The sequence below is a fragment of the Mugil cephalus genome, chromosome 12, assembly GCF_022458985.1.
Source record: "Mugil cephalus isolate CIBA_MC_2020 chromosome 12, CIBA_Mcephalus_1.1, whole genome shotgun sequence".
Lineage (NCBI taxonomy): Eukaryota > Metazoa > Chordata > Actinopteri > Mugiliformes > Mugilidae > Mugil > Mugil cephalus.
In genome coordinates this window covers 10,521,024-10,582,691 of record NC_061781.1, presented here as the reverse complement: position 1 = coordinate 10,582,691, position 61,668 = coordinate 10,521,024, and the positions used below count along the sequence as shown (strand labels likewise).

The 61,668-nt window shown below is 41.0% G+C and overlaps 1 protein-coding gene across 2 annotated transcripts; it reads left to right on the top strand.

The window, feature by feature from the left end:
* The first annotated feature begins 37,652 nt into the window (after positions 1-37,652).
* htr1fa (5-hydroxytryptamine (serotonin) receptor 1Fa) lies at positions 37,653-60,423 on the top strand. Of its 2 annotated transcripts, none has more exons than XM_047601180.1 (3): positions 37,653-37,848; positions 57,530-57,628; positions 57,979-60,423. In XM_047601180.1, exon 3 carries the CDS (start codon positions 57,980-57,982, stop codon positions 59,168-59,170), a length of 1,191 nt encoding a protein of 396 aa, XP_047457136.1. In that variant the 5' UTR covers positions 37,653-37,848; positions 57,530-57,628; position 57,979; the 3' UTR covers positions 59,171-60,423. The 2 variants fall into 2 exon arrangements, with proteins under 2 accessions (XP_047457136.1, XP_047457135.1); XM_047601179.1 differs by having other exon boundaries at positions 57,530-57,644.
* The last annotated feature ends 1,245 nt before the right edge of the window (positions 60,424-61,668 follow it).

Here is a 61,668-nt window from a genome sequence, read left to right as displayed (position 1 = left end):
CTTACGGGGGAAACGCCCCTAAATGCCATAATGTATTGAATTTAGATATTAAGATACCAGTAAACGGGCAGCTTCAAAGAGCTTTGATCAGACCTGGATAGACTGAATGTGCTTTTAGACGAGCAAAAAGAAAAAAAGAAAAAAAGAAAATCAAAGGATGAGGGGGTGGAACACGAAAAGCTTTCCCATGGATAAGCAAGTACACACACACACGTACACACATGCATATGCACATAAAGAGCTTTAACTTAATTAGTGAAGAGACCATGAGTCAAAGGGGTTCTCTTAAAGCACCTGTCCCTGATCCCCCTCCTCCTTTCCCTTTTGCGCGCACACACACACACACACACACACACACACACACACACACACACACACACACAATACAATGTTCCAACGTTCACAAATTGGACTATTACTCTTATCTCTAATAGCGTGATAATACACTTTGTGATAACAGAAATAGGCAAACACAAATGTCGCCTCCGCCCACCACCACCACCGCCGCCACCACAAACACACACAGGAACACACAGGCACGGCAAAGGCCGGTGATCCGCCGGCGCAGTGGGAACAGTGCAAGGTGACACATTCTCACAGGTATCACATCCATACATACAGTGTGCCAGGTGTGTTTGCCAGTGTCTGTGTGCATGAGAACAACACACCGCAAATGAGATGGCACACCCGGGAGCCTTATTCTGATGTGTAATAAACTCACAAGCGCATGTGTGCGCGCTTGCCCCTCGCCTGCCTCGTGGAAGGTGCTGTGACCCCTTAAGCCGTATGAAAGAAAACAAGGTGTCGGGTATTGTACTTTAGATTTAAGTGCCTGCTCATTAGCAGTTTTGCAGCCTCTAATGTAATGTTAAGTGTGGGAAAAATGAGTGTGTGCTCAGTGAATACTGTTGGCAAGAAATTGTATGTTTTTGCTAGAGACTAATGGCTACCAGATACATGGAGAATATATGCTTGCTTGCCACTTTATTAGATACACCTGTTCAATTGCACAAATAGCTCATCAGCCAATGACATTGCTGCAATTCAATGCATTCAGGCACGTAGAGGTGATCCAAGCGACTTTGAACGTGCTATGATAGTTGGTGCCTGACGGGCTGGTCTGAGTATTTCAGAACCTGCTGATCTACTGGGATTTTCACGCACAATCATCTCTAGGGTTTACAGAGAATGATATGAAAAAGAGAAAATGTCCAGTGAGCTTCAGCTCCAGTTGTGTGGACGAAAATGTCTTGTTGATGTGAGAGGTCAGAGGAGAACGGGCAGACTGGTTTGAGATGATAGAAAGGCAACTCAAATAACCACGTTACAACCAAGGAATGCAGAATACCATCTCTGAACGCACAACACATTGAACCTTGAAGAAGATGAGCTACAGCAGCAGCAGACCACACCGAGAGCCACTCCTGTTAGGGTTAGGGTTAGGGTTAGGGTGGGGGTGGTGTAATGGTATGGGGGATATTTTCTTGGCACACTTTGGGCCCCTTAGTACAAACTGAGCATGGTTTAAATGCCACAGCCTACCTGAGTATTGTTGCTGACCATCTCCATCCCTTTATGACCACAGTGGACCATCTTCTGACGGCTACTTCCAGCAGGACCATGTCACAAAACTCATATCATTTCAAACTGGTTTCTGGAACATGACAATGAGTTCACTGTACTCTAATGGCCTCCACAGTCACCAGATCTCAATCCAATATTTCACCTTTGGGATGTGGTGGTACGGGAGATTCACATCATAGATGTGCACTTCGACAAATCTGCAGTGACTTTGTGATGCCATCATGTCAATATGGACCAGAATCTCTGAGGAATGTTTCCAACACCTCTTTGAAAGAATTAAGGCAGTTGTGAAGACAAAAGGGGATCCAACCTTTTCCTGGCAAGGTGTACCTAATAAAGAGGCCAGTGAGTGTATGACTCAACTGAATCTGGTATAAAGGTTTGACGTTGCTTTATTAAATTAATTTGCTAAACTTTTTAAAATGACTAGCAAAATGGGATTTTCTGCCAGGTTTCAAAGCTCTTCTTCGGTCAAAAAAGCAGAACTGAGTGCAACTTTTGAACTCAAAACCTTCGTTTTGTGACTTTTTTCTTAATAGAAATCTGATGGTCGACTGTGGGTGTGCGTGTTTTCTTTTAAATAATACATGGTGAACTTTGTTGATCGATGCCGCGCTGCAGCCAGCGCCCATGTGCCCCCCGAAATGACATCAACATTTAAAGAGTGTTTGGTCAGAACATCCCCGTATTTACCAAGACAAACAATGACAGAGGTCGAGGTGGTTGTGGAACCGAGCGGAGAACGACTCCTGTCTTGTTTTTTTCAATTGCTGCATCCATTCATTATGCAGGTTCTGAACCCTGACTGAGGTCTGCTGGTCTGCCTGAATACATCACGGCAGAGGTCAGCTCTCCTGATGAATATCAAACGAACCTCGTTCACCAGTCCGACCACCATCTGCCCGGAGCTGCGCCTGACTCACAAACACCGCTGGGATGCATCCGAAGAGGGCTAATTTCATCAACATATTCAACAAACCCTATTCGAACAGCAAAGGTTAACTATGCATTGGAGGAAACAAGAGCAGGTCGAATCAGCTCTCCTCATCTCTCACAGATTACCATCTCTCTTCATTAAGTAAATGTCAGCTCCAAATATTTGCTTGTGAAACCAAAGTATCCCAAAATTTATTTACAACTTTCTTTTTGGTATAAAGGACCGCTTCAATTATTTTCTTTCCCTTAAGAGCAAAAGAAGTAATAATAAAGAAAATGTAGCAAACCTTTAGTTCTTTTTCATTTAAAGGTACAAGGATCTCAGCATTAATCCAAGCCATAAACAGATTTAAATGACAACAGAAAGCATTTTAAATTGGCAACTTACCTTTAATTTGCATCAAGTGCTTCAAGTATTTTCACTCTTTGTCTTGCACGGTTTGTATGAAAGCTTCCCTAAATAGTAATCAAATTCATTCAATCAGAAGTTTTAAAATTTCCTTGCTGATGGCAAAAATTAAGCACCACTTAACAAAACCCCACTGGTTTAAAGTAAAGTAGTGGTAGCAATGCAGCAAAACAAAGAAAGCAGGGATAAAACAATGGCTTCGACCTACTGTGAAATTCCTGCAGCTCATCCACTTCACTTGAACCTGAAAGCCACATTACAAGCACTGAGCCGCAGTCGTGAGCACACGCACCGCTGTCCGTGTATTCCTTCTGAAAAAAAAGGGAAAAAAAACACACACACACACACACACACAAAGGTTGTTGGACTTGCTAAATATATTTATTGTGTGCTGAATGTTTAAAGAGACTTTTATTTTACAATCCATATACAGTTGTGGCACTGGACGACGAGTTTCGCCTGCGGTCTTTACATAGTCAACACTGATGCTGCACTCTGCCTTTTGTGACTGTTCTTGTCATCCTTCTCTGGCTCTTTGCGCCACTCACCGTTTGAAGGGCAAATGAATAGGACTGTAGGCAGATAAGTCGGCCTAATAGATAGATGACTTTGCTGAAAAACACTAGCGGGAATGAAGAAGTGGGGGGCGGCGGATGATGGAATAATGACAAACAGACACAATACTGACAGTGACAGGTGTGCGGCTGTGACACGGCTTTAGTTTCAAGAAATCTAAAGCACCGACGCCACTAGTGGTGGGAGTGGGGAAAGAAAAAACAGAAAAAATCTGTCTTCCCAGGCTCTTGTTAACTCCCCTTGTTTAAAGCAAAACCGTCTTAGCCTTTAGCCTTGTGTGCTTTCCAACCTTTACGCTGTCTCTTCTCGAAGACAGTGGTGACAGGCTTTCAAAACTCAGTGTAATACATTGGTTTTTGGAAAACTGATGAAAGCAGCTGGGAGGGAAAGAGACAGAGGTGGGTAACAGAATGATGCATGAAGACACGTGTGGCGTGCACAACCACACACACGCATGAGGCGCAGTCGGCTTCATTCAAACCACGTCTCTGCACTGGCAAGAAAAAATGACGAAGGCAAAGAAAATAAATAGAATAAAATTCATGCAGGGTGGATAGGCGGTAACTTGGCAACAAGCACGTTGCCAAGTATGTCTACAAGCTTTATGGCTTCATCTTTTAATTTGTTGAACGAGGGCTGTTTTCTGTAGGTGTCTACCAACGAAAGCAGCTGCGGAGGGAAGCCCTTTTGTATCTGCAGGTCACGCTCTGTTATTGGTAACCCACTTGCATAATTTCTAAATTGAGAGAGCACAGGCCAGCTGAACTTAAAGTTTTAAAATTAAACTTGTGCTTTTGTTCACTCCATTCACTATAGTAGATCACTTGACTCATAAGTTTGGTTTGGAAAGGTTTATTTTATATATTATATATGATATATTTATTTTTTTAGATATACACAATATATTTTTTTTACTATGCATTCATCTATAGTGGTATAACTTCCCAGTGTAGTAAAAGGATAAATCTGTGTTCCACTCGGTCAACATGTGGCGGATTTTATGACGTGACTGAGTTTAACGCCTTGAAATTGCATTTCACCATCTGTTGCGAGGAGCTTTTGCCTCACCTGACCACCAGGAGGCTTTGGCACAGAGAGAATCACAAAATGAGCATAGAAGCACAAGACAGAGAGAGACACCAACAAGGAGAAAGTCCTTTGCGTTCTGTTTATCCGTCAGTTTTATATTCAGCAGGGACAGCGTGTCAAGCTCCGGCTCATCTTCATGCAGTTTATTAAACTGACAATTTAGAGCAGCTACAAAATAGGTACCTTGGATCTGGTTATTTGCTGTTGGCGGACTACAGCAGAACATGCTTCAGATAATGACAGGCTCCTGACGGTCTGAGGGCGACTCAGGTTAATGCCATTTTGAATTATTTATTTATCTAGATGCACCCGGGCTTGTAACTCACTGGCAGCTGTTCACATGTAATAAAACACAATACGATACATATAGGTACAATCATTAAAGTTAAAGAGGAGAACGAGGCGCGACGATCTCCCAGACGTGCTCGTCCATCACAGGCAGACGACAGTTTGTGCAACGGTTTGTGATGCAGCTGTTAAAACTGGTAACCTGCTGCCAATCTGCTGAGCTACAAAGAAAGTGCACTGCATTGTGTCAGTCTTATTTTTAAAGTAATTTTTGCAACAGTTTTACATATTTTTTACTTTTTGAATGAATTCAGCAGTTCAAGCAGAAACTAGTGACGTTCGACACCACCGATTTCCTTTCCAATACCAATACTGGTAATACCAATACTGAGTAAAATTCAGGTTGGTATCGGCGATACGGATCCGATACAAATACTTTGTGTCAATTTGAAATCATAGCCTTTATGAGAAATCAGAATCATTTATTTATTTACTTTAAGCTCTGAAGTATATTGAGGTAGTGGCCTCATTTACTATAAAGCCAAGCTAATACAGCAACAGGAAATACAGAGGACACAATCATACAAAATATGTAAAAGTGCTGCTTCAAAAGCTTAAAAACAGGAATAAGTTAAATAATAAGACCATTCAAATAAATTATTGTTTATCTCTTAAGGTCTACTACAAAATGAAAACTTGCATCTTAATTCTGACACTGTGCTCTCCTCTTCTGTCCTCATCATAAATGTCTCTTATTCTGTGTTGTGGCAACCTTTCCACTGTGTTACTACATTACCTCGAATGACTGAATGATATTTGGATTTGAGAATCGATTTTACAGCATAAAGACCTGGTATCGGACGTATCGACATTTCAGTATCAATCTGCACATCACTAGCAAAAACTAGAAATGTTCATTCAGAAACACTAACTGTGCCATTACTCATTTTAAAACATCACAAAGTTTCCAAATTTGTATATATTTTTATGTATTTCTGTTAAGATGTGACTTGTCATCCTCTGTTTTGTTGCTTTTGTGTTTGTTTGGCAGTTTCTTTTTTTGCCTCAGGTTTGCGTAGTTGAGCTGTTGTTGGTCGTTGTGTTGTGTGCTGGGGCTGGGCTGCCGTCTAACCTGCTCCTAATCATCTAATCAAGCTGAATGCTACTTGAAGACTTTCCACTCTCCCAATCTTTGCCAGTTCTTCAGTTTACTCCCGTGGTGCAGCCCATGCACCAGCCTGTTTCCAGCCCTCTCCTCCGGATCTTTTTGTCTCTATTTGGAACTCTGCTCGGGCTCATTTTTCATCAAAGTCCTGCCTTTGTTCCTGAACTCCTGCGTCCTGCGTCTGTCTTCTTTCCTTTGAGTTTTCGACACCACAGTTTCCAAAGCTGCTTTAGCAGCCATTAAGTGATGGCTCAGTGTTACAGCATTTGCGTTTTGGTGATTTCTTACATAGATTTTACAGCTGCTATAGATCCAACTAGATATTTAATTCAGAAGTTGAATGGCAAACATTTGTTGGGTACCTAGAAACCTGTTCATGGTGATACAGTGGTATTTAGAGATCGAATAGAGACATAAGCTGTTAAATTATTCTGCTCCGCCCCAAATGATGTCAGTGTTTTCATACAGAGCACGAAGCTGAGATTGGAGTCTCAAGCGCTGAGTGGAGAGTGGGGACGCATGATGAGACTCGTTTTAATGCCAGGTGGGACCATACTGTAGACACTTAAAGCTGGACACTTGCGATCCAATTGCTATAGTTGGGTGTAAATGTAAGGGGCCAGTGCCAGTGTTTGCAGCCTGTTTTACCGATTTATACCTTCACTAACAGACTTTTTACACCAACTGGCCAACACGTCTTTCACACAGTGAAAGTGAAAAGGCAGAACAAGGGACAACCTGTGGATGGGGAGGCTAAACGTTGAGATTAAAAGCAGAGAAGGTTATGATTTTGGTTGTCTCGAGACAATTTTTATCGTTACTGAAGCTATATAAATAAAATTTAATTGTACTGAACTTAACATTTGATGTTAGGAAAGCGTTGAGTGAACTTTTATGTGCACTAGGGTTTGTACAGAGCAGTCGACCAGTCACCAATCACATGACAATGGCAACACGGACAGACAGTGGGTCATTGTAGCAGTTCATCCACTGTCTGCAAATACTTCACTAAAGATGAAGCCCATTCTACCGTGATATGCAGAATATCTAACTCAGCCCTGAAATACAACAAGTGTAGCCTACTTCTGCAATGCTGCAAAGTTCTGCAAAGTTCTCCAATTTAAACAGAATTCTCCAATTAAAAAGTTCATCGTCACCAAGTGCAATAAGCAAAGCCAGTTTCTTAGTTCCTGGAAAGTTGACCTTTCTAAGGCTCAAGCTGACAGCGTCAATAAAAGAGCAAGCAATGGCTTTAGAGGAAACCAACCTTAATTGAACCAGTGGGCCTGTAGGCCATTCATGCCCCTGACTGTCTTTGATGGTGCCATGGGGGCAGATTAAATATGAAAGGGTGACACTGACAGGCACGGGGTCTGCCGCTGGTACATTGATAAGCACCAGGCATGGCAGTGTACTAGGACGGCCCTGGGTTTAATATGCAGGCCAGGTCTGTAGTGACAGGAAGAATGAAACAGCGTTACATTTCAGTATGCCTGTGGCTCTTCTCGCCTAAATTCAAAGGGCTGGTATGATAAAAGCAGCATAGCAAAAAATAAAATAAAAGGAGTGATAATTACACAGATGATAGCGCAAATATCAGTAAAAAAAAAAAAAAAAAAGAGCAGCACAATAAAATTTAAAAACAATGAACCTTCTCTTTTTCAGTCTCTCTCAGCAAAGACCAGAGGCTCAGATCAAACGGTCGTGGTGATGAAAAGAGCAGGTCTCCCTGGGTTGATAGGGAGAGGAAGGGGCGGGACACAGAGATCAGAGAGAAGGAACAAATAAAGGCTAATTTGCCCTAATGATCCAGACCGTAACTTAAAAGCTTCAAAGAGTGGCAGTGTGAACTCAAAATCATTGGTCAGATCGTGTGATTGTACCCAGATCATCTCAAGAAGAAGGGGCCTGTACAGTAAAATGCATATTATTCCTAATCACCTTGCCTTTGAAGATATTTTCACATTAGTCATAGAGTTACATATTCCAGTTGCTTTGTATTTCTTCTGTCACCTTGAGCACCGCCTCTGCAGAACAGCGTTTGAAAGTAAATTAAATGAAGCTGTATGAATGTAATGATTAACCCTAAACCTAACTTATTTTATATATATATATATTTACTCTAGAAACTTCTTTTTCATTCATCTAACCTTAATTTCACCAAGTGGAAAAAACTGTCCATTGGTATGAGCACAATAGCAGCAATCAGTAAAGCAATAATCTACAACACCAACCATAGTAAACCAAACTTTTAAGTGTTGATCAGATTGTGTGAGAAATGTACTCCCCTTTCCATTCTAAAGTTACTGCAGCAAAGATACGTGTTGTAAAAAGTGTAAGTATTCTGTACAAATACAAACATACTTTGAGGGTAAATAACCTGTGTAAAATGGCCTTAACACATGCCAGTAATCCACCCTACAAGACTTCAATCTGCAGAAAGAAACCTAGCATACATGTGAGTTTTCTACATAATGTTTCAATGTGATTTTTTTTTTTCCAAATGGACAGTTATACATATATGTATTTATATGTATCTACAAAGAGAAGAGGCCCTAAAACAAATCCTTGTGGAACTCCCTTTTCTTTTCAGATCCACAAACAACCTTTTGCATACAGTCTGTTAAAAAAAAAAAAAAAATAACTGAAACTAACAGGCCACTTTATGACCAATACCCTTGCCCTCACCAAGGTGTTTATTCATGCATAATGGTCTATTGTATCCTATAGATACAGATTATTGTCCTATAGTCTTAGATCCTATATAGTCTACAGAGCCTTGGTGAGTTACATCAATAAAACCCACCAACAAGCTTTCTGTTTAACCTTGTGGCTGTGGATTTGTTCAGGAATACTGTATTTGTAAGGATATCTATAACATCTAGCATTTGCTTTTGCAGTAATTTCACTGTGGGAGAATCTAAAGTACATTTTTGGCTTTGCATCAATATAGCTTCAGAACGGATGCTGCACAGACTCTTCATATTTGTTCTAAAGTTTTGTTTTGTCTTTTGAGACAATACAGGGAAATAGTTTGATCATAGGCAATATAAATTATTCAAGCACAACCAGCCACATCTCCTACGCACATTTGTGCACTGCATGCTGGTAAATACACAATTAACCCCGCAAACAGAAGAGGAATAATACAAGGAATTGCTCATTTATTGTTAAGCAAATTAACACTTTTTTCCCCACTGACAGTAATTATTGTGCAGACTGAAAATGTCAAGGTAGTTTACTGACATTTATGTTTGTGGTGGCAACTGAGATTTTGGTTTGGTGACAGGCAAACCACCATTTTAGGAAGGAAACATTAGGAGTTTTTAATCCGTATAATACAAAATTATCAAACGGTCTCCACCACTTCTCTAGTTAAAGAAAGCATTAATAATTAACATAATGGATTAACAGGAGAGATGGTACTCGTACTGATGAATCACAGAGAATTACTGCACTATTTACTGTTCTGAGCTGAGCTTTTTAACTTGTTCTAACTCAGTGTTGACCCAAAACATATCAAGTCTGATGCTGCTGGCAGCATAAATAGGTTTTATATTTATCTATTTCTATTTGACTGCATTGTATCTCAGAGGGTTTAATATGCCACTATATACATATTTCTGTTCACAAAAATATGCAATTGCAGGTTTCAGGCACCTCAAACTACTTGAGTAAGGCAGGCTGTGATTATGTTTAAAGGAAACCAATGACGGTGAGAGGAAAGATGCAAACCCCAGTCACATGCTATTGTCTCACACATTCATTTTGACCTATTCAAGTAAAGGTCACTTGTCAAGAAAGTTATGTTACGCCTTACAGGTGGTTTATACTTCTGCGTTAAGTTGACATGCAGACCCCTACGTAGAGAACATTTTGTAAAAAAATAATTGTGCCAAAGAATCGTGATCTCAATTCTAAGCAAAAAATCGTGATTCACATTTTTTCCAGAATCGTGCAGCCATAGTTTGTACTGTATATATTTATTATTGTTTAAAATATTTATTATATTACTATTATTATTATTAAGTTGTTGATATAAACAGAAATACAAACAAACAAACAATATGAGCTTAGTCCTGACCTATTCTAGGCGTCCTCCTGCTCCACTGGTCTCCGTCTAGTGGATTCCAGCAGGTAATCCCACAAACAGGCAGGAACAGGAAGTGTCCCCACATTTAGGTAAACCCCCTCCTCCACTGATCTCTGACTCGCAGAAACTAGTGGAGGAGAAGGTGTCCCCAGACGTAAGTAACCAACCCCTCCACTGCTCTCTGTCTCACAGCAATCAGCAGAGGGGAAGGTATCCTCACTAGTAGGTAACCTCCTGCTAGAAATCTCTGTTGGAATCGTCTAGAACGATAATTTAAGAAAAGACTTTAGTTATCCCTGTGTGGAAATTAGGGTGTTACAGTGACAGGGAACAACAGAGCAAAACAACAGGAACAGGAAACAACAGGAAAAAATATATTTACCAATGATGATGATGTTCATCTTTAAAACACCGGTACTGTGGGGCCGACTGTAGGGTTGTTGAAAGTTCTCCCTATTGCTGTGAACAACTCTGCGATGTTGCCACGGTCCTCTGATTGTCTATTCAACTGCTTTTTAAAAGACAACGCGATGATGTCTTCCATTTGTGGACCTCCATAGATCATAGGAGTCCATAAAGCTGATTTGGGGCAGTGCAGCCTTTTGCAGATGTTTTTCAAAATGGCCTTGTCCACGTCCTTCAGCTTGTCCAGGTTAATGTTGAAACCTTGGCTCTCGACTTCACACCAGAGTTTGTTGAACAGCCGCTGGTGCATGGTCTCTAGGTTATCTGCAGCGCAGGTCCTCTTGGACTTTTTAAGGGCCCAGGAAATCACATTCTCTGCAGTGCTGCTCACAAATATTCCTTCCAATGTTGTGTCTAGAGGCACAAAGACATCCACAGAGGTGACCTCTGTAACGTCAGGCGTCTGTGTTGGTGCAGGAGGTGTCGCTTTGCAAAGTGGCTTTTTGAAGAAGCTCTTAATCCTGCTTGTCAGAGATACTGGAGCAGGTTTCTCTTCCAAAGTGTATGAGACATCACCTATGATAGACTCTCCTTGGTCTTCTTCAGTGTGTCTTGTGTCTTGTTCCAGGCTGAATTCCAGCTGGAGCAGTTGATGTTTGCACATCACTTTTGTCTTCACGCTGCACTCTTGTAGCATTTTAATGGCGTAACCAACCATTTCATCCAGTGCAGGGATAGCAGTGGTGTACTGTCTATCTGGAGTCGCAGGGTAAATGCTAAGGTGCATCTGAAACACAACCACGTCAACATTCCTGACAATGGCCATATTTAGCTACATATTCCATCATCACATTAGCATAACCACTTTTCCCATGGCATCATTTGGTTTAAGCATCAGAATGGAAATATGTTGTTTACAGCCTGTCAGACCTTCAGATGGACTGTCACAGAAAACATTAACACTCACAGCTTGTGTCAACAGAGTGGATGGCTGCAGCCAGGGTACCATAAATGTGGCATTTGACTGAGTGAGTGTAACAACTACTAAGGTTGTTTTTGTCTATATGTTTTGATTTCTTTTTTAAATGAGCAATTGGCTATTATGAATGTGGGCTCCAATTTTGAACCATACACAGAAAAAAATCAGATGATAGTGTGACGCCTCCAAAGAGCTGTACCATTGCAGAAAGCCAGAGTCTGGCCATACAGTCCAGGGGTCACAAAGAGCCACCTCCTCAGAGACTCACTCATGTCTTCATTTAATTAATACTACGCTCTGATCTACACCAGTTACAAGGAAATATTGGATTATACACTGTACTTAATTTAAAAATTTTAAAGTTTGTTTTTACAACTCTCAAAGCCCCATGGAACCACTTTACGGGGTGGTTGGCATGACAACTGGTGATCGCCATCATGTCACGCCCTGTTTCTATAGCATCAAATTGCCATCAACATAGAGGAAGCGGAGCTTATGACCTATACTGCAGGCAGTCACCAGGGGGTTCCTCTGTCCTTTGTTGTCCTTTGTTGGGAAATTAATTAATCAGCTGTTGGAAGCAGTAAGGGAGCTTGGAGCAATTTGATGGAACTATTAGGAACTATTTGGAAAAAGGGAATGTACAAACACCTGTGTAGAATGTGTGTTCATCTAAACCACAAGATCAAAAGCCTGAGACAACAGTAATAATAGATCATCAGTCCGAGGATAATTACTACATGTCAACTGAAAGACAACAAAGTTGAGTCCAGAGAATGGAGGATTAGCTGCTTTACTCACTTCAATATGTGTTACTGTATAAATAATATGATCAGCAGACAGGAGTTGAGACAGATGTGTGTGTCACACTAATATTTGTTGACTGAAATTCATCTTGCCTCTAGCAGAGGCTCCAAACCATCTGGCTTTTGAATCACTTCTGCTTCCAACAGTCGGACTGCACCGTGCTGCTGAGCACTTCATCTGAGCTCCCACACCACGATTGATGGAAGTTATTCCACCAACTCTAGTAACAGATCCGCCTGTGGCTAAACAAATTCCATGCTGTTGTCCCCTCTTAAACGCAGGCTCACATATTAATTAGGGCTGCACGGTAAATCGTTAAAAAATCACGATCTCGATTCACATATACACGTGATCTCATTTCAGAACACCACAATGCTTAAGCACTTTATTTCGCAAGCGGCATCACAAACAAATGGTTCCATTTCTTTACGGATTTTTTCAAGCGCCCCTGAAGGCAGCACTAATGCTAACTCCAACCGCGACCTATGGTAAAGCCTCTGTACCACATGTGATTCCATCAATGGAGGAAGCCCGCCTGCAGTTGAGTGTGTGGAAACAGTGAGGGAGAGAAGCAGAGAGAAGTCAGCGGTAAAGAGAGTTAAATGGATGGCTAACAAACTAACAAGCCTATTGTTCAAACGTATGCTCTACATTCTAAGGAAGTCTCAATGTTTGATACTCTACCATTTTTTTTGGTTTGTTTTGTTTTTTTAATGTTCATCAGTGCAACAAACAATTTGTAAAAAAAATAAATAAATAAATAAAAAATCCTGATCCACATTTTGTCTAGAATCGTGCAAACCTACACAGTACCCTAAAAGTTCCTTTAGAACAAAGAGCATGTTGTGTATTATTCATATCTTCTTTAGCTGTGACTGTGAATAGCAGTCCCTTATGTTGTTTTTAGCTACAGTGTGTATGCAAAACAGCCTGTGAGTGTGTCTGGTTGGCTTTAAATTGCAGCTCCTATTGTGATATCACACCTCTGTTCAAGCGCTTCCCTGATGTCTCATAGCATTTGTCAAATGTAGCAATAAAAAGACTCTCTGGTGTGAAATAAGACTTGCATGCCTTGAGAAAAGGGGAAACAAACCAAAACACTGCAGACTATGCCTAAAGTTACTGAGTCACCATGGCAACAGCAGATTACTTGCCAATTGAGCCATCTCATGGTGAGCTGGGCTAACATCTGTGAGAGCACCTTTGGTAAAAAAAACAAAAAAAGACATGAATAAATTGATTGATTTATACCTACGAAAACCATGCATTCACCACTGTTAGAATGAGACACATGTATGTTAAACACTACAATGGATGGTGGTGCAGTCACAAGCACTGTCACCTCACAGAATGGAGTTTCTGGGTCCCAAGAAACAGCTGTTAGCTTTTCCATTTGGAATTAGCATGCTCTCCCGAGTGTACTTTCTCTAGATGCTCCAGCTTTCGTTGACAAACTCACATGTGAGGACCAATGGTTGCTGGTCACTTTGTTTGAGCCCTGTGAATGATTGTCAGTCTTTTCACGATATAGCCCACCTTTCATCCAGTAGGAACGAGATAAGCATATACAGCAATGGCATTATTGCTTTTATCAATAACACTTTTTGTACTTTTGTAATTGTACTTCAACGGAGTGGTTTGATTAGCTCATGTGTTATGTTTAGTTCTGTCGGGTCCTGTTAGTTGACACTGTTGCTATGGCTTTGAAGTCAGTGAATGCACCACGCGATAAACGGAAGTTACATGAGAGTGGATAGATTGTCCCAGCGAGTGCCTAGCATTGTGCCGGATTCAAGCTTAAATAAACTAAAGTCGCTACAGTATGCAATCACATGACCATAAAAAAGCCATGTTTCTAAAGCAAAACATTTTTTTTTTTTTTTGTACAAAGTAAAGGCTGTTTTTTTTTTTGCTTTATTTTTAGTTTCCCCAATGATACAGATAGAGAGACTACTATTTTATGTTTGTGTATTGTGTGTGTCACACTGCATTACCTGAAGTTATTATGTGTCGAACCCAGTGCCACAGCATTGAAGCACAGTTCACCTGTGAGGAAGAATATGATGAGGTTGTTTGTTCAGTTGAGTGTAGAATGTGCTACTACTGTAGAGCAAGCCTGGACACAGATGTACGTGTCATAAAGGGTTATGGGGGGGAGGGGGAAAAAAAAGGAAAAAACACTCAATGACAAAACTTAATATCTCTGGAACTGCAAGTCATAAAAAAATGCATAAAATTAACACAATTTTTGACATAGTGGACAATAGAGAGCTGCCCTCATTAAAAAATGATTTTGATGTGAATGCTGTGTTACCAGCAGCTGCTTCCTTTTGATAACGACTGAAGCATCGTGTGATTTTGAATTCCGTCCGCATAAGATCACAGACGTCGTCTTTTATCAGTGGACACCTTGAAAAATATTCATTTCAATTGAGGTTTTAATTAAAATATCCGTCAATGGGCTCCCATTAGAGACTCAAATTGTTGTCCAGCGAAAATGAAAAGATGTTAGTGTACCCATAGGTCTATTTGATTAGCCCTTCTGTTCACGCAAAGTGACCCACGGCTCCGTCCAGGCTTCATTGTTTCAGGCATATCTGCAGCCCTGACAGAGAGGGGAGGCACTTGAGGGCACTTGATTTCCAAATTCAGAATAAGCTCATCTAAGAGTGCGGGAGACTTTGAAGTGTAAACGAGGAGTGGGACAGGAAGGGGAGAGATATGCGGACAAAATTGGAAGAGAAAACGAATGAGGGGGGGTGGTGCTGATGTAATGCTGGGAGGTTGTGAGACAGCAAATGAACAGGAACAGATACTGAGAACAACGCAGTGATGAATGTAAAATGAGAAATGTCACGAGCAGACTGATGAGTTTTGGATAAATGGAAAAAAAAAATGTAATGTGTCTAACAACGTCTTTATGTAAAACGTTAACTCAAGGTGACAGATAAAACATAACAGCAGTCGTACTTTTAGTACTATCCCCATATTAAATGAATGATCAAAGTCTAACCGTAAGTCATTCACATTTAGATGTCATGTTTGGGTCTGTGTTTAGTAAATTGTCAAGTGATCCCACTGGAAGTCTGCGTTGGCTTCCCACACATAAGTTTTCTGGCGTGAGCAACCGAGTACAGAGCTGACTGTAAAAATCAATAAACAGAAACCCACAAAACCTAAGGAACTTGTGCAACCCGCCATCCAAATGAGCATCATTTTTTGTTTTTCTTTACAAATAAATTGTATTGATGCTGCCAGTTTTGAGGAGCCAGAACTCTGTGAATCTTTGCATGGTTCATTGAGGAGAGAAATGTTGGCAACGTGAGCGGAAATTAAAAGAAAAAAAAAACACACACAAATGAGGCTTTATTATTCTAAAAAGAAAATCTAAGACAATATATTAAAACTAAATAATTCATAACAGAAGGACCAGTGGACTTGGAAAATGGAAAATGCCAGAAACTACAGTGCAGATGGGTGATTTCTGTTTGGAATTACTGCCAGGAATCCTTCAGTGTTGCACATTTCTATCTGCCCCCTTGTCACAACGGCATTATTCAAAGTGCGTCGCAGCTCATTACCACAATGTCACATGAAAAAGGGAAGGGAAGGCGTACACCATAGAAACAAATTCGATTAAAGGAGAGCATGGGCAAGATTGTTTCACACCGCAGTGAGGTTTTGTCTGGTTCCCTATTTTTTGTCTTGTGACTTTCTGTTTTACTTCACAAAGCAAAGGTCTAAAACAAGGGGAGAGGTACTGCAAGGGGGGGGTCGCAAAATCCTAGGTTGATTAGACATTTTTTACATTTACATATTTACATTTTGTATTTGAATAGCTTAATATTGATTGCAACATGATAATATATTATATATTATAATATACTGTAATATAGAACACATATAATAGGTAGGGGGTCCCTACTTAATCTCTCCATCAGTTTCGGGGTCCTTGGCCTGAAAAGGGTTGAAGACCCCTGTTGTAAAGCAACCCTCCTCTCGTTTCAGGTCACTTGCCCTTCCCTCATGTGTCACCGGTCTGTCCACCCTGATTTCTGATTGTTTCCGTCTCTTCCCCATTTCTCTTATGTGTGTGTATATATATATATATATGTAGTCTGTCTCCCTCCCTCCTGTCGTGCACTCGGCCATTCTTCAAGTTCTTCTTCATTCAAGTCTGTATTTCAAGCCACAGCTAAGTTGGTACATGTTGCCTTTGTATATTTCCCTTTTCCCACCGTGAGTGAATTTTTTGGCTCAGTGCAATAAAGTTGGCATCCACCATAATCTATCTCTGCATCTGAGTCCTGTTCTGAGTCCCAGCTTGACAGATTGCAGGCATATTAAACTGTAATTATCTTAGCGTGGACGCCACAAAGCTCCCTTTCACTCGGTTGTTTTTGAGTTTCCTAGACAATTTAAAAAAACAACAACAAAAAAAACATAAACCACAGAGGTATGAATCAGTGTTTGAAATATAGGAAAGGACCTGATTTTTTTTCTCTATGTATGTATGTATTTAGTTCCTTTCTTAACTAAACCTTCAATAATTACACATTTTTGCCTTTAGATCATTTAGCAGGGCAAACTGTGAAAACAACATTGATTGGAAATGCAAATTTTCCCTTTAGCTTAGGTTTTGGTCTCCACCAAATACTGAAGCAAATATCTGTCTCTTCATCTGATAAATGCAACAGGTAGTCACTCGTTTAGAAGGTAAATAAATGTGAGCAAACTTGAATGATAATTGTGGGATTCTTAACTTGTTTCCTGCTCCAATTATATGCAATGGACTTTTTTTTTTTAATTGCTTTAAGAAAAAGGAAACTAAATGTTGTTATTGTTGCAGGATATTGTATGATTGGCTGTACTTGAAGCAGTATTTTAAGAAAATCATCAGAAAAATAATTGGTTATTATAACTTAGCGCAAATGTCTCAAAGAAAAAAGTTAAGTATTGAGCTGCATGAAATGGAAATATAAGTTATAGAAGTTAGGACAAGCTTCAAATCCTCCAGGACTCGCAGTGCAGCAGCCTCTGCAGTCATTTGGATGATTTTACTGTTATGTTCTTGGGATATTTGTGGCACGATGGTGAAATGGAAAGAATAAATAAAAAGATGGACTGGAGGTGGACTGACAGAGACCAGGATGAATCAGTGCCTTTCTTTAGCTGGTTCTGCAGTGAGTGCCGTGAAAGTACCGCCACCAGGAGGTCAAAACTTCATTTTCTGTGGTACTTATGTGTTAATTAATGAATGTTAGCATGCTGCGACACATATTTTATAGACGTTATATCTGCTTAAAATGACCATATTATTCTTGGCGTTATGAAGACTCGTGAATTTTATTTTACATTATGTTAAAAAACTGCCAGATTCAGTTGTTAATTACTGGATCTCGTGAACTTTTCCACATGAATCCATCACCTTTCATTTTACCTACAATATGATAAACACCATTACCTTCCACTGGATTGTTGAGGCCCAATGAAAAGATCAAATTAATTTGCTGGAATGATTACTGCTGAATATTTTCAATTAATGTTTGTTTTAACAAATGCACAATTAATTAATGTTTGTTGTATATTCATGTTTCCTGGCTTGCCGTCTTAATTCTTCAACACTGCTGTTCTGCTCATTAACAGTTGGTGGTTGATGCCACAACAGCACTGAAGAAGAATTAAGACGGCAAGAATCTGCGTGGGCCCTCATTACTAGCAAAATTAGAATCCGCTCGTTGTAACATTTCACCGTAGCTCACAAATTCACAGGTAAGGTCGATAAAAACAGAAGAAAAACAACACCTCTTTGCCTGACAGTTTGACCTCTTTTCAGTGTCACTCAGCGGAAGTTGATCACAGCCAGCGCTTGAAATAAAGTCAGTTGGTGTTGAGCTCCAGCAGAGCGGGTACAGCACACAGCGATGCGCCTCTACTCCTGGCCCTGCTGGATGATGCGCATGCACAAATGCAGTTACTGGGGTGTTTGTTGATTTGACAGAAACCCAAAGTGAGAATGAGGAACATTATCACTGCAGTAAGTCTATAGTCTCACCACCACCACCACCACCACCACCACGGCTGACACGCTGAGAAAATGCGTCAGTGTCTCCTCCTTCTGGGATCTCTCCACACATCTTTTTCTCACTGCGTCACATGACCCCATGCTTTCACCATCTGCTGAAGCCCATCTGTAAGTAAGCTCAATCACATTTGGAGGAGAAAATCCATCTACAGTGCTGATCGTGCCGTAGAGACAGTACCCCGATACGTTTCTTGAAAGTTACATTCTCTGCGACAAACACTCCATCTGCTCATTGTTACGTCAACTTTAAGCTGCAGGATCCCTTTAAAAACATCTCAGAAAATATGCAGAAAAAAAAAACATTTACGGGTATCTCGATGATTGAAAGTTAATTTAACCATGTTATATCAAGAACCTGGTGATAACCAGACCAAGACAGACCAAGACTACATTTGCTTCATCTGAAAAAAAGGTATATCATTTAGTATCTAATTCATGAAATGGTATCTAGCATATTGTTAGCCTAATAGAATATGTGAACATTTTGGAAAACAAGAAAAAAAAAGCAAGCGCATTACTTTTTATTAAGTCAATTAAGTTTTTTAAGTCAAAAGTTATTTGGGCAACTATACTATTAGGCTAACGATACAATACGTAACGATACGATACGATACGATACGATACGATACGATACGATACGATACGATACGATACGATACGATACGAAGCAATAAGGGACATGAGGGAATACAGACTGGAAACCATGACATTAGGATTTGTCAGTATCATGTTTAAACCATTTATTCATGTGTTTGTCAGGCTCTGGACCTGTATTGGATTCATTTTTTGAAGCTATTTTTTGACTAGAAATCAATTACATGACAGATAATATGATCCTTTATTCAAATTACATTTAATAGAAAATCCACAAACCAAATTCTGTGCTACCTGTTCTTGTCCCAATTTGGTGATACTGTGAATTAATGTGACATATTGGAAGCTCTCAGGCAATGAGAATTTGGGGCCAAAAAAAAAAAAAAAAAAAAAACAGGTCATGAGCGAGAGAAGATTGGGAAACTACCCAAGTGTTAATATGGAGCCTTGAAGCCAGCTACTGGGGGATTCTGTTTATGTGACACTTTCACAGAGTCTGCAACAGCCTGCAGGTGGTAAACTAAATTGTGAAAAGCACTGTTGTGGACACTGTAGGACACAGTGTACGTCCAATAAAATTTTGACATGGGTTACATTTGTAATTTGTGGACCCTGCGTGTGTTTTCTTGGTGTTTTCTTTAAAGCCCGAGCTGCCAACAGCTTTTTGTTGGCTGCTATGAAAGCTGCAATCCTGGTGGTTTGTGAGGCTACGAACCCATAGCAACGAGTTTCGACAGGGTTAACACAAGCAGCACAGACTCTGCCGCCCTTCACTGCTTCTAATGCCCATATGTCATCTTCCCGTGGTACAGTTCCGAAATAGTAATCAGATCATTGAGTACTGGATCAGAGGACCACATCAAGTCAGGACAGCGGTGACGTTTTCCTCTTAAATACCAAAGAAGCTCAGAGCGCGTTGATGCTCTGAGGCCAATTACATTTTTATGGCCACTGACTTCCTAGCTTCCTCGACGTGAGGAGAAAGAAAAGGGTCTTCACATGGGATTGCGATGTGGAGCGCCGCCACGTACAGTCTGTGAGTTGGAGTTTAATTGAAACCGATGCTCCACTCCATTTAGCCAGTGCATAGAGTTGTTACGTAACATAAGATCCATCACAGCTTGACCTCATTCTAAAGGGTGCAGTCATAGGGGGTAACACAGGCACACAAGTCAACTGGTGTTCATTTATATTACAGTAGGTCCAACAGAGCTCAGCTACCAGGGGAACCTGCAAGTGTGGCAGGCTAATTGTTTAGTTTTTGTTTTTGTTTTTTCTTTTCTTCATTTTCACCTTTTTCACTCAACAACACATAGGGATAAATAAGGAAATGTCTACAATACGTCAAATGAAACATTGCATTCCTTCTTATATTATAATTCACAAATGTTTGTAATGTGTGTTGCCTACAGTGCAAGTAAGCCAACCATCTGGACAAGTACTGAAGTAAGACAAGTAATTAAGTGTGATTAAGCATCAGGTGGTGAGAGTTTTAGAACCATTTTTAGCATCAGGAAACAAATTGTGATCGACGTGATGCATCATATAATAAACCGCACATTTATGTGCATTTATGGAAGCGTTTATGGAAGCACACTGCCATTGTCACTAAGCACTTAATGAATGAACATTTACTCATCTTATCTCATCTCATCTTATCCTCAGTAGGGTCGTGGAGGTTGCTGGAGCCTATCCCAGCTGTCATTGGCTGAGAGGCAGGGTACACCCTGGACAGGTCGCCAGTCTATCGCAGAGCTAACACATAGACAAACAACCACTCACACTCACACCTAACCCGGACCTGAATATTTACCCTGACTCTCATTTACTCATTTGCTCTGATTATTGCCTGCTCAAGCTCTAGACGTCAAATATTGCTGTTCTGTCAAAGTCGTCAGAGGATTGTACATGCCCTAAGACATAGGTGTTCAACAGGGGGTCCGCAACCCCTAGGGGTCCGTGGAGATACTGTAGGGGAGGTCGTAAAATCTTTGGTTAATTAGACATTTTCTATATTTTTTTTTCTTATTTTTTTTCCGACAGTTTCCTCCGCAAATTGAAATATCCCCACAACTGACCGAGAGCCAATTCAGTACACAATAATATAGAACACATGTAGTAGGTAGGAGGTCCCTGCTTGATCTCTCCATCAGTTTTGGGGGTCATTGGCCTGAAAAACGTTGAGGACTGCTGGACATCAGTGCCATGACACCGTAGGCAGATGTTCTTCTCCCTGTTGTCCTCATATCACAGTCTTTCCTTTTAGGGCAATGACAATTTCTCTTCTAACTTGGGGAAGTTTATTTTAACCTCAAACTTTGATCTTTTTCTAAATATGAACAACCACCTTTGGTGGCTAAACACTGTGAAGCTGTTTTGGAACCTGAGCCTAAAGCCTTAGTGCAAAAATATTACCAAATTGCTCCACATGCATTAAACGAAACCTCAGTCTCTCGAGTGAAAGCCTGATGACTGCTCTAACCTCCTTCAGCACTGTGAAGTGGAAACACTTGTGACAGCACCGTAACCAAGACATCTAAAGTGGAAAATACAAGGATGGTATTCAGTGACTTGAGTCTTTAAAGCTACTAAGTGCTATTTAATACACTGAAATAACTGCTCTAATTACAATTTTAATGATGTAGTGAACTGTCAAGTGCAATTACTTAAAAGTGATCAAAAATGACAAAGAGGACTTTCTTGTAATCCAGTATTTCTAAATATATGAAACAGTACCATGCTTTTGGTAACTAATTCTGACAGTCGGAAGCGCTCAGCTGTGGGGGAAATGTTGGCATTTCGTTTGGATATTCTGCACTCTGGCTTTCTAATGAGCACGGCAGAGGGTTGCAACTAACAACGAGTCGCCACAGCTATAGCTCTTGCTCGCTGCTGCAACACGCAGCATGTTGCACCAATTAGAGAGTGTTTTCGGTGTGGAAATGAAATCCGTTCTGGTTTTTTCAGGTCTCCCACTGCCTCTCTGGGAGAAAATGACGAATAAATGAGCGCGCGCCCTTTTATCTGGGTGTGTGTGCAAATGCTTCATAATACTATAAACCGTTTCATTCTTTTGTGTGGATACAAGAAAGTCTGTCCTTGACATGCAAGCAAACTGCAAGACTGCTTCAGTGATGGGAAATTTTTTTGTGCACCTTATTTCCTCTGAGCCTCTTCCTGACATCATGAAACCCCGTCCTACGTGCCTCTAAATCGACATTTGGGCTAACTGAAGAGACGGAAATGTGCATGTGAATCTGCTTTTCTTGTTGGGTGACTGATGAGATCTGATAATAAAAGAAGGCCTTGACTCTAATAACTGCCACAGTGCGTACGGACCCGCCCACACAAGTACACTCAACAAAAACACACCTGGTCTCACCGGAAATGTCCAGGTTGATGCAAGAAACTTCAGTGATTAACCATCTACTCATACTGCAACTTCGGATATTGCTGCAACGTTGGCGGAGGGAGCTGTTCTAAAGGAACTATGAATTCACAGGTCTGAATGAGTCACTTTGAATGAAAGGATGGTTCAAGGATGAATTGTCCAGGGTACATAAAAAATATGAAATAAATGTTTGGTTTTTGCACAGAAATGTACTCCTATTTTCCCCTCTGTAATTCCTAGGTTTTGCCTTTCCCTTTCTGTGAGTATTAGGTGCTGTGGACATTAATACAGAAAGTCACTCAGGCAGAGATAATCCCGCACTGGTGAGAATGAAGGAATACATTCTCTCCGTGAGGAGACACAGATAATCAGGGCTCAGTATTTCCCCAGACATCCAGACTGTAGCCGGACAATTGTCGTTTTCATCACCTGTCCCTTTTGGGTTCTTAACCGTCTTTTATCAAATCACTCGTTCGTACAGTACGAGCTCCTGTGTGCACTGTGGGTTTTTTTTTTCTTCTTCTTTGCTCTTTCATAAGGTGTCTGTCTTTTCTTTTCTGTTTTGAGGAGAGTAATCTGCTGGCACTGTTGTTTTGGTCCTTCCACTGAGGATGGACCGACAATGTCCAACATGGCGTTAAAATTCTGATAACAAAGAAACGCCCCGACGGGTACTACAGTCTGAGTGCTGGGGTTGCAATCATGCATCGGCAGACAGAGAAGGGAGCGAATCCAAAAGACCTCAGACAGGTTTAGTTAAGAAACACACCAACCACTGCGCCATTGATAAAGATTTGGATTGAAAACAGATAATTTAGGGAAACCCTCACAGAGCGTTGAACACACTAAACAGCATAATAACGGCAGACAGAATCTCCAGCAGATCTCTGACTGGAACAATTATGCGTTGCCTCTTCTCACCACCACCATCGCCACCTTAACGACTAATTTATCAACAGTGAAATCACTTCCTTTGTTCGTGCAGGGCCATGTGCTGCGGGACAATGTGAGACATTTTATTTGCGTTTTCAGGTATTCACACCCTGGGCGCTGTTAACAGAAACTCCTGACTCATTTTCCTGGCAAGACACCTTCTTCATGCACAGCTGCTCCCTCAAAACTCCAGCGGATACCTTCCCTTAAAAGGAAAAAATAAGCCCTCCGTGGCCAGTGCTCACTGGTCTGGTGATCTCTTGACTTGTCTCCAAGTGCCAGCATGGAGTTGACATTTGAGGTTTAAGCTGAACTATTGAGTGGACCTCGGTAGCTCTGGCCGTCAGATTTCGACGCATTAACGCTCCGTATTATTGTATGCGACATGCGCAAACACTCCAGTTCATGACGTGCAATGATGAAAGGAAATGAATTCAATTGCACCCACTAAGTATTAGCTTCATGAAGGTTGTAGAAACACTTGAAGGTAATGGAAACACTTTAGTGTTTAATTCAATCCTGTTTAACAGCACCACAAACATCTTCCTAAATGATCATATGTTGTTTCAAAATAAAAAAAAACACTGAAGAAGAGACTGGACTGTTATACTTAAATGGATCTGCTTTCACTAGTGTACCTAATGAACTGTCCAGTGAGTGTACATTGACTATATGGTCAAGATAATTAACCAAGTGGAACGACAGGAAGCAAACCAAAAGAAGGCAGATTCATCTGAGCCAAATGTAGCGGAAATGATCAAAAGGCTTTAACTGGGTTTAACTCTCGCGCACTCCCTCAAGCTCGTACGCCTACATGTATATTGAGCCCTCAATCAGAACTGCTTGTGCGGAGACAACTTGATTTTTACTGCAATTTCCGGTGCTGCCGTTTTACTTTGTAGTGAACACTAAACGAAGACTTGACCACCCACTCAGCAGCTGTACAATGCACATCCTTGAAACTGAAACATTCACAAATTCACTGTTACTGAAATCAAGAAGGGTCTCAATCTGGCATCTTTTTGTGTGTGAGGCCGAGGTGAATTTCTGTTTTAGGGGATCCACGATAACTCTCTCCGGTCCTGTTTGCCTTTCTTACCCAATTACACACCTAAGCAGACATAATTTGTGTGACAAGACGGAAGGAACAACAACATCTAAATCCTTTAAGCAGTAAAAATTTCTCGCCCGCCGCACGTCTAAGAGCTACAAATTAGACGCAAGGGAACGGCTTTTAGGAATATCAGTACAGACTACAAAATGAGTTTGTGTATTCGCATGAATTTAAAAGCCAACTTCTTTCTTTGTGAGAAACACAGAGACAGAATAAGTAAATGACCTTCACCTTCACTAAAACACACTGCATAGTTTTTTTCTTTTTTTAACAGTGTATCACAAACATGTAAAACTGAAGGCCATTAAACACGCTTAAGTGGAAAAGTGTCTCCAGTCTTTATCCTATATCATCATTTTGAATAATATTTGGTGGAAGAAGACGAAGTCGTTTGACAGGTGTGTATTGACATTGTCATTAATCAATACCTGGCATATTGTTAATCAATACCTGGCATTCACTCATAGTCAGGGAAGTGGCGGCATTTTTCCAACAAAAATTAGTGACTGACTGTAACAACACACAGCTAATTTACTCACACTGACTACAAACTGATTTCAACAAGGTTTTCAAATTTTTTACATTCAGAGCTTGAGTCATCCTCTCCCTTGGCCTTAGGTGTTCTTCAAAAACCAATTATTTGTCAAACTTACCAGCGATCCCTCTGTAATTACGCATGTGTTAAAAGTCTGCTCATCCTGATTTGCCCTTATTTGGGGAATGACAGCAATGCTGCTTCACGCCCACTGGGTAGAAACCACAAGAGAACAGTCAACAAGGCGGCTACCGGCCCCCCCCAGGGGTTTTGGGTAAGGCATGACCTTTATGGTATCAGTGACCAAACCAAAAAAACAAAAAAAAAACAACACAAAAAAGTGCCACTGTGTGCTTTATGATATCATAATGATTTCTGCGTTAGTTGCAAAAGGATTATTTATTTGACATCTGACAAAGAAAGGCAGCGTCAAATGAACAAAGCAAACAAATTACCTGCCAGAAGCCGGGTCCGCACCTCGCCAGGCGTTATCTGCGCTTGCATTATTTGATAGCATACAATCTAAATGGAAGTGGACAGAGAAAATGATTTTGGTCCAGACTTTCCATGACCAAGCCTCTGTTTACAGGTTCCGCGCAGAGAGAAGGTGGAGGGGCCTCTTCAGAAAATCAAAACCATGCTTGGACAACGTTATTTGATCCCATCTGTAAACAGAGCCCGTAATGACTAGTGACTCCCGGCTGTTAGGTGTATGAAGAGCAAATCCAATTTCGATTTTTCTCAGACATTTACTTGCTTAATCACAGCTGGACCTTAAAGGGAAGACCTGACATTTTGGGTAATATGCTAAGTTGATGGAGTAGTCAGGTGAACTTCCAGTAACAAAAATAGCACCCAGGCAAGAAAGGTTGTGGCGAATTACGTTATGGAAAATACTACAAACTCCCATTTATTAAAATAATAATAGGACTAATTTTTCTTTTCTTTTGTCTCTGATTTGGTCTCCACCAGGGCCTTTCGGGAATACCTGGCTCTTCGTCAACTAGTCACTTTATATTGTACATATATATGTTCCACTGGTTCCACTTGTTACAGAAATATAGTAGCAATATTGTCAATCCTGTGCAGTATACTTTCTTTTTAAATGATTGTACAGTGTTCACATTGTGTAGCTGTGAGCTGCACGTCTACGTGCGTGAAGTGCACCTAAATTCTATTGTATGTAATGGAAATAAAATGAATCTTTATCATAATACTCTTTCCAGTGTGTTTTTATCTGTATATGCTTTTTTTGATTTTATAGCAAGACACATTATTAACACTTTTCCCTGCAGGTAGCGCATCCGGCCGCGTGGCAGCTTTTAGGCTCTTATTGCCAGCAGATGGAAATAACAAGCCTTAACGCAATACAAAGTCAATGCAGAGTGAGGATTTGTTTTCTCTCCTCTGTGGTTGTCACTCACTTGCGCTTTGTCTAGACTAAATTAGGACGAGAAAGCCAGAAGCAATGAGATGAAAGTTAAGTTAAAGCGCCGTGTGTTGCATTGGGAAGATCTGAAAGTATTTCAGCTTGAAATTCTTTTTGTTGTCAGTGTCGTGCGGATGAGCAGAGATAAGAGGGCGTGGAGCTCCTGGCAAAGCTGAGCCACCACACACAGAGCTCCTGCCGCTTGCTGGCACAGCGGGTCGCCTGTTAGGGAAACTTACTGATTGGTTTCGGCCACTCCAGAAGATGCAACCTCACTTTTTTTTTTCTTTTTTTTTTTTAATTCTGATGCAACTTCCATTAATGCATTACTTTGTTATGACTGCACAGATGCTCTGTGTTTACTGAGAGAGGGCGTAGAGTACTCAAAGTAATGTTGGAGGAAGATTAAAATATGTGAGTGCCCCTGATTTATGATTACATTACTTATCTGTTAAGATGCATTTTTTTTCAATGGCGGACTCCAACGAGCAGTTCGCTACTGAGAGTGTCCCAGAGGCCAATGGAGTTTGGCTAAGACCTCAAGGACGGATGGAGCTGCTGGGTGGAAATGAAACAAGCCAACGTCCAGATTTAGAAACAAAGGATGTCAGGGAGTAGTAAAGGTGTTTGTGTGTTTTTCCAGGTTTACACAATTACTTTTTCCCACCTCTCTTCGGGATCATTTCTGTGTTCCTCCGCCGATTGTAAAATATCAGGAAAAGAAGCCCTCATTTCCTCACTCGGGAGATGCGGGCCTCGGCGAGTGTGTTTAATGACATCAGATTGGACTGGTATTATCTGCCTCTGTTCTGTGGCGGTGCCTCAGCCGTTGCCGAGATGTGAAAGCGACAGCTCGTCTCGTCCTCTCAACTGAACTGGACACGCGTTCTGCGGCTGTGTACGCACTGGCTCGCGCACGTCTGCGCGCATGTGTGGTCTTTTTGGTGTGCTCCATTATTGTATTTGTTCACCTAGCCTCAGATGACACTGTCCACTGCTGCCTGGGTGCAGAAGCCAAAGCCGCTGTAATCTGCAGTAATGTGCCGACTGGCACAGACGTTTACACGCTGATAAGTGCATTTAGATCCATGATTCTCATGTCAATTTCTGTTCATTTTCTGACACACCTCGTGCTTGGTCTTTACCAGAAGCTCTTCTGGCAAACAAGCATGCATGGACATGCAGGAACAGGTTCTGGACCATCAAAGGACACTCAAAACGAGCCAGTGAGCCAGACTAATGAGGGCAGACACTAACACGCGGCTCCATAAGGCAGAGTGGCACAGGTTTTGTTAAAACCTCCCACGCAGTTGATGGTGCAAAAATGCCAACTGTTATTTAGAAGATATATTTCGGCCGTAGTTAGGCTGCACTTGAGGAACTGCATGTTGCAGACAAGGCCGTAGGCAGTGTGACAAATACAGAATGTGTCTTGGGATTGTCCGAACAGCCTCTCTTACCCAGCGCTGTTGTTGACTTGAATTTGCATGATATACGGGCACGCAAGGTGTTATATCACACTCTAGGAGGTTTTTGACTTTTATGTTTATCTGCAGTTTAGAGCTCACTCTTGTAAAAACAAAAAAGGCTTTTGGCTACGCGAGCTGCACTCTTGGGATGAGGGATGTAGTCTCAGGCGGTCCACCACTTGGGTCCAGATGGAAATGTCAGGGCAGAATCAGAGTGGGCAGCGCTGTTTGTGTAAACACGATCCAAGACGTTGAGACACTGAAATGTCTCAGGAAGATGGACAGGTGTAACAGATGCCGCCTCGTCTCTCATGACAACAACAACAGTGATGACGCTGATACGCCGAAGATGACGGGGGCCGCGGTTATCCTGGCTTAATAACAAGCCGGATCAGCCGCCCGCCTGACTCGCCTCGCATCCTGGATACCAAACGACGGCGCCAGATGATAACGGCCCGCAGATGTGCCTGAGTATGTGTTTGTTTCCCGGTTTGTTCATACAGTGGCAGCTGATACTAATCGTTTACTCAGTAGCTCCCATTTCACACGAGTCGCTGATTATTTTCTTTGCTAACTGGATGGAGGATAACATTCAGGATTTGTGAGCTAGCTAGTAATGGGCTGCTTAACGATAAAAGCTGAAGAAGATATTGTTAAAAAAAAGAAAAACGCAGATTTTATATTTGAAAATATGTTGTTTAAATCAGTGGCTCTTTTATTAGACAAAGGTACATTTGTACCATCCAATGCAATTCAAAAATACGTCATAAACCCGCAGGTCAATATATATACAGATATATTAACATTATTAGTATACTGTAAAAATAATAAGTACTTTTGACAATTATATTTACAAACCTTTTCAATGCATTACGGTGGCACCAGAATGTTAACTGAATATACATTCATTTTAATAAATGCATATTCATGAATCCATATATTTAATAATAATTTATTTTATTTTTATTATTTTTTCATCATTTATTGGATTGCAATAAGCTGTATTGCCGCACTAATAAAGTGATCGGGGAGTGGATGCAATTTTTAATGAATTAAATTTGGGTAACGCTTCAGTTCATGAGTCCACACACACAGAAAACAAACTACACCAAAGTTACACTTTGTACTTAGTCCTATTTAGCAAATACTAAATTTAAATGGTCAACACGGTTAGCATTGTTATTGTGGTTACTGTGGAGTGTTGCCAGCATGTCAACACACTCAACGCACCACAGTGCCTAATTGCCTCACATCACCGATCCAGTCTCATTTTTGTCACAGCGTTCAACTAAATCCATTTAGTGTTTAAATTAGAGTATTTACTGGAATCCCGTGCAGCCCAGAGATAAAAGCATCCACACTCTACTACTACAACTGGAGAAATAGTCATACTGCATACTTGCACATCTGTGCACATGTGAGTAAGGGTTTTTTACCCTATATATAATAATGCATTCAGCCATGCTGTACAAAATGCCTGAGCGCGAAAATGTGCGAAAGCCTGCACATTGCAAGGCAATGAAGATCCAATCACACTGCATTAAGAAGCTTTTAATGTGGGGTTTTTGTTGAGTCTGGGCCAGAGTGGCGGTGATTCATGTTTGAATTTGCAGTTTGTGGTGGTGGTGGTGGTGTTGTGTGAAATGTCCACGAGAGTGAAGGCTGCTCAAGCAAGAGCATTTTTCTTCTCAGCATTGGACATCATATTTAGATGAAATGAAAAATGAAATGAAATTCTTAAACGCATGAACATTACGTGTGATTTTAGGATTTTCTCCAGTGATCAAAACTATTAAAATGAATATTTCTTTGTGTGAGATTGTGCCAATACTTCTCGACTAACTCTGTCAGAACCTGAGGCAACACTGCAAATGTGTAAAACAAAAAAAACTTGATGAGGCTCCTTCTACTTCTGTTCTCTCTCTTTCTTTGTATGCAAACATGTCAGTATTCTAATAGTTCTTCTAAAAGTTTTTGTAATGAAAAATTAAAGTTACTGAACCAATACAAGAAAGCATTAACTCACACTACAGGAACCAACCGACCTCCACTTTACTATTTGATGATGTTCTCTGCACCAGATTTTGAGCAAATTAAGTTATTAATACGTGAAATTAAGTAATTTACTGATGCAACACAATCTGCAGGAGGCACTTATACATACAGCTCTTATCTTCTCTTCTATTTAGTTTGAGAGTTAATGAGCATCAATCTAGAGGAAGTGCAAATTCTTCCAGACACCACTACTTTTCACCTTTTATCTATAGCAATACAATATATAAATAATAAGATTCATATGTATGCCCATATGTACAAAGTGACAACTTAAAGTGAATAATGTGTAAAATAATAATAAAAATGCTTCTGCTTTGGTCTTCATAGTGGACACAACCGTTTATGTTGTTGTTGTTGCTGGTGCCACGGAAACTGCTGCTTTTGTGTGAGAACACACTTCTGCCCTAATCCAATACTCCTTCCCTAACCCTAAGCCTAATGTCGGCTACACTTAGGCTAATGCTAAAGCTAGGAAGTTTACATAGGCACAATATGTCAAATTGTCACCAGTGTGAATCCCTAGAAACATTCCCAGCTAAATACTTCCCACACTCCCCTCCACTGACTTTTTCCCACGGCGCATCGCGGTTGTTTCACTTTCCCAGACAGAGAGCACACCCATATCTGTGTGGTTTCATAGTTCCTTGATACAATGTACTGTTTTTACTGTAGCCATGTTTTAGAGTCTTTGGTAATTGTGTCACATGACCCCTTTTCTCAGAAGATGCATAAACTGTACCCTGCCCAACGTGCTGTGAGGGAAGATGTAAAATATAGAAACACTCATTGCTGAACATGAATATGTGTGTTTTGCTATCACCAAAGTAACATTCTGATTCTGATTCACTCCTAGGCAACAACTACGCTCTTCAGTGAAAGAAAACGGTGGCAGCTACTGCCAAATTTCCCAGGGGAGGGTTTACTGGCAGTGTTGGACAATGTTGCTATGATGGCTAACTGATAAAATAGTAAAACAGTGGGCTAACTGAACATTGTTCCATTGTGTAATCTTTTCTGATTTTCTGCTCGAGGAATAATACCACCAATATGTGGGCATGGCCATTGTTAAAATTTTATGCGATACCTGTGCCAAACTACTTTTGAAACGGTGCCGGTGCTTAAACGGTGCCTGAACTGATGCTTAAAAAATGGAAATCATACAAACTTGTCTAAAAACGGTGCTTTTTTTATTTTTTATGTAGAACACAATATTAATTTAAATGTAAGATTGTAAATTTTTAATCGTCCTGCACAATATCTCCTCCGAGCACTTGTTGTGGGTTGCAGAGTCTGCATCTTTTAAGGTGAAGTACAGCCAAACTTTTGACCATTTTACCATATGCCAGATTTGCACCAGACGTGTCTGCAGGCGTACTTCAGTGGAGTCCATGCAGGTGAATAGAGGTCAGGGGGTGGTAATTAAAAATTCAGTGGCACCAAAATCTGCACTGCTTTTCGGTCTGATTACTACCATTTGCGTCAGCACCTGTGCAATTCTGGTAGTATTGGTAGCCATCCCTAGCGATTTGCCCCAGACAGTTGTCAGTTATCAGTCCAGCAACTTTGGACTTAAAAGGGTACCTAAGTTAGTATTCATGAAAAACAAATTAGTCTGCTCACAATCATTTGATTTGGGTTGTCACATTTCATTTTGGGTACATTTGAAATAAAGAGCAGTGACACTGTTGTTGATAACGTGTAATGAGATAAAACATGTATACACAAAGAGCAAGCACATAACTCTCTATTTAAATCGCACAACGCCATTATTTTACAGTGTTGGTCATTTGGCAGGGTGTTCGAAAAATCTCCTAAAAAGTGATACTACCCATGAAACAAAGGTTGTGCTTAGAATTCAGGAAGCACCCTGTGTCGTCACTGCGTTGGCCTGATCTAACTGATCCTGTGTACTTCAAACCAAAAGCCTGGACATCATTAGATAATGATTGTGTCACAATGGCATTAAAAAAGCCTTCCCATCCTTCTGTCTCTCTTAAGTGACTAATAGCTGATGGTTGAAAATACACTACTTGGCACTCGCATGTTATACAAGTGCGACCCAAGGTTGTTTCAGGCTGTCTACTTTCACTAAAGTTCCCCACGCTGTGGACAGAACATTTGGTTCAAATTATTCATATTACTTTTGATATGCAATTGCGTAGGTGGTGAAATAGCGGGTTTGTTTTGGAAATAATGGACCGCAGTTCAATACAGCAGAAAGATCATATTTAAATGCACCTATACCAAGTGTTTTCCCATCCTTAAACGTCAAACTCATTGGCCTTGTAGCGAATAGCTGTGCAAGTCATCGAAAAGCTTGCAGTGAGAGTGTGAATACAGAAAAAAAAAAAAGTAAGCTCAGAGAACAGATGTTCCTAGGGCTCTTCTTAACCGACAGACAGGTCAGCTATGACACGAGGTACACACTCGCAGACACACTCTGATGATTCAAATGAGCCCTAATCATCACCAGAGCTATGTTGTGACACATGAGAGGCTGGCATCTCGGCAGGGGTGTCATCACAACTTAAGCATCTTCCACTGATCTGTTACCATCTATTCATCCGACTGCAAATGCTCATCAGATACCTATGAAGCCTGAGGAATGAATGTGATATCAACACGCCATAGATAGTGATGGTAAACAACAATAAAGTATCTTCAGCTTTTCTCAATGATTTAAAATGTGTCAATGTGTGAGAGAGGGACGACTTAACTTTTCGGATCACATGTTTTCGCTCCTATAGCAGCTGGACAAAGTACATCATATAGGAACACTTGCAATGCACATGTACAGCAACTAGTTTAACACACTAGCCCCCTAAATTTATGTAACAATACTCAATACTGAAACTGGACTGTCAGAGAAGACCAGCCTTTATCAAGCCTCCATAGACTTTTGTATGTTGCAAAGAACCACCTTGTATTCAATGCGTCCTGGGCACGCATGCATCTCAAACTAGCACTCGAGATCCAATATACACCGACATCATTTTGGGCGCAGTAGAATATTTAAACAGCTTCTGTATCTCATGGACCTACTTGCTGTTTCAGAACCATGAACAGTCGGTTACTGGTTATTTAACATTGTTTTTTTTTGTTTTTTTTTTGTTTTGGCGATCTGCACAAAGCTCTGATTACAGCTCCAACCCTGGCTTCCATACACATGTAATAATATAACAAATACGCTCAACTCCATGAAGCTCCTTACACATCGTCATAATGATTGCGCTAATAATTAATACGTTTTTAATGACAAAACCACTCTGTGTGCTCATATTAAATAATTCCATTTAATAATTTTGAGTTATTTATTATTTAATTAGCAAACAGTTTCAAGGGCAGAATATTTTAATTATCATTTATTACTAGTCAAGATAAAAGTCTTTCCATTCATTATAGCGGTTGTGTGTTTCTCTGGGTGAACAGAAGGCCGTTAATGTGTCCCAGGATGCACTGTGTGTTCACACGACCAAAAGAATGACCTCTAAATGTGGTGAGAGGTCGGGTCTCTGAAATGTGTCCTGGGTGCGTTCACACCTGCGAGCTGGCCACTTGTAATCGGATTGCCCAGCACGGACGTTAAGGCAGTGTCCGGATGAGGTCACTGATTTTACTCCATCCCTTCAGTGTTCCTTTTGGCCATAGAAAGTTCATTTTCCTGTAGCCAAATACACAGAATTAAAGTTTCACAGAGGTGGAAAATTAACATAGGTCTGTGTTGCGTTTGAGGAATAAATTACACGTCAAGCTAAGGAATAGAGGGTGTATGTATCATTTAAGATGGTTAAATGCTTGGGTTGGAAATTTGGGCGGTTTCCCGCCTCTGCAGCGTAAGGAACACAGACTTATTTCTGGATTCTGGTCCCTCCAATGGGAAAGTGAGCAGACAAGAATGAGTTTTACTTAATTACAGGAAGTGCGATTGTTTCTTTCTCTTGTAACGTGTGTTTATGTGATTCCATCTTATTTACCCAAAAATGCAATAGTCTTTTGTACTCAACTTGAGTCCACCTTCAGACAGTTTTGTTTTTCACATCATTACAATTAAAGCACATTGTGTGGCAGCAAAAACAGCCCTGAATAAAACATAAGGTTCTCGCTGAGACGTTTGTTTTGATGTAACCCCACTGCCATCCTGAGCCATTTAGAAATTCTCACATTTGCCAAAGAAATAACAACCTAAGACCAGTTCTATGCTCTTTCAGTAGTCCTGCAGAGCTTGTGTGCTAAATCTGCTGGTCAAGTTACATAATTTCCATGAAGACATAAAAGGGTGAGCAAAATATAGTATACAGTAGTAGGTGTAGACAAGCAAATACTGTATTTTTATTTCACCGCTGCAAGCTTGAAACAACTGTAAGCGATTTAAAACGCACGTCCGTGGCCAAGATATCAGCGTTTGAAGGGAGCCTAGATGTGAACACACAGCATATAATACATTGAATTCAGAGATGGATCAAACGACAAATTAATTTACAACTTTAACAATTCAGAAACGAATGAATCTTCTTCTCAGCGTGCTGTGTATATATATGTTAATGAGCCAGGCAGCAGACAAAAGAGTAGCAAGCAGACGCACATGACTGAATTATGATCAGAACCTAATTAATTTTGCTGTTTAGTCTTCAAATATGACAGGGTAGGAAACAACTGTCACGGCTGATTAGCGACAACAACCTTGCTGGCAGTTCTTCTATTACTGGATCCAATTAATTAAAGTCTCTTGTAAAACAGAATGTAAATATAGCCTTGGTGTGCACATGAAGCTTTGGTATTTCAAGACAAAGGTGAAGATGGAAGACTGTTGATAACAATAGGTCAAAATACAGTTCTCTCCAAGTATCTGAAACTGGACTTCTACACTGCAAGTTCAAAAGCTCTCTTTTCAATACATGATCACACAAAGAATGTTATGACTCTTTTCTGTGGAGAGCAGATTGCCCAAGAACGCGCAGGGGAAGTAACACATTCTATGTCTGTGAGGGTGACTACATCCTGCAGTGTGACATCTTGGACTTTCTCTACCAAATGTTAACTGAAATTGGCCTTGTGTTTATATAGTGCTTTTCTAAAGTGCTTTACAGTTACAATGACACATCTACCTACCCACTCGTTTACTCAAGTGACTCATATTAGCATAACAGTGCACAAGGACACAACATGATATGTCGTCCATGCATCAGGGGCCACGCTATTAAGCTTCTGAATGGGTCGAAGGGCTAACACAGAAAGACAGAGAACCATTCACACTCTCACCTACGGCCAATTTAGAATCAGCAATAAATCTAACAAGCATTGTCTTCAGATGGTGAGAGGAGCATCAGTGCTGATGAACACACTGTGTCGGCCTTATCTGATCCAACAGTTCCCTTTTAGTTTCAGCAAATCCAGAATAAAAAGTTGATGATACGCAATGAATTAAAATTTACAATTCAACCGTCGCACTTTTCGTACCTTAACTGCAATCACAGACCTCACTAATTACATTACATTACTCACTTAGATCGAAACTTTGCTCATTTCTACCAGTTCCCTCTCAGTGGAAATTACAGTCAGGGCATGCAGACATTCCTGAGTCATCGCACATCCCACAGAAACGTCTTGATTGGTGGCTAATCGGTGGCCCCGCAGGCCAAAAAAAAAAAAAAAAAAACCTACAGCAAAAACTCGATAGTGCAAATCCACCGGGAGCCCACTCAGGTTGCACTGCGGCCTCTGCAGTTTAAAATCCTAGAGTCCCTCGGGACAATCTGCGTGATTTGCAGCCATAGTGAAAATATTCGAAAGAGGCAGGCCAACAGCAAAACATGATACGCGACTCGATGCTTATTTGCTCAATGCCGTGGTTGGATATCCTGTATTAATATCCGCGAGAAAGTGATGTGAACGCAGAAATTATACGTTGCTTTGTGTATTTCCCTTCTGCTTTTCATTTGCACGCTGCAGTTTGAATATATGGAAATTGCTGATTGGCGACTTTATGCCGACAACCGAGAGGCGTAAATCGACCTATTATTGCCCACTGCATGCAATTATCTGTCAAATGCAACATTATTATGCAGCACACAATGCTAATTTAGGGGCTGCTTTACATTGCTTTTGTCTTTATTTAGCATGCTGTGAGTGGACCTTCCCTCGTGATGTTGTTATGGCTTCCCATGGTTACTTAACCGCAATTCTCCCAAGGAACAAGGGCTCTTACCGCCCACTGCACGGTTATAGTGGAGCCCAAGAGCAACTGTGGCAGATGCCTTTTAGGATGGAGGACACTTTAAACCAGCTTTTACTTGTTCACCCGCAGGTAAACTACATCATCACGATTTCTCCGTCGGCCATTTCTCTTGTTTTGAATGTTGCGCAGCTCCTTACCAAGAAAGGCCCCCTTACGGTATTATATTAAGACTTATCACTAAGGAAATTGAACATTTGTCCAAGAGTCATGCAATGAAGTGATATAAACTTCATTGGGTTTTTTTTTTTTGTATTTGGCAAAAGACATTTGTTCCCAGTGACTAATAAGAGTTTGAGCTTCACTGAAGTGTTGCTGCAGGCAGCGGCCATGAGACTGCTTTGCCAAGAGAAGTGACTGCATACGCCGCGAGAAATGCCCGGCCTAATAAACAACCTATTTACTTTTTCAGCCTCGTGTTGTTTGGGTGGAATCAAACAAAACAAAATCGCAGTCCTAACAGCACATCGGCCCACACATCACATCTAACTGTCCACATTTGTGTCTCCGCCACATGCTATGAAAACCAATCAGCGCCCAACAGTCAGTCAAGAGAATCCGGACATCAATCAATGATCCCTCACAGGAAGCATAGTCACTACACTTTTACATAACACTTGGGTAAATAAACCGCGTGGAGCTGCAGCGCTCAGAGGGAGGTGAGTTGAGAGACAGATAGAAAAATGTAACACCTCCAACTCCAGCTCACAAGGCGGCTCTTTTTATAATCCGTGTTTTACACTTCCTAATTGTGTCCGTCATTCAAACACAACCAAACTCACATCCACTTGCTTGTCTTTTCCACCAACTTGTTGGAGATTTTCAATTATCCTCGTCAGCACCTCTGCATGAAACCTGGTCACATACTTCCTTGTAGGAATAACTTGTGAAGTAACTTGTTCACGGGACTTAAAGTGCACATCTTAGACATGTTGTAATGTTGCTGTAACTGAACACAGCCCCTAATAGAGCATTTGACACACCTTTCAACAGGAATATTTGCTTGGATGCATTAAAAGGGACTCCTGGGGCTTTGTCGATAGATTTTATGGATTGATGGGGAGTCCTGGCGTGCTGAATTATGTTACGGATTAAAACACACGCTTAATTTATCCTCAGAGATATTTCAGGATGACGATAGCCTTATCCACCTATTTTATTCATTCATTTTTATTTATAAAACCTCATATTCCAGTATGATCTTGATTTAGAAATTCTCACAATTCTCTTATTAGTTCTCTTATGATTTTGATTAAAAAAATAACTGCGTGACTACATAAATTGCACCTTAAATCCCCCATTTGCACTTCCCAGCCCAATTTATGAGATAACCAATAGCCTACTTGAATAATACATTGTGCATCTGACAAAGTTTTGTAGAAGAAGTCACAATAACAAGAAGAAGAAGAAAGAAAACCTTCGTCCCCCTATGGTCGTTACTGGAGCACTGTTATTACTCTTATCTTGTCTTCACACCTCCTCCTTACTGACGCACCTCTCTGAGCTCTTGTCTGTGGCCAACTAGCGCGCTCCCGTTTGCGCGCCTCCACCCAATCCGTCGGCACACTGCACGGGTGTCGGCGTGAACGTCGGCGTGAATGGACATTCATGGGGATTGTAATATTCTTCTTCCCAGCGCCTGCTTTTCGCCTGTCGTTTATTCACCGCAACGCAAGGCGGGTAAGTTTATTTTCACGCATGCCATGGCCACATTTCTTGAGAGACAGGCTTGGCGTGCAGTTTCTGAATTGATGGACCGAAATTGGGAAGTAGCTACTTTCTAGACAGGGAGCGGATTTATGTGTGGCAAATGGGTATGCGTATTTTGGCTTAATTGGCACGGCTTGACTGTGCTTCTGACATCTTAATTGGCTTTTTTGAAAACATCACGCTGCAATGCTGTCTTTTCACATTTGTTAATTTGAGCAGAGCAGCCACTTTGCCTGCGCAAAGCAGAACTATTGTCATGCATGTAACACCACAAACTCAATAACATAGCTTTTTTTATTTATTTATTTCATTTTCATATTTAATCAAAATCTTCCCTCTCAGGAAAATGTCCGCACATCCTAATCAGCGTGGTTTTAATCAAGTAAGAGAAAAGAAACTAATTAAAATACCTGCCACTGGTATGGAGTGTTTTGTATTAACTGACATACTGCCAGGGTTTTTGATGGAAATGCTTCATCAAGAAAAGGGGTTGATCTGAGAGAATCTGTCTGCCAGTATGTTCACATCTGCTCACCTTCACATCTGAGGTAGATTTCATTACAAGTGAGCAATAGGCTACCTGCTGGAATCCAACCAGAGACCTGTTTTGCTGCAGCAATGTGGTCCTTTGACCAGCCGCTAGTGCTTTCCCCAGGACCAACCCATGACACACCTCAGACCAGCAGTATGATCAAGGAGAGGGGTGCGCGTGTTGGAGAAAGCGAGGGCTTCGCATGTGAAGGGAGGGTGTGTGTGCGCACACGCGCTGTGGGACGGTGAGGGAAACACGGGGTTGAGACACTTTCATGTAATTCTGAGAGCCAAGCGTGCACGCACGTCTGACTGTGTGGCTGCTCATGCAAGACAAAAACATCAGTGTTAGGCAGTTTGGTAAAAATCTTTGCCAACATAAAAACATGTCCGCATGTACCGTGACAGCTGCAGTACTTAGTGATCCCGCGTAAATTGGACACATAAAATCGGAGTCAGTTTACAATGAGAGTCTATTCCTGTCATTTCCTTTACCTGTGTCATGTGAGTTTTTGTGTTGCCTGGCCCATTGAGCAGTCTTAACTGCAGGTCTAGAACAAGCAGTAATGGGGAAGTGTCAAAAACTGAGCACAGACCCTTACATTAAAATGTTTGGCTACATCCCGTTACAAAAGATACGTCTAATATTTGTACAGCTAATTTTCCCATTCATGACTGTACAAAAGCATAACTGGTCCATTTTAATCATTTAAGGCTTAGGTATAATGTATGGGGTGATCACTTGGTGGACATTTGCGGCTCAGGCCATTTGCCGTCTGCCTCAGCTCCACTCAGATTCCGCCTCTTTCCTCTTTTTGTCTCCAAACCAAACACTGAAAAGCCACGTATTTGCAGAACAAATCAGAGGAAAATTGACTTAGTTCGAGACGTCTCCGCGTCTCGGGTGTACACTCTAGTTAGATCTGGCGACACGGATGTCTCTTCAAACAGACCTGCCAAACACTACAACACTACGTAGACTGTGTATTTCAGATGAAAATACTGTGCGGCCCACCCAAAGCCTCACATATTGCTCGCCTAGAGTTTACATTAGCCTTTTAAGCCAGTGCTTAGTGGGCCGGTACACTCCAGTGTCAAGAACACTTGTGGTGGCACCCATTTCGTTCCATCATCGCAGCTTGTATATTATATTTGAGCAGCTCTGATTCCTCCTTTCTACCTAATATAAAGTACTGACATGATACACTAACATTGGCACTGGACGGAAGTGTTGATGTAAGTCCCAGGATACTGGTTTGGTTTATGCACGGACATACAGCAAAGTGCACTGAGGACCCTCTCAGATAATTACTCGAAATATTGAAGGGGGTCCTCACACTTGCCTCATTTTGGCCACGGAGACACATTTACTCATGGCACTTAATTACAAGAGGTGGTCATATATGGGAAAGAAAAATAATGGACACCAATGGTGATTAGAAGAGTCAAACCAAGGACACGTCGTGGCTGGTGACGGTTTGAGGCCACAGAGCTGCAAGTGCTCCTCATCGCGTCAGAGAAAGCACCATTCCCACTGTTTCTCTTCTCTAACATGTGAACTCAGGCTGTGGACTTATATCGAGCGCTGATATCTGTGGGCGTTCTCTCCGTTTCTCATGTAACATGTACAGACCACATCAAGTGGAGCTGCTAAGCATCATCGTGTTTATCCTGAGCTCATGTGGCTGCGTACAGTATAATTATGAAAAGGGACCGTCAGTATCAACACCGGCCCATCATTTATGCTAAGGAGACACTTTGGAAGACAGCGTAAGATAATGTATATCATTAACTGCCAGGGTTTATTATGGAAATTGCATTAAGTTTGTCGAATTCTACTGTATATGTGGACATTTCTGTGAATTCCTTCCTTGCTGGTGATCTTACCGCCTTGTGCAAGGGCTGTATTGAAGCTATAAAGCTTCATATGGCTTCACACATTTAACATCAGCCAGCTGGAGAGAAGCGTTGTTCATTTTTAGATGGGATTTGCAAGATTAGATGTCAGAAGTGCATTGAGTCCACAGCTTTGATAGTGATATACAGTACAATATACAATGTATAATAGATAATATAATGATCTTTACTCAACAGGTCAGGGTGACCTTTAGAGAAATCAATAAAAATCAAGAGGCAAAAGGAAAATTAACCCTTTGACTGGCATTGTATCCACACGGTTGATTTATTTTTTATTTTTTTTGTAGTAGTAGACAATAAAATGCTTAATTTCTCAGTTTGTACCCATTTTCTAACCATTGCTAGTCATTCAGTTTGTAAGATGCACAAATTTTCCCATGCGTGAGCACGTTACATATACAAATATCTGAGTGTCTTTTATGCTTTTTGAGCTGCAGCGCTTTAGAACAGATAACCATAGCAACATCCATCATACAGCTTCAGTATTCATATTGCATAATGATATGTGAAAATGCTCAGTTTGCAGTGCACGCTATCAACGTAGATCAAAAACAAATTCTATTTGTCATATTTCTTAGTGTCAAAGTCAAAGGGTTAAAAGCATAAAATTGCCAGGGTGCAGGAAAAAAAAACAAATAAAAAACAGGAACACATGTCAAGCGTTCACGGAAGCTTTCTACTTCCCCGGAGAGCAAGAAACGGTAAAAGCATCCTGACAACTTCATTGACAGAAACAGTGACGAAAAGTTGAAAGTGAATTTGAGAACTTACTAGAGGTGATATATGCAACTTTGTTTTTTGGCAAGCTCTACACTATAATTATTATTATCAATATTCCAGCGGGATGAGCCAGAAAGCTGAAAGCCTGGTGTCACTATTGAATCACCCCCTGCGTTGGGGCTGTGAATATCCTCTAGACTTTAACTGGTGATTTACAGCCTACGACAGGGAGCTGGCAAACTAAATATGGTAGGCGGGCCAAACTGAAGATGTAAATTATATTTGCTTATCTTTACAATGATACGTATCCAGCGTCCTCTGTTTATACTGTACAGGAGTGGTATCCTCAGGAAGATCGTCTTTGTTTGCCTGAAATAGCAAATTATAATAATAAAATCAAATATGAATTATAATACCCGCAGTTTGTTTTGGTTTATGTGGCGGGTAAACAGTCAAACTACACAGCTCGATAGTTTTATCAGGCCTGCTGCTTCTGTTTTTATATCACTTTATAGTTTGCTGAAGTGGATGTAGGCCATTTGCGCTGGTAATATAAAATAATGCTGCCGCTTCTGGAGTAAAGCGAGGTTCGTGTTCTTCGACTGGACAGGAAGATTAGTTTCATGATTTTTTTTTTTCTTTCATCTGAGTACAGTTTGTCCTTTCCTGTGACATACATTTTTAGTTTTTGCTCGTGATGTCTTACTCTAACAAAGCCCAGGCACACGGTGTGACACAGCGGCGAGGGCTCTCGATCTGAATCTGTCTAGATGTATCTCATATCTATTGATGTCAGACAATGAAGACTCCCTGGCTTTTAGCACCAGCGGCTGAGAAAGAAACAGCATAAATGTCTTTCAGCCGCCTTAAATGAAAATCCGTAGGCCTTCAGGAATCAATGTTTAATTAATTGTCACCAATCCATGGCGGATGAGAAATTCAAATTAGGGGTTCTCATGCCAACATTAGCCGGCAAAAGCAGCCAAATGCAAGACAGCGCTCATTGTTTTTTTTTTTTTGTAAATTATTTTCATTTTTTTTCACAGATCTTCATTTGAAAGCTCTTCAAACCAAGACAGCAGAACGCAAACATAGCGGCACTGCCACATGATCCATGTGTGTATGTGACAGAGATAGAACGATAAATGCACACAACGATCGAAGTAGAGACAGACGCCAAGGAGCACGTACTTGCTTGTCTTACAGCAGAAATGAATGCGAGGGATGGTAGAGTAATTGACTTTGCAAAGGTAACAACTAACTCTGGATAACCTGTAGGGCTTCGAAGTGGTAGACTCAAAGAGAGTATCCATCATCTGGCCATATCTAATGGAGTGGACCCTGTTCTGGACGCTGAGAGATTGTCTCTCCCCACCCGGGAGCTTATATGAAATAGATTCCTAATGGAACAAGAGAAAAAGCCTAGAGCTCCACTAGTGGCGCCTGGCGGCCGTATTATCCATTACACTGAGTAGTGGAAGGAATAAAAAACACACAGTACTTACTTGTGAGCTCTTTTTAGAGTGTTATGCACTAGCATTAGTTAAGGCTGAAAGTTTGTTTTCAGGGTGGAGAAGATGGAAGAACACCTGTCCATCCGTCTGTTTATCCTCGAGGGGCCCCACCACAAATTTGATTGTTTTGGAAAACTGAAAAGTCACGTACAGTCTTCCCAAAAGAAATAGTCTACCTCACTTCGAAAAGGATTTCTGTCATTCCTCCTTCTAGATTCTTAGAGCCTTGCTCCCCCTGCGGAAGGTAAATACATTTTGAAGTTCCAAAAGCCCTCAAGTTGTTAACGTTATGTTTTGCAAAAGAAACTGCAAGCTAATCAAAGTGTTTTCTTCCGTATTCTGTACGTCGCACATCAGTTTGCTCACTCAGCACTTCACCAACTTTGGATTCGACAAAGTCTCGTTATCCGTCTGCATGTAAACAGTGCTTTGTGAAATGAGCCTCAATGCAAATTTGTGTTTGAGATTCAAAGACTTTCACTCCACTGTCTTGCACACTTTCTGCATAATGACTCTGCAACTAAACTAAAATGTTGCTTTCTCATTATTTCGAGATTTAGGCACAAAACCTGTTGTGGATTAGTGAAATATAATGGCTTGAGTTACAGTAAAATACACATAGTAAAGGTTAGCAAGTAGTGGTGGCGGTATGTGATGGTGGCTATTAGTTGGTGATCAACACATTGGACATATCACGACCAAACATTATTTCTATATCTTTTTTATGATCTATCTTCGTGGCCTGTTTCTATATTAGTATCCCACCATTCTTCTTCCATCAGTCAGTCTCTGACATACTTAAAACACAGATCACCAACAGAACCGATCTAAACCCAACACGTACAGGGCAGCATGTCAGTACCAAGGGCTGCAAAGAAAACACAGTTGCATTTTCCAAACGTTTGTCTGGAAATGCAAAGAAAGGCAGACTTATGGGCATTGAAGCCGTGTTGCAGGGTGGGCCAAGATATTTGTTTGTCAAATGGAATTAGCATCAAGGAAGTCTATATTCATTCTGCCTACACACAGCATATGCATTTAGGTGAAATAGCCATTGGAGAAAAGATCCGCACAAAAAACTGCAACCCCTGCCATTATCGTGAACTTGACATTTAAGAAGCCTTTTCATTTGATTAGTGAATATAATGAATATAACGCTCTCTGCGCTCCTTTCCTCCACTTGAATATTAGCCTTGTGTTTCAAGGAAAGCTCAGGTCTTTGTGTGAATTTGGTTCCTATTATATTTTTATTGATTTGTGTCTAAGCAGCACTTTATTCCACAGATGCAAAACAATGTGTGGAAAAAGTCAAAATTCAAAGATATTGCTTGGTGAGCCGGGGACACAGACAGGAGTCAGAGGCCCATTGTAGTGCAGCTATGATTGTGTTACACTGTGCAGTGTCCTCTCTAACGTGATTTTCTCGACTGTTCTAAGAAGAGTCCAAAAGGTTTGAATCCAAATTTCGTTTCCCAGTCACGCTCTTCACTCTGGGTTGAAATAACTTCCCGCTAACACTGTCGTTTCAGATCATATGTGTCGGTTCATGAGTTCTTCAGTTGGGGCAAAAACTGTTGAACAAATTGTGAATGCTTGATAAATGCGGAGTACTTAATCTGATGTCGCGCACTTTTAGAGACTCGTCTCATTCCAGTGTGTTATCCTTTGAAAGCAAAATAAAAATCCTGATTGTACGACCCTTGTCCATTACTCACCCCTTAAGAATTTACCTGAAAGACCCATTCCAGTTACTTTGAAATCCATTAACTTTGCATTGGTGGGAGGGCAGCAGATGTGGAGGTCTGTAGATGCAGACAGGATGCATGTGACTTTGTGTTTATTGCTTCGTGGAGCACGCGACACATTGTCCTTTCTGCTTCTAAGTGATAAACAATAAAAAAAGTGCACTGAGTTGGTGTGCTCGTGGGAAAGATTTGGCAGCTCCGCATGTAGTGAAGCTACTCTCCGAGCTTTTAGGGGCCCTATTCTTCCACTATTCTTTTTTCCGTGTGGAGTTTGCATGTTCTTTTGTTGCCCGCATGGGATTTCTCCATGGGACCCAGCTTCCTCCCACAGTCCAAAGCCATGCTCACTTGGTCAACATGTGAATCTAAATTAGCTGTAGATGCGCATGAGAATATGAATGACTGTTTGTCTTTCTGCGTTAGCCTTGTAATTGACTGTTGACTTGTTAATGGTGTACTCTGCCTCTTGCCCAATAATCACTGGGATAGGCTCTGGCCTTCCAGCTGGGGCTAATAGGTTATGGTAAAAAGAAGTCATGCTGGTACAGTATACACTTAGTCACAATTCTGTTGTGGATGTCTTTGTGGTAATGGAAAGACACCTCCCCTAGGTCCCTTGGTCCAATTGACTAAAACATCAGCTGATGAACTTGTTCCTGCATTAAGCTGGGAAAGTACTTCCTAGTCCACTCAAATGTTTGCAGGAAATTTGAAGAAATGAATGTCAAGGAAATGGGAAAACTAATATGGCCTAGGGTGGGTCTAGCTAATAGTTTAAATAGATTTGACATTGGCTAGCATTCAATAATGGGAGAAGTTGTGTCATAATGCGCCTTTACTGTAACGTTTCATGAGCGTGTTGACTTGACATCATTAGTTAGGAAATGTAACTTCTAATCTGAAAAGGGTTGGTTTGTCCAGTGTACCAGTTACAAGAAGCATCCATTAAGTGACTCCCTCTTTGCTGTATTTGTGACATAACTAATCTAATCTTTTTGCCACAACCATTTTAGAGCAATTCATAATTGAGCGTGGTACAATGAGATTGTCTTACTGTAGCCATGAAATTCACATCTCGGCATAGAAGCATTGAACTACTAGCTGGTTCTCTGATATGCCCAAAATCTAAACAACGGAGCTTCGGGCTTCAAGTGACTTTTTTTTTTTTTTTTTTTTTTTTGTCTATGGCAGGAAAATCTGAGAAACTCACTGACTCTTGTCATGCCCCAGGTATGCTTTTTCTGAGCATTAAAACAGCCGCCCGGGACAATGTTCCTGACCTGGAGTATCTGGATATAGCGAAGTACCTCATTAACTTTCCTTCGTCCTACTCCTACTGAAAGCATTCAAGAACCTGGAGGGGTCCAAATGGACGCAGCCAGGCTTGCTGATGCACATCCAGTTTTGCAGTTTGTCGGCTCTCATAACGGCGGCATAATGTAACGAGCGTTTTATTGCAGTAATCCACATCTGACAGAACATCTTAAGGGATCTCTGACGCCTATAAAACTATTTCCACTTTGCTTGTACCCAACTATTCTGGCATCCTGGGGCAGAACAGCTCCATATTAATTAGTTAGTTGCTCGCAGTTGTCAACCCGAATAGTTATTAGAGAACAGCGCATTCCTGCCAATATGGCGGTGTTGTGATTAACGGTGCAGGGTGACGTCCGCTCCCGGAGCTCAATAGAGTGAAGCAAATAAATATATAATAAAGTGCAGCCATTGAAAATGTAAAGATATTCAGTAGTAGTAGCAGTAAAAATAAACAAATAATGTATAGTTGTTTTTTTTTTGTAGTACATTTGTCCAGTGGTTATATACATTTTCTTAAAGACTATGATTTTGTCACTTTATTTGAGTAAGAAGCATGAGTCCTCTCACCATGATCATCATCATGGAGGCATCTGATGGGTCCCAAATTTATTACACAGTATGACAATGACTCCAAACATAGAGTCAGAGCCATTAAGAACAATCCAGAAGAAAAACAGGAGTGACAATTGCTGAGATCTGCTCTCAAAATAAGAAATAGAAAGAACCGAGACAGCCTTAATTCAGTCTTGCATCTCAACAAAGATCCCTGGAAAAGCATGTCTGCCAAGTACCTTGAAATTGTGAAATGTGTGAATTTACAAAGCTGTTTGAAAGGTAATTAGTGCTCACAACATCTCTTCTGTACCCTGGGAAATGGTGTGTTACCAGAATGAGTCTGGTAAAACGGCATTTGGATTTTATTGGTGACTGTGTTTCAGTCCATACATCTGCATGCAACTGGATGACCCTTCAACCAATCAGAGACATTTTATTGGAAACAAATCAGCTCTGCAGTTCTCAGAGGATGTGAACGACTACATCGCTGTTATGCTTCTGTCCATCACTGCGTAGAAACCACCCAAGCAAGTTAATTGGTCTCCTAGATCTTTGCACGAATGTCGTGGGCAGGGGAAGTTGCATGTGCAAATGTAAACATTTATAAAATGTTAATCTCCTTGGAGCTAGGAGCTGCATACACTCCCCAAATTACATCAGCAGAGCAGTAGTGGAGCATAAATCAAGCTTCATCTTCCTTGGCATCCACACCTCCCTGACAATTACATGAGGTCCCTGAGCTCCTCCGGTCCTCCAACCCTAACCCTGTGTTGGAGTCTTAAGGAAGCTTAGCTGTGTCTAAAGATACCAGTGCACGTTACATCAGAATGTAAAGCACACAAGCAGGTGGTGAAATCTACCAAACAGATCGCTGGCACACTGTCGCCCACGACAAAGAATATTTACCGTAAATGCTGCATGGGCAGGACCAAAAGCATTATCGAGGATGGATCCCACCCTAACCAATGAGTCTTCCTCTCCTCTGATTTGGCTGGCATTATAAAAGCCTGCGCTCTCTCCTCCAGCAACAGGCTCAGGAAGAGCTGTGACCCTGCAGACCTTCATGTTACCATCATTAGTCACTAGTCAAATTGACACAGAATGTACGGCGATAGTGCAGAGTGTACACAGACCCTGTGCAGACCCCAGTGCCGTGGCTGATGTGCACCTCACCAGAAATGTACCTATGTGTGAAGATTGGTCAGCTTGGTTCTTATCCATCTATCCAATTTTCCAGATTACGCAGACAACAGCCAGCACATATATTCTTTTACATTGTATATACACATGCTTTTCTAATGCTGTCCATTTCATCAACATATTGTATGATTCATACCTACATTGTGTAGTAATCAATATATGTGTTATTACCCACTGTTAATAACCCTATACATAGAGTAAAAATAGCGCCACCCCTGCATTGCTGTACTCACTCTGCATTCACTTGTTTGTCAGTAATACTGTTATTTTGCACTTCCGGTTCTGTTCTGATGTGTGGTGGCTGTGGTTTATTCAAAACTTTGGTTTTCCACTGAACCCAGGAGGTCTTCTAGCCCCCTGAATCCAAGATACAGTAGCAACCTAGGCATTTACTCCGTCAGTGATGAGAAGAGGCAGCTCAATGTCTGCTCAAAACTTAGGAATGAAAGACCTTATAATTCAGTAGGTTATTTCTCGGTTCAACCCCTGCCCTGTAACCCTTGTTTCATCTTTCAGTTCCAAGGCTACGTGCTGCTTCACTCAGACTCAGACTCAGACTCAGAGACTTTTCTCTCACCTTGCAGCTTCTAATCACTCATCTGTTTCCAACAGCGGAGTGCATGCAGCGCAAGTCAGCAGGAAATCCAAAAAAATTCCAGTGATTCCAATTACCTTTTCAAGCGAGGTTCTCACTAGTTCTGTTAGCAATACATTTCACAGCACAGCAATCCTGGAATTTTCCTTGAATAATCATGTACAGAACTACTTTTTCCTTTTTTTGTATTGCACTGACGTACTTATTCAAAAGTTCTTGCCAGAATGAGGGTGTGACATCAGACCTTATGACCTTGATATCACTTGAGTGTCATGAAAATGCAACAGATATATGATTTTGAACATATTGGGTTTTTTTAGTTCTGGTACATGGAGGGCATTTGACATATAAACAACAAACCTTTTAATAATAATAATTAAAAAAAAAAAAAACACAACATGACAGTAACCTTATTATTTAAGCAGAATACTGTTTAGTAAAAAAAAATCTGAAATTTGAAATTGACATTTCCACATAATCAATGCTTTTGAATCTCCCCATATAATCTCCCATGGCCATATGCTCCATTGAGCTCATCCAATCAATTTACACTGAGCTGCTTTCATTACAATGTAACTGTGGAAACAAGTGAACGCTTGCAAGGGTTATTAGTTCCTGCTGGTTGGGGAACTATGCATGACTTGAATTTAAACTCAGGTGGCTGATTATGTCAGTACTTAGGCAAACGATAATAGTGTTGTGCTTATGCAGATTCATGACGCAGATGTGCCTCGTGCAGATGCAATTCTACATTCTACATCTGGACTGTCTCCTACCATATACACAGCCAGAATTTGGAAAAGAAGAGGAGGTCTTTCCCTTTTAATTTTAATTAATACTTAATTTGAAAGTTGCAACAATTGACACTTTTTCATACAAATTGAACTTGTGATTTAAATGTATTATTTTTGTTGACAACTAAACTTGCTTTTGTAAACCGCACCCACTTCTTGTTCACATACTGTCCAAATATACATATTTTTGGGGACACGTAAACAGTCACAGATACTTTCCTGCAAGTTTTCTTTTCATTTAATAGATTTTTAAGAAGATAGGAAGAACCAAATAAATGTTACATCCATTTGCAACACCTCATAGACACAGAGTAGATGCTTGTGTGGCTTAAAAGGTTAAACCCAAGACTTTACTGAGACACAGCAGAAATAATTTGCATCTTTCACCGATTATATTTCAACTACAACCTACTTAATGTGTAGGTGTGTATGTAAATCATAGTTTTGGGTAGATATAAATTATATTAAATTATTTACCATGAACAACATTTTGCAACTTAAAAAAAAATTGTACGAGGGATTTATTTTAAACATAATACTGGTGCAGCTAATAAACACAATCAGCATCTAGCAAACTGAAGGCTCAGAGCTAGAGAACCGAAGCAACACTGTATGAAAAGTTATTATCACACTTCAGTCATCGTGTTGTAACACAACACAACACATTAGCTGAAACAAATTGAGTTGTTTGCTGACAGGTGGTGGCTGCTGCGTATAACAGCTTGTGCTTGATGTTTCTCACTCTGCTAAAAGGGCCCTGCAGATTGGAGAACCATTTCACACATTTAACATGTTCGTCTGCAGATACACAGCATTTTTCAGATTCAAATCTGACTTTTCTCCAAATTACTCACCACACATTGTGCCACCATAGAAACATGGCACGACTATCGCTAACTGTCCTTTTTTGCCATCGGGCCATTAGCTGCAAGAAACTGCGCACAAATTAAATATTTCATCAGTTCTAAATACCAAGTGGTTCTTTTATCATGAACTTCAGGGCCAGTAGAACATGAGATGAGATGAAGTGAATGGCACCACTCATGTGTTTCTGACAACTTTAAGCTTCAGAAAACATAGAGCCATTGTATATGCTCCTAGTAATGGTATAACCGATAAAGTGTAAGATGTAAAGCCAGGGAGAAATCATCTTTGTTTTCTAGAGCTAAATGATATTTAATAGATACCTATTATTATCTGGCACATTATGTAATAGAGGCACACAAATGCACTGTTGTTGAAGCAATGCAAGAACTGAGTAATGCCAAAATACTTAAGGTTCTCTGACCTTGTGGCGATCTCTGGCTCTACTGGGAAGCATTTTTTCTCTCCAACCCAATCGTCTGCATTGGGTGATTAGCATTTGTACTTCTTACTGGATTTTACCTTGGGAACTCCCGTTGTCTACCTAGGTCCACGTTCATCTGCCGTCCTAAACCAAGTGCAAAATTTATTGTGTGTTCTGATGTATGGTGGACATTTCTCCCATGCATGTATGAAAGTGATCACCTTCTCACGGGAATGGACTTGTTACTTGTTTGTTCTGTAACATCTACCTGCCGATGTGTTGACTAGTCTCTGAGGATGGTTCTGGTTTCAAATCCTTCAACTGGCTGAAACCTTTCTGTGTGGAGCTTGCATGTTGTCTCCGTTCTCCAGCCACCAGCCAAAAGACTTTTGAACATAAATTTAAAAAGAAGAGTCCCTTTGAGGGTTTTAGGAGGCTGCAGACAAGCTCTGCTGTTGAATATATCCAGACCTTGACTAACTTCCATTAGAATGGCTGGCTGCATATTTCAAAGTCTATTTAAAAAAATTAAAAAAATGAAATGGAATGGACAAAATAATAGAGATTGGATTGACATTTAATACAGTTAAACCATCTTAATGGAGGAATGATTTACAGCACGACAGCTTTAATTGTAACTAGTGTTGCCAGATGGGAAATGAAGAAATATCTTACTGTCACTTTAAAACCCATCTTAAGTACTAAAACAGCTTAAAATAAAAAAATACACACTAGGACAGTGCATTTAAAATTATTATTAATATATTATATGTGCATGCAACTGCAAGAACCTAAGGAATAACTATAGAGGCTTGGCCTTTTGAATGATACAACTGCTTTAATTATTGTCAGTCAAATGGCCTATCATGTATTTACCATTTTAAACCGCATAGGCCCTGAAACTATCGTGTGAATACAATTGTATATCTAGCTATTTCCGGGTGATTTGGATGTAGACAGACAAAAGCTTGGACTGGACACTTGTGTTGTCTGGATGTTAAGTGATGTTGAGAGGGAAACAAAGCCACAATATCACCATCTCCCAGATGCTTCAGTGAGTGCAGTGCTACAAAATCGAAAAATGCTAAAATCATATAGGGGCTTTAATTGAGGCAAACATTAGATTAGCGTGTTGAAAGACGATGAGCTGTAATTCAGCACTTTGACACTGAAGACTGCGGCTCCAACATGTTACCAAATAAGTCTGCCTTCAAGGGGAGTCAGCAGTCTACAAAAAAAAGCTGCCAACAGACATTGGTGACAATTGAGCAGTTATTTCAAACACTGTTGACAATTATATTGGCATGCTTCATATAACCACATTAAACTGGCATTTTTGATGTGATTTTGTAGAATTTCTGTCCGTAAGTCTTAAAAGCAAACATATTTCTTACTTATATGCAATTAATTTGCAACCACAAACCACTCAGTCCACAAAATGTGTTTTATGTCTTACTTGTTATCCAGCTTTTAGTGTTTTTTTTCGTGTGTGTGTGTGTCAGTTTGGAGCTTAGGGAAAATCATAGGTTTAATACAGAAAAAAATCCATAATGATTTGAAGCATAGTAAAACATATTTGTGAACATTTGTCTGAAACCATAATCTTCCCACAGTCTTAAACGCAGTCGTTCTGCAGAGTAATTCTCAGAATCTAAACCAGAAGCTAAATCTTGTTTTTTTGGTCAAAAACCGACCGGCAGAAAGGAAAATGTTAGTAGTGAAAGGAAAAAAATGGCTACAATTACATGGAGGTATTTCTTCAACAAGGTTAAAATAGGTCCGATCAGATGTTCCAACTTCACTGTTGTATCTTATATACCACCAAAATGGTCAATGTTATTCATTTCTCCTGTCAGTCATGTAACAGAAGAAGATGAGACGCACTGGGGCACACCCACAATTTTAAGAAGTACTGCCCACATCAATTCTGGTTTTGCTCATGCCTTCTAACACTTGTTTGAGCCAGATCAGGCCAGTTTGTCCAACTGAAGTGATTGTTAGTGGGATGAGCGCAGCAGTTTCCACTCTTATGACTTGTCTCCAGAGACATCGGATTAACTGATCAACATGGATTCGGTGCATGTGTTTTCATTTAAATTATGTCCAACATTATCAGCCCTCTTCCAAAAGTGCACAATATTACATAATATATGTTTATAATATATGCTGCTATTAAAATCTTTCACTTCCAATAAAGGCCACATAAATTGACCACACATGGATTTGAAAAAACAGATGGTGAACAACAAACAGACCCCGTTCAACCGACTGATGTTTTTTAAGTGAAATATACACTACTTGGCCAAAAACAGTGGTCCCCATTTGGATTTAACTAAGCAAATAGGTACGAGCTTCCTGTTGGAGAATTACTGCATGAGTGATTATCTTTCAGCTGGTAACAAGTTATTTAACCCCAACTGATACAATGAGTAGCTCCGCTTTTCTTAAACAACCATGTTGAAAGACACATCCTGTGGTCGTGGAAAAAATGTTAGTCTGAGAAATCATTGGCCTGCATCAAGCAGAGAAAACATCCAAGGATGTTGAAGCAGAAACTACTGAAATTGGGTTAAGAACTGCCAAATGCATTTTTAAAAACCGGAAGGATAGTGGGAAGACATCGTCTTCGAGGGAGAAATGTGGTTGAAAATAAATCCTGATTAATGGTGATTGTGGATCATTTAAACGTTTAGTGAAATCAGATCAAAAATAAAAACAACAGCAGAACTCAGGGCTATGTTTAAAAGTGAAAGTAAGAGCATTTCCACAAGTACAGTGTGAAGGGAACACAATGGACTGGGACCGAACAGCTGTGTAGCCTTAGGAAAAGCACCAATCAGTGAGGCTAACTGGGAAAAAAAGGCTTCAGTTTGCCAGGGAGCATAAAGATTGGACTCTGGAGCAATGGAAGAAGGTCATGTGGTGTGATGATTCCCCAGATTTACCCTGTTCCAGAGTGATGGGGCGTCAGGGTAAGAAGAGAGGAAGATGAAGTGATGCACCCATCATGTCTAGTGCCTACTTTACAAGTATGTGGGGGGAGTGCTATCATCTGGGGTTAGTGCAATTGCTCTAGGTTCAGCAACATTATGCCAAAGAATGAGGTCAGTTGACTACCTGAATACACTGAATGACCAGGTTATGGCATCATTTTCACACATGGATCGGCCACCACAGTGTCCATGCTGCTGTAATCAAAGCTAAAGACAGTCCAACGAAATATTAGTGTGCAACCTTTTTTTTTTTGGCCCGGCAGCGTATGTGCAGAATTAAATATATGTTCTTTGTTGTTCAATTAAAATGAATGAGAGTATTTTTACATGGCAACAGCGATAACACCTGGCGGTATATGTGTCTTAAATCATGTCTTGAGGTGACAGACACTGAACACCCATCTCATTTTCCACTGCTGCTTATCCTCACTAGGGTCGCGGGGGTTGCTGGAGCCTATCCCAGCTGCCATTGGACGAGACGAGAGGCGGGGTACACTCTGGACAGGTCGCCAGTCTATCGCAGGGCTAACAAAGAGACAAATAACCATTCGCACTCACACTCACACCCACAGTCAATTTAGAATCGCCATTGTACCTAACGAGCATGTCTTTAGACGGTGGGAGGAAACCGGAGCGCTGAACACCCAATATCCAATATTCCATTACCTGCGGTACTGAATGAAAACAGCAACAGCATGAGAAATACAAAACATTACAGCTGCTCTATGTTCATCTGGGGAGCGCTTGAACCGGTTCCATCACATTCAGCCCACGGGGAGGGTGGGGGGGGTTTCTCGCTAGCTAATACTCCTATCTGCATGAAGCAGGTAGAGTGAGCTGACATATTGTGTATCCGCTTGTGCAGAGACACCCCAGCTGTGACATGCATCAAGTGAGACAGTGAAGCATGAAACGAGGACACAGGTCAATGAATGGGAACTGTGACTGCTGCAAAGTGTACCTGGGAGCAGTGTAGCCCACGCAGAATAATGGGACTGATAGTACCGCTTTGTTATTTGACACGCAGCAGTAATTAGTAATTGGCACATCTTTTAGTCCATTGTGATTATGTTTTCAGAACACTTTTTTAATAACACTCGATACAGGGTTGGTGTTTACCCTCCAGCACGTTTTAATCTACATTAAATACTGTTAAGCTGCGATTAAAACTGAAACATGGTTCAGCGAAGAAAGAACACTGATGTTTTGCCTACATCTTACTCATTCATGTCACCCGTTAACGAGAGTCTTTCACCTTCGAAGTGGGACATGATGCTTGCCTGCACTTCAAAAATTGAAAAATCGAACAGACACAAGCGCGATAAACGTAGACGAGAAAATTAATGGTATTCGCTTGTGCCCTTGTCTTGTGCAGCAGTTGGTTTACCACGTTCCTGGGCCGTCAGTCATGCAATCAGCTTTTTTTTTTTTTTCCCACAACTCTCCTCCTTCGCAGCGACACTTGGCAGCTTGATGTCCTGCCTGGGCCAAACAGTTTGCGTTTCAGAGATTGCGCCGCACGTGACAGATACACTTTCCCTGCTCTCGTAGGAGGAGGAACAGAGAGGGAGAAGAAAAGGGATTGAATGTCAGAGGGTCGACGCTCTTTTTTGGGCGACTGCCACGCTTTTTTTGGATGTTTGTGTTAACGCATTGTGTGCGTGCTGGTCTGTGGGTTGCTTCCCTTCGGCGCACGTTTTCGAGCTGTCGGGGGGAGATAAAATGGATTAAGCCAAACTATGGTATCATCTCTGAAATAATTTTAATGTGTTCCAGCTTTGTGAGCGTGATTGCAATCAGCACATCTTAAATCGGAAGCTTGTAGAACTGTCAGTCACACAATAAACTTGCAGCTTCTTTCTTTATTATTATTTTTTTTTTATTTAATTTGAAAAGTATTTATAAAATCAGCTTATATTAGGGAACACTGAGCCCATTCAGAGCTACTTAGCAGTGCTGGTGGCTCATTTATCTTATCACAACATATCCATAATGAGTAGATAAATGCTGAATAGGGAAAATAATGTGGCAGCGCAGGAAAAAAAGACTAGAGCTAGAACGTTACTGTGTAATTTCTGAAACAATGTGACCTTCAGTCGGTAAATTAAGCTGTTTTTCCAGTTTGCAGAATTCATGCGGAGGCACTGGGGTTTTTCAGTGGGAATAGAGCCGACCAGAACAGAGCAGATTCACGGCGTCTCAGTGAAGCTTATCTTCAGATTGCCTTGAAAGGAAAGCCTATGTTTTAGAACATTTCAGCACAAAAGCAGATGATTTCTTTGTTGCACATAATGACAGGCTGACGGTGTTGACACATGCGCCAGGCACCGCATATACGTACAGCGCACGCACAGATACGCGGGCACACTAAAAACCCACCGCGCCATGCCCATGCCGCACGTCTTAATATGCGTGTGCGCACAAACATCTGATACAACAAAAAACAACTATTTTCGGATGCACAGCTGAGAGTACATCAGTGGCACAGAGTGCAGCAGAAGTACAGCAGTAATTATCATTTATCTATCTGCACAAAGTAATCTGCATATTAAGTTCTGTCAGGTCTTCTTCAAAACTCCTCCGCGAGGAAATGGGAAGGAATGCAGGGCTCCATCATGAGGCAGAGAAAAACTGTTTTATTGTGTTTAAAGGCTGAAAGTATTGTTCATTGTTGGATTGGATTTGTGCTTGACATCTCCAGCAAAGAGTCAGTTTCGTTAAAGTTTCTGGTGAAACTTCCCCTTAGGAAGAACTATACTTGTACTGAGCCTGTGTGAAATAAAGGGTCAACATATATATATATATATATATATATGTATACACACTCACCAGGTACACCATGCTTGTCTTCAGAACTGCCTTAATTCTTCATGGCATACTTTCAACAAGGTGTTGGAAACGTTCCTCAGAGATTTTGGTCAATATTGACATGATAGCATCACACAGTTGCTGCAGATTTTTCAGCTGAACATCCAAAGGTGCTCTATTGGATTGAGATCTGGTGACTGTGGAGGCCACTGGAGTACAGCGAACTCATTGTCATGTTCAAGAAACCAGTTTGAGATGACATGAGCGACCCTAGTGAGGATAAGCAGCGTTAGAAATGAGATGAGATAATGTATGTTATTATAAAACGTTTGCTAACACCCCAAAATTGAAAAGTTATATTGTCTTTGAATTGTCTGTATAGCAAATAAGAAAAAAGTTACAGTGATGGTGAGTTAGTTAAAAATAAACAATTGTTTGTTTCCATGTGCTTTATTAAAAGAAATCTGATTTCTCTTATACAATAAAATTGCACTAAGCAGAGCCCAGGCAAGTGACTCAGTCTGGCGAAGGGATCGCCAGTGCCCACACCGTGAATGAAGAAGTATTGGAACAATACTTGTCACATGCCTCTGCACTGTTCTAGGTGATTTTCAACTACGTATGATATCGTTATAAGCGAGGTTTTCCGTCTGTTGCTACCTGGAGCTCTTCATCATGGTGGTATCATGTCAGGGAATATAAGTAACTAAGTGAATTATGTTATAGCAGGCACTGTGCCGCATGTCGGTGTTAAGCCAATTGAAATCTTTCATCGTTCGGCTGTCATGTGGCCTCACCACCCCGCTCACCCTCCCATTTAGACCCACCGCCAGGGAATCGAACGGTCTCACCAGAGACCTGACAGTCAGAGTTTGGCTGCCTCTGCTCGATCACCACATTGAGTAAAAGTATTGTACTCCTTGTGTTTCTATAGCAACAGCTTCCACTCGTGCCTTCAGGATACTGAGCAATGAAGCGACTGAAGGAGAGCTGCAATGACAGTCCTATCTAAACATTTTGATTTAATCTTAGAGGCTCTTGCTGAATTGGTTGTTAACCGTAGCATATTACATTACATGACTGTAAATACTGGTATATTTTAATTTAAACTGGTGCTGATGAACGTAACCGTATGATATTCTGTGAGTTACAGCATAATATTGACAGCATTAGTTCGGTATCAGTTTTTCATTTTGTGTAAGCGTGTCTTAAGCTTATCAAATTTGAAAAGCCTTTGAAATAGCATTTAAAAGAGCATGTTACATCAGGGGAACCGTAACAGAAGGTTGATCATATTATGATGTGAAATGAATGACTACTGAGAATAGTTAGACCTCCATCAAATAAATCAGTATCAATAAATACTCCATCAGGTCAAATGTGACAGGCAGGTCCAAGTGCAGAGAGAGTTTTTCACATTTATTAAACTAATTTAAATGGCAACCCAACAACAAACGTTGGCTTTTGAAAAACTATTCAAAGCACCTGCAGTGGTTTCAGTGTTGTGTAAGAGTCCCCGTCCTTGGCGGCATCTGTACTTTGTTGCTTTTAATTATTTTTTTTTCGCTCTTTTCAATCTTCTTCCTCCCAATTTCCTCTCTCTCTCTCTCTGTCCCTCCACGTCCTTCTCACAATTTCTCTCTCCTGTTCCCTCTCAATCTCTGCCTCTCCCAGGTGTTGATGAGTGACAGAGGGCATGTGATGGCAGAGCTGAGGGGAAGGACAAATCAGAGAAGGTGGTCTGCTGCACACTGAACAAACGCGACTCAACAGGTTAGAGCCTTGACAGGTAGGACGGGGTCACTGTATTTTAGTTTTTAACGGGTCTTGGCAAACCTTTGTGGGCCCAACAAGATTAGAGCTTCGTAAATGAATGGAAGACTTTGAATACAGTCTTGAAGCCAGATCATTGAAAATTAATAAATGTAATGTTAAATAATAAGAAGGAGGAGTCTTGCAAAAAGCACATTTAAAAAAAATTGAAATATACTGCATTTCCGATCATTCATCAAGCAATGTGTGTAAAAAAATGTGTCTTGTCCTGAAAAAATGTTTTGGAAATGCAAATTCCATAATCTGCTCTGAAGTTAAATGCACAACTCTCCCTGTGTTTTTGCTTGCAGAATGGATTTCCTGAATTGCACTGAAGGGCTGTTCGCCACAAGCAGCAGTAGTTATGACTCACTTGACACCACTAATCTCCCTCCCAGTAAAATCTTGCTGACTCTAACCCTGTCTGTGGTGGCCATCCTGACTACGTTCTTCAACTGCCTGGTGATCACAGCTATCGCAGTCACTCGCAAGTTGCACCACCCAGCCAACTACCTCATCTGCTCCTTAGCAGTGACCGACCTGCTGGTGGCTGTGCTGGTCATGCCCTTCAGTATCATGTACATCCAGAAAGAGGCCTGGGTCATGGGTCAGGTGATGTGCACCATCTGGTTAAGCGTGGACGTCACCTGTTGCACGTGCTCCATCCTGCACCTCGCTGCCATCGCCATTGACCGCTACAGGGCCATTACCGATGCGGTGGAGTACTCTCGCAAACGTACAGGGGCCAGGGCTGGTGCAATGGTGGCAGTGGTGTGGCTCTTGTCCATCCTCATCTCACTTCCTCCTCTTCTGTGGCGGCACTACAGCGAGGATGCAGAGAATGAAGACCAGTGCATCATCATCCACCACCACATGGCATTCACCCTTTATTCCACACTTGGAGCATTTTACATCCCCCTGCTGCTCATCCTCATCCTCTACTATAAGATCTACCTGGCCGCTCAGACCCTCTATATGCGGCGAGAGGCTAGCCGAGCTAGCCGTCACTCATGCATGACTAATGGGAGCATGATCCCTTCGACCCACACTACTGGAGATGGTGATGGTGGACCTCAAAGTCCGCAGCCCATTAGCCCACCAGAGAAGTCTTTCTCTGAGCCCTCAACCGAGGAACCGCCGCGTGAACGGATGCGTGTCTCAGTTAAAGCTTTCCAGTGCAAGCCACGGCGGCATGAGTCGCGTAGTGAGTCACGTCGGAGCCAGCTCTACCAAGGACCCCGGATCTCGGGCTCACGGGAACGCAAAGCGGCGTCCACGCTGGGGCTGATAATAGGGGCCTTTGTCATCTGTTGGCTGCCATTTTTTGTCAAGGAGGTGATCGTCAACACATGCGGTTCTTGCAGCACTTCGGTGGAAATGGCTGACTTTCTGACATGGTTAGGATACCTTAACTCTCTGATCAACCCCCTCATCTACACCATCTTTAATGAAGACTTCAAAAAGGCATTCCAAAGACTTGTGAGATGCAGTCATTACCTCTAATGGTTCGTTATGCATAATCAAACCCATACTCTGTCGCCTGTATATTACAGAGAGGGAACAAAACAAGTGGTTTCTGTCTGAGAACACTCAATACTGACTCAGCGTGCCTGAGAAAGTACGTTTTCAAAGAGGAAAAGTACACTCCAGCAGCCACTCCAAGAGCCTAAATGGCACCAGGTCAGCGTTGAGTTTTGCAGCAATGGTCCTCATTGAAATCCATTCTCCTAATAATATAAAAGCCTGAGAGCTCCTTGATGTTAATTTGCGTATGTGAAGGGACAGTGACATGTTGGTTTTGAGCAAATGGGCCATCGCTGACCTTTTGAGGTCTCGGTTCTTAGCATTAGTGGCCAGCCCCATTTAAAGGTCTTGAAATAGCTGACCATTATGTCTCTTTCATTTAATGACCTCCCTTCTGTCCACACTGCTGGCTAAAATATTTGTGTGAAATAGCACAACCGGGCAAGGTGTTTGGCAACAATGTTACCAGCGGTGACTTTTATCTAACTGTTGCGAGGATTGTTACCAGAACTAGTTGTTGAAGGTGGTATGTATTAATTCTTGCCATGCATTCCAACTAATAAGTACATGTATAGGGATTAAGCTTCTTGTTAGGTTGATGATAATGGTTATATAATAATGAATTATTTTTTCTGGACCTTTACACTATACTCAGTCACTTTAACACAAATGAACATCTGTTACATTCAAGCCTTTGCCAAATGAGTTCACGTAATGCTGATTAGCTCTATCAGTACCTAGTAAATTCCTCTGTGTTTCGCAGTGCACTGGAGGGTTAAATCTAGTGTCTGTGCTCACATTCCCGCACTGCGGTAGTGATTTGTTTAATGTTTTCCAGCATCGACTGCCTTGCCATAGTGTACGACGGAAGTAACTACAGTGGCAGAGATGGAGCATCCTACAGTAGCCAGGAGGACAGATGCGTCTGTGGCAGGAAAACAAGATATGAATATAACTGAGATTCTTTGAGTACAGTTTGTTCATTCGAGATTAATTTTTAGAAGTAGTTACAAACATACACAGTTGTCACTTCCAAGACTGTAAGCCTTTATGCATATAATAGCTGTACACTACATGGCCAAAAACAGTACTCACCATTTGGATCTACCTAAGCAAATAGGTACGAGCCTCCTGTTGGATAATTACCGCATGGGGGATTATCTTTCAGCTGGTAACAAGTTGTTTAACCCCAACTGATGCAATGAGTAGCTTCTCATTTTTCAAACAACCATGTTGACAGACACATCCTGTGGTCATGGAAAAAATGTTGTCTGTTTGAGAAGGGTTGCTTCAATAAGAGAAAACATCTAAGGAGGTTGAAACAGAAACTACTACAATTGGGTTAAGAACTGTCCAACACTTTAAAAAACTGGAAGGGTAGTGAGGAACTATCATCTGATGAGTCCAGATTTACCCAGTTCCAGAGTGATGGGGCATCAGGGTAAGAAGAGAGGCAGATGAAGTGATGCACCCATCATTCCAAGTGTCTACTGTACAAGCCTGTGTGAGCAGTGCTGTGATCTGGGGTTGCTGCAGTTGCTCTGCTCAAAGAATGAGTCAGCTGACTACCTGAATATACTGAATGACCAGGTTATTCCATCAATGGATTTTTTTCTTCCCTGACGGAAAAGGCATATTCCAAGATGATAATGCCAGGATTCATCAGGCTCAAATTGTGAAAGAGTGGTTCAGGGAGCATGAGACATAATGGATTGGCCACCACAGAGACCAGACCTCAACCCCATTGAGAATCTTTGGGGTGGGCTGGAGAAGGCTTTGTGCAGTTGTCAGACTCTCCCATCGTCAATACAAGATCTTAGTGAAAATGCAAAACTGAATGGGAATGAATCTGCTGTAAAATTTAAGTAAAAATAAAAATGCTGCTGTAATCAAACTAAAGGCACTCCAACTAAATGTTAGAGTGTGTGACATTTTTTTTTTTGGCTACGCCAATCCCTGTCTGGCCTCTCTCTCTTTTCAGTCTCCATTAAGTAAAGCCACACCAGTGGTAGTCTGTGCTAGCAAACTAGCTAGAGTGAAAAACCCCAGTATATATTCATTTATCTTTACTGGAGCCATTAAAAACCTTACCCTCCTTCACTCCCACACCATAAACAGCATACGTTTAATTAATGTGAGAGCCACTGGTATAGAAATCCTCCTTACATCACTCCCCCTCAGATACTGGGAATAGAACTACTATTTTCTTTACTGCCTCCAAGAGGGCACATGGTGTGTTGATGAAAATATCGTGGATGAGTCAAGTGTGAGGGTGAACTGTATGCCAGTGAAATGCTATGAGGAATGTCATATACTTATATATCTCTGTATGACTAGTGAACAATTTCTTTCTCTGTCTTTCACCGTTGAAATAATCAATAATAAATGATCCACAGCTGAAATGATGTTCCTGTTCTAAGTTAAGTTTTTTACGCGTCAGTATCTGAAAAGTTAAGTGAGATGAGAAGGATATTTAG

Bases quoted from the DNA above. Each gene is read 5' to 3' on its own strand.
- htr1fa (XM_047601180.1), top strand. From the start codon at position 57,980: ATGGATTTCCTGAATTGCACTGAAGGGCTGTTCGCCACAAGCAGCAGT.